Source organism: Liolophura sinensis, chromosome 13, assembly GCF_032854445.1.
Source record: "Liolophura sinensis isolate JHLJ2023 chromosome 13, CUHK_Ljap_v2, whole genome shotgun sequence".
NCBI lineage: Eukaryota > Metazoa > Mollusca > Polyplacophora > Chitonida > Chitonidae > Liolophura > Liolophura sinensis.
Window position 1 is genome coordinate 13207462 of NC_088307.1, and position 61510 is coordinate 13268971.

Here is a 61510-nt window from a genome sequence, read left to right on the forward strand (position 1 = left end):
ACAGAAAGCCTTCTTCAGATATTGTTTATACCAGATAAATTGGTACATGTACATACCAAGGTAAATTCTTACACTCTACAAATCTGGTAAAGTATATTGAGTGACAAAAAGCTTAGCTAGATAAGTGACTGCATAAGAAACTGTAGCTATACAAGAAAGGCTTGTAGAAAGCTGTGTTTACATAAGAGCAGAAAAAATCAATCTGAATGTGTCCACAAATCAGGAAAATGGTAAAATCAATGGTAAAATATTTCTCCTGCATGTCGGTAGGCATGTGCATAAAAATTGTAGCCTGACTTAACTTGAAACTTTTCTTGTTAACAAAAACAGTCAACCTGGCAAAGTCCATAAATCTCATAAGCAATAAAGTCCCAGAAACCCTGTATGCAAAAAATTGTTGCCCTGTACGGAGTATTAATTTCTTGAGAACGTGTTTGCTACAGGAAACAAACTGAAGTTTATATAACTGGTAAATTTTTTAACTGAAAGTCTATCAATTAAAATCAGTAAGAAGCATTCACAAACCCTATAAAACTATAACCAACACAACAGTTCAACCTTCCATCCCTAGGCCCTTTGTAGGTGTACAAAGGTGAAATGACATCTGACAACAAAGACAAACAAATCCATCTGAGAATCTGAATTTACACATGATACCTTAAACTAGGGAGTGAAAAAAAAAAGCCTAACCTTCAATCCATGTGTGATAGCAAAAATATACAACAGCTATAAAAAAACCCATTAACCTGCCATTTGAGAATGTGCATTCACACACCATGCCTTAGACTAGGGAGCAAAAAAAAAAGCCTAACCTTCAGTCCATGTATGATAGCCCAATATACAAGAGCTAAAAAAAAGCTTAACCTTCCATCCGAGTATGCGCATTAACACACGATAATGACCCAGGAGCCTCTCACCAATGCGGTCGATGCGAGTTCAAGTCCAGCTTGTGCTGGCTTCCTCTCCGGCCATACGTGGGAAGGTCTGCCAGCAACCTGCGGAAGGTTGTTATTTTTTGCCCGGGCTCTGCCCGGTTTCCTCCCACCATGATGCTCGCTGCCGTCGTATAAGTGAAATCTTCTTGAGTATGGCGTAAAACACCAATTAAATAAATAAATAGACTAGAAAGCTAAACAAAAAAGCTCAACCTTCAATCAATACATGAGAGTCCATTATACATGTACAGGAGCTAAAAGAAAAAGCTTAACCTTCAATCCATGTATGAGAGCCCATCATACAGAAGCAAAAAAAAAGCGCAACCTTCGATCCGAGTATGTGCATTTACATACCATACCTTAGACTAGAGAGCCAAACACAAAAGCTTAACCTTCAATCCCTGTATGAGAGCCCATTACACAGGAGTTAAAAAGAAAAAGCTTAACCGGACACCAACACTTCCCCACTCTAACAATAAAAAAGCATACACAAATTTATTTCAAGTGTACTTTGTTTTATTAAATTATGATAAAAAAAAAAACAAAAAAAAAACATTTTTTTCCACACAGTAAAAGACTTTTGGTTTATGATGCATTTTCTTACCAACTGTAGTTCATTTTCTCTGTTCTTTTTGGCAGATTCTTTGACAATAGGGTTTATCTCCCTCTGAGGGTTCTTTTCTGCTTGGGGTAGATGTGGTGAAGAACTGAGTACTGGTAGATTGTCTGAGAAAAAAAACAAACAATTAAGACTCTCAATTAAAGAGTGAGTGAGTGCTTGGGGTTTAACGTCATACTCAACAATTTTTCAGTCATATGACGACGAAGGAATCCTTAGGGTGCATGTACATGTAATGTTGCAGGACAGATTTCCACCGCTCTTTTATCTAGTGCCGCTTCACCGAGATGACTTACCAAAGGCAAGTAAGACGCCCACCCGAGCCATTACACTGATACGGGTCAACTAGTCGTTGCACTATCCCCTTCATGCTGAGCGCCAAGCGAAGAAGTTACAACTTCCTCTTTTAAAGTCTTACGTGTGACTCCTCAATTAAAGAAACAATAGAGTTCTTTATTCAGTGGAAGTTCACCTATTAAATGGTGTTCAAAGTTCATATATAGTTCCTCTCGCTGACGATTAATATATTACATATAAAGGTATAAGCCACATCTACATTTCAGACGGTCGCAGATTTTTTTTGTGTACTTTTTTTACACATGGGAGTTCTGTGCTAAGTTTCACTCAACTTCTAATGTTTTAACTCAACGGTTCTCCACATTAGATCACTATTTCACTGAAATTCTGAAAATGGAAATGAAAATTGCCATCCCCAGTCACAGTACTGTATATCAAATTTTTTGCATGTCTGCAAGGTGTTCATTCAAGCATATTCTAAAGACAGTATTCTGTGTGGACTGATAAAATTATACTTTTGGTGAAGCTCTGAAATTTACTAATCCAACCAATGTAGTTTTGTGTGATTTAAAAAAAAGTAATCATATTAAAAATGCACATAAATTGCACTGAAAGTTCCTCTTTTACATGCAAAAAGGTTCAAGAATTTGGGTAAACATAATGGAGATCAAAAAATATCAAGCAGAAAGTGTTATTTTAAAATGCTGCCATTTTATTGGCCATGGACAACAGCTACAGCCTCAAACAAAGGCCACTGCCCCCAATTAGTTGTTAACTTGATCACTGCAGCTGTGTTATAGCGAATATAGTATTACCCATCTGGGAACGTGACCATGACTTATTACATGAAGGACAACACCACATGTACACCTTACCTGGTCGGGTGACCACCGTGTTGCAGTCCTGAGGATAGTTCGTCAACCCAGGGTTCACGTAAGAGCTCTTCAAGCCTTCCAGTATCGTCTAAAATGAGAAATTCCCTTAAAATTGATTAATCATGCAGACATGTTTTTTTTTTCACAACAGTCTCCATTATTTGCACCATACAACTGTCCCGCTTTAGATCAATCCTGTTTAAAATATCATGAACAAGGTGCATGTCCCATGTCTGTAAAATAGTCTGCCAATATCCACTATTCTGATGAAATCACATTTTGTATGTATGTATGTATGTATGTATGTATGTATGTATGTATGTATATGTATGTATGTATGTATGTATATGTATGTATGTATGTATACATGTATGTATATGTATGTATATGTATGTATGTATGTATGTATGTATGTATGTTTGTATGTATGTATGTTTGTATGTATGTGTGTACATGTATGTATGTGTGTACATGTATGTATGTATGTACACGTATGTATGTGCATATATGTATGTATGTGCATGTGTATGTATGTGCATGTGTATGTATGTGCATGTGTATGTATGTATGTATGTATGTGCATGTATGTATGTGTGTGTGTGTGTGTACATTAATGTATGCTTGGGGTTTTGTTACACTTTACAAGCTTTTAGTCAACGACGAGTCATTCGGTGTATGTGTATATATTGTGCTTTCTTGTTGCAGGCCGAGTTTGTGCCGCCAAAGTGCTGCCACCACTAAAGTACCATGCCGATGACACCAGACGCGACACCCCACCCAGTCACATTATACTGACACCAGGCCAACCAGTCCTGTTTCCTTTCCTGCTCTAACCTTTCAATGCTGAGCGCCAAGTGATTCTTTAATATTACCTGACCCAGGTTTGGTCCCGGGTCGCCAGACTTTGAGACAGATGCTCTAGGCCACCAAAATGGTCAAAACACATTTTGAGCTGTATCGACAAAACTACAACAGCTATGATGGTGGGCCTTGTGTCAAATTGTGGCCTTTCATAAGTATGTCAATAAATTTGTGCTAAGATCAATTCTTCCTTTCACAACAGTTTTGAATTTAGTCTGTATTAACAGAATAAAGTAGATGTGGACTGAATCTTGTTTGGTGTAGAGTGAGCTTGTTTGGTAGAGTGTGGCCTCGGCTGGACATGCTGGAGTACATGTGGTTTGACCTTGACGAGTGTAATCTGACCTTGTCTGGTAGAGTGTGACCTCGCTGTGAGTACATGTAGTTTGACCTTGACAAGTGTAATCTGACCTTGTCCGTTACAGTGTGACCTCGCTGAGAGTACATGTAATTTGACCTTGACAAGCGTAATCTGACCTTGTCCGGTAGAGTGTGACCTTGCCGCGACTACATGTAGTTTGACCTTGGGTAATCTGACCATGTCGGGTAGAGTGTGACCTCGCTGAGAGAACATGTAGTTTGACTTTGACAAGTGTAATCTGACCTTGTTTGGGTCGGGTAGAGTGTGACCTCGCTGAGAGTACATGTAGTTTGACTTTGACAAGTGTAATCTGACCTTGTTCTGGCGATGGTGTGACCTGATTTTTCTGTGGTCTAACCTGAACATATTTGTTGGGTTTCACCAATTTGTTCATCTATTCTTAAAAATGTTTTGTGAGACTCTTCCGATGGTCATCTTACAGTACATCTTATCTAAACTAGTTACCTATAATAAACGTTTCCCAGAAGTCACTTGATACAGAGGGTCATTTTTTTACCTTCAATGATAAAAGAGTTCTAACTTGCAACTCCCCAAATGAGTAGCATTGAGAAGAAATGTGGGAATACATGTACCTTCCTGGTGAAGACTTTGATGTTTGAGACAGTGGCTTTAGTGGCTAGATTGACATCCTCTGTGAACAGCACTACCAGAGATTCAGGATCTACAACAAAGAAACAATTGTACATGTACATGCAACAAATGCTGTCTGCGTGGAGCTAATCAATATCCCAGATCATTTCAGTCCAGAATCTGAAAATCTAAAACCCGAGTCCATCAGCAATCCTTGTTGTGGTTACCCGCACACTAACAAAATTTCTGGATCACAAAAATCCTGTTGAGAACAAAATGTAATCTGTGTGCACTGGCAATACCCTAATTCTTCAACCGTTTTGCAAATGAACACGATGAAAGAGCAACTTTCAGTGCAATTTTTTGCATGTTTTTAATTTGATTTTTGAGACAAAACTACATTGGCTGGTTGGATTGACCAATTTTCCGGGGCTTCACAAAAAGTATAATTTTATCAGTCCACACAAAAAAAATGCCCTCAGATTTCACTTGAATATACACCGTGCAAACGTGCGAAAAGGTTGAAGCCTTACAGTATATACATATAGGAAGGAAAGATGCTGGACTTACTTTTCTCCTTCCACTGGAGACAGCATAGTAAGACTCTGTCGTCATTACATTTGACGTCCATGTCCTGTTTCACCTGACTGGCCTACAATGAAAAACACAGAAAAACTATGACAACACTGTGAAGAGAGTACGTTCTTTTTGGCAGAAAAATGAGCAGCATTACAAGCAGTGGCACTTTCTACTCTCAACATGAACAAGCATCTTAGCTCTAGATTCATTTCAGCTTTATCACCCAATCATTCTAATGTCATTATGTCTTCTACCTGAAGCATCATACGGGGCCTTCGTGGCTGAAGTGGTTAGCACGTTAGCGCGGAAAATGACCCAGGGTCATCTCAGCAATGCGGGTTGGTGTGAGTTCATGTCCAGCTTATACCGGCTTCCTTTCCTGCCGCACGTGGGAAGATCTGCCAACAACCAGCGGAGGGCCATGTGTTTCCCTCAGGCTCTGCCCGGGTTGCTCCTACCATAATGCTGGCCGTCGTCGTATGAGTGATATATTTTTGAGTACAGCATAAAACACCAATCAAATAAATAAATATAAAATAAAGCACCATACATGTTCAAAACAGCAAACCACACTCGTGAGCTGACTAGCACTTGGTCAACTGCCAGAGAAAGAGCCACAAATGCCATTATTGTCCAATTCATCGCAACAAGCTTTGTTTAAGACCCTCAAAAGCACGGACCTCTTTTGAACTCTGCCCTTTGACCCGGGGATGCTTGCTGTCAAAACACTTGTAGAGAAACTGTACTGGAGCCCTGGCCTGATTCTGTGTTTTCCATGTCTGAGGACAAAGAAAGGTATGTGGATGTAATAACTAATAATAATTTTCAATTAAACATAATACATGTACATAATTCTACTTAAATACTATTGTTAGGCCAAAGCGCTTGATTCTTTGTTTCCTGTTCCAACATTTAGGAAAAAACTGGTGCAGGCGGCATGACATTTTACAATATTCTCACCCTTTGGCAGAAAATGAAATAATGAGATCCAGTGAAGGAGGGTTAAATGAAACAAGGAATCAAGTGTGACTTGCCGCAAAGATTTTTAGACATCACAGATATTCTAAGATGACATTTGATATGAAAATGGGTCATATGCTGAGCGAGTGAGTGCTTGGGGTTTAACGTTGTGCTCAACAATATTTCAGTCATATGACGACGAAAGAATCCTTAGGGTGTATGGAAGGTACCTCCTTGTTGCAGGACGGATTTCCTCTGCTCTTTTATCTAGTGCTGCTTCACTGAGACGACTGACCGAAGCTAAGTAAGCCGCTCCTGCCCATGCCATTATACTGATACCGGTCAACCAGTCATTGCACTATCCCCTTCATGCTGAATGCCAAGTGAGGAAGTTACACCTTCCTCTTAGGTGCGACTCGACCCAGGATTGACCCTGGATCTACTGCTCCCGAAGCGGACGCTCTACCAACTGTGCTATCCAGGCTGGTGGGTCATATGCTGAAGGCTTTGGATTATTTATATTTTGACAAATGATTGTCTCATGTATTTTACCTAGTTCCATTCTTTTTATCTATGTCTATAAAGGACTCAAATCTATTTCACTCAAATCTACCGACCAATGAATGAATTAATGAACTTGTCAAACTTACCAGTTTTGGGAAGGTCTGCTGTTTGTTCTTGAGGGCATCCAGCTCTTGAAGAACAACCCAGGGGATAACTAGGATAGGTCGTCCAAAACCTGACAACAGATTCATTTATTTATTTATCTGATTGGTGTTGTATGCCGTACTCAAGAATATTTCACTTTATATACAACAGCAGCCAACATTATGGTCAGAGCAAACAGGCAGAACCCACAACCATCCGCAGGTTCCTGGCAGACCTTCCCACATACAGCCAGAGAGAGAGAGAGCCAGCATGAGCTGGACTTGCTCTCACAGTGGCTGCACTTATGGGAGGCTCCTGGGTCATTGCGCCATTCTGGAGCGCTAACACTTTGGTCTTACTTTTAATATATTTGATTGGTGATATTCACCTTTCTTCAAGACAGCTAAAATACTAAGTAAGGGCCATCATACAGACAACTGAAAGCTATGCGTAAAAATACTTTCATTTGTTTTTTTCCGATTTTTCCAGTGGAAGGAATTTTTGGGAACATTATTTTGGTAATCTTTCACTCACGGATAAAAAGAGTTGTTTAAACATTCAGTGTCATGATTAGAGTTGGAAAAACCCTGTGTAACATCAGAGTTCCTAAACTCTGATAGTATGGTCCATAAAGCCCCCCTTAGAATTCAAATGTTTGATCACCTTTAACTCTTTTCATAAAAATCTAAAAAAAAAAAAATAATAAAAGCGTATTTAAAGTTTTAAGTAGTTTTAACTGGTCTATTTACTGATGCCTACTTCAACTTTTAGAGGTCTTATCACTTAATGTTTCATATATACAACAGCTGTCAGATCTAAGGTAATACAGATCAAAAATAAATAAATAAAAAAATGAGAAAAACAAAACAGAAAAAGCTTGGAAGAAACCTCTGTGCCACCAGCTACTTTCTGGCTCATCTGCTTGTTGTTCAACAATATACTCAACAAATTTCTTACTTACCTACGACAGGTGTTCAGTTTTAGGAATGAATTAAATCGGTGAGCCCAGGCTAAGAACTAAATACCTCCTGACTACATGCTAAAGCTAAACACCAGCTCGTCACTGGTCATGGACAGATCGTCACTGTTCATGGACAGCCAGTCACTGGTCATGGACAGCTCGTCACTGATCATGGACAGATCGTCACTGATCATGGACAGCCAGTAAGAGCGAGGGTACTCACTTGAATAAGGACCACAAAGAAGGAAGTCAAAATTAAAAGCTTTAAGCAGATCTCATCTGGTTCTGCATGTCGTGCAAAACAACTGGTCCATATATCTACACACATATAATTTTTTTTTTTACACACATACATACAACACAACAAGTTGCAAATCTATGTAAACAGAAAAATGATGGAAACATTCATCCTGATCATATGCCAAACAGTTGAGAAATGAGAAAACACCCATCACGACCACATGCCAAACAGTTGAGAAATGAGAAAACACCCATCACGACCACATGCCAAACAGTTGAGAAATGAGAAAACACCCATCACGACCACATGCCAAACAGTTGAGAAATGAGAAAACACCCATCACGACCACATGCCAAACAGTTGAGAAATGAGAAAACACCCATCACGACCACATGCCAAACAGTTGAGAAATGAGAAAACACCCATCACGACCACATGCCAAACAGTTGAGAAATGAGAAAACACCCATCACGACCACATGCCAAACAGTTGAGAAATGAGAAAACACCCATCACGACCACATGCCAAACAGTTGAGAAATGAGAAAACACCCATCACGACCACATGCCAAACAGTTGAGAAATGAGAAAACACCCATCACGACCACATGCCAAACAGTTGAGAAATGAGAAAACACCCATCACGACCACATGCCAAACAGAGGAGAAATGAGAAAACACCCGTCATGACCACATGCCAAACAGAGGAGAAATGAGAAAACACCCGTCATGACCACATGCCAAACAGTTGAGAAATGAGACAACATCCGTCCTAAAACAGCTGAGAAATGTGACAACATCTGTCCTAAAACAGCTGAGAAATGAGACATCTGTCCTAAAACAGCTGAGAAATGAGACAACATCCGTCCTAAAACAGCTGAGAAATGAGAACAAGGATCATGTACCTTCAAGATTCATGTCTCGTAACTCCTCCACAAAATCCAGCTGACTCATCAATACATTAGTATCCAGGACGATGAATAACTGACAGAACTGGAAAACAATTCAGAGGGTTATTTATTTATTTATTTATTTCTGTACTCAAGAATGTTTCACCTATAGAACAGCAGCCAGCATTACGGTGGGAAGAAACTACATCTTCTCAGATTCAAAGGGTTAAAGACAGCATTCAGTTAGTGTCTTGTAGTAACCTACTATCCACCTCAGACAAAACACTTTAAAACAATTTATCAGTTTCGGGGACTCATGAAGAATTTCTTTTTGTACATTTATCACTAGATTTATGTTCTGAACAGAAAGACAGTCTGGCAGATCTCCTGAAACACTCTTCAGAATCTTTAATTTGTTCTCTAGACATGGCCATGTATATTTATTTATTTCATTAATGTTTTATGCCATACTCAAGATTATTTCACGTACACGACAGTGGCCAGCTTGATGGTGGGAGGAAACTGGGCACAGCCCAGGGAAAAACCCACAATCATCTGGAGGTTGCTGGCAGTCCATCCTACATACAGCTGGAGAGAAAGCCAGCATGAGCTGGACTTGAACTCACAGTTACTGTATTGGATGGCCCTGTATAAGGCGGAGGAATCAATCAGAATCAAGCAAAATGTGTCATTCGAAAAAAGTTAAGTTTAGGCGATATACAGAAACCTATTCACAATATACAGCTAATTCTATACTGAAGGCAGCTGTCCAACCTTGACGGACTAACAACTAATTACCAGTACATGACCACCTAGACTAACGAGCTATCTTACCTTGTCTGGACTAAACACGTCCACTGAGGTATCAGCGCTGCTGAAGGTCTGTGTCAACGCTCCAAAATACTGGGAAAAAAATGTAAATTTGAATACATATATTTAACCAGGATTTGTCATGTTGTCAGCCAACACCTGGACACAGCAACACCACTGCTGAATATTTAGCACCTTTCTTTTAGTACAGCTGCATGGAACAAAACAAAAACTGTCTGCTAAGCAACATTTACCACATACACTGTGACAACCAGAAGGAGACACATCTACATGTAGATATTACCCTTAGAATTTATTTACTTATTTGATTGGTGTTTTGCACCATACTCAAGAATATTTCACTTACATGACGGCAGCCAGCATTAAGGTGGGAGGAAACCGGGCAGAGCCCAGGGGAAACGCACGACCATCCGCAGGTTGCTGGCAAACTTTCCCACATACGGCTGGAGAGGCATCCAGCATAAGCTGGACTTGAACTCACAGCGACCGCATTGGTGAAAGGCTCCTGGGTCATTACGCTGCACTAGCGCGCTAACCAACTGAGATATTACCCTAATTCATCAACCTTTTCACATATGAAAAGAGTACCTTTCAGTGCAATTTATGCACATTTATTATTTGATTTTAGACACAAAACTAAATTGGTTAGACTGGCTAATTTCAGAGCTTCACCAAAACTATAACTTTATCAGTCCACACAGAATGTCTACAGAACACACTTGAATATAGGCCTTGCAACAAGTGAAATAGTTGAACAATTACAGTACCCAAATGTTGTCGGATTAACTGCATGTCTTCATATTTCTGTCTTTTAATTATCTGATTTTTGTTGAACACGATGCTCTATAACTTAATAGAATGAAACTACACTAAAAGGCCCAAAGTAAACCACTGACTTTCAGCAAGTTATCAGGAAACTTTTGGACATGTGACACAAGTGACTTTGACAGCGATCCTACACAAGGAGCACTACGTATACTTTACAGAATATGGAAATGTAAACCTCTTTCCCACAAAAAAAAAAATATTCCAAAAAAAAAAATTTGAGTCAACAGTTTCAGGGAATATTTGCATATCATTTTATCACATTTTTAAGAATTTTTTTTTTATTTTTGGTGTTATTGGTGCATGTTTAATAGCCCATACATACCTGCTCAGGGTTGGCTTGTATGGATGAGCGAACAACCTGCAACTGTGTGGTGCAACAACAACAACCGTCACCATTAGATTGTAAACGGGCAAAAAAATTAAGAAAAAAAAAAACAGAATATTTTCAAACAAATTAGTAATGCATAAATAACCTTTTAAAACATCTTCAACAATTGTCAGTGTGCTCAAAAAAAAAAAAACAAAAAAAAAAAAAATACAGCAATAACTCTCTGCTATTTTTATATAATGTTTGTATCACATCTGTACATTGTTAAGATTGTATTTATTTTGCTTGTATGCCTTTGTCTCATGTACATATGTAGGCTTTAGATTCAAGATATTTACTTTGCAGCAATTCTGATTTTACAAATCAAGCCAAAACCACTCCTGTCTCAAAATACTGTTGTAACATCCGAGTCAATCAGTCATGTACATAAGCCTGACATGTGCCATACACGTGACACTGAGGTAACAAGAACGGACAACGTGCCATGCCGCATCAGTCATTTTTTTCAGCTTTCATACGTACACCAAAAGAGTACAAGAAGAAATATAGTTCCAGCGTCCTGCCAGTGATTTTCTTAATTCAAAACTTCTCTTCAAAGTCAAACAAATGTCTTTTTGTTGGAAATGCTTAAGCTACGTACATGTACATGTATCTTAGGTGTACATGTGTCTTAAATTATCTCTGTACAACAAAAAAAGAGAGACCCACAACCTTGAAATGACCTTGAAACTTACATCAGCCTCATCCACCTCCATGCCTTCCACCTCCTGCATCTCCTGTGTGTTTTCAAGCAACACTCCTGAAAACACATGAAAGAAAGACACTGGGCAAAAGATCAAAGCTAATCCTAACGAACGATTAGGCATTCAAATTGTTAATTACATGTATTTATCTGACCGGTGTTTAAAGAATTGTTCAGGGTAAATACAACTAAATTTTAACTCCTATTTCAGAACGGCCAAAATGATTATCTTTCACAATGACGCAGCTTTGTCCATGCAGGTGTTACCGGTCAAAATCTATAATAAAGTTTCTAAATATTATGAAGTGGGTTGCATTCAAACTTTATAATCATTTTAGCACATCTGATATTTACTAAAAGGCAACAATTGGAGTAATTCTTGGCAAATACGAAGATTTCATTAGCCAAATAAGCACTTCTACCAAAAATTTGCGATGAAGCCTCTCAATGCCACACTCAAAAATTTTCCATTGTCTTTATCAGGTTTATGCCGCACTGCACAGGTGACGTTACTCTGCCAAAATGCATTTTATAAACTGCCACCCAAAATAATGGTTTCGGACAGACTTTTAGTCTGTGCATGAAGAAAATTTGTATGAAAACCTCAACTTTTGTTGGTAAACCAGTGTGTTCAAAAAGGGCAAGTAGCAGGCTTAGACAGCTGTCTACTGCCGTCCCCATAGCAGGCTGCAGACAGCTGTCTATTGCCATCCCCATAGCAGGCTGCAGACAGCTGTCTATTGCCATCCCCATAGCAGGCTGCAGACAGCTGACTACTGCCGTCCCCTTAGCCAACTACTTTGAATATTCTGACTATTTAAATCAATAGTAATTCTGACATAATTACTTTCAATTCAGCTGCCTACTTTTGAACTTTGACCTCCTTCAATTCTAAATGAAAACCCTGGTAAACTGTCATATTTTGTTTAATTTACTTGTTACATTAACTACAGTTTGACTAGTTTGGGGGCCCAACAGTTTGGGAGCCAAAATGTTTTCCCAAACTAAAATGGCTCCGCCACACATCTCCAGATGTAAAGCTGCAGATGAAACATTAAACGCTGGATCTGACCATAAAGTACTAGTTGTGGACAAAACAGAACACTGGAAAATCACCGCACTGTACCATTATCCCACAGAATCCAGCAAAATGTTGTTTGACAAAATTTTACGACATACACAAATACTGTACATCAGTGCTGGGACTTAACACTTCCCCACTTGACCTGGCTAAGTGAAAATACATCTGGGCAAGGAAAATGACAGTTGCACTTAAGTCATGGGCAAGTTAATATTTTGAAGAACTGCAAAATCAATATGTTTTATTCCAATGACCAATCATCATAGATTTCAATGGTGAGGAGCAGGATTGGCCGTAAGTGGCACCTGCTACCAGACTAATGATTGGTTATTAAGTACCGTTTGAATAGGTATGCTTTTTTTTTTTTTCATAGGAAGTCACTTGATTTCTAGCAAGACCAACTTATGTCAGTGCAACCTGTCTTTGAAAACCACTCAGGGCAACTATTTCAAAAGGTTAAGTTCCAGCAATGTATGTGCAAAGCAAACCATGCAAACCGACCTGTTACCATGGTTACAGGGGTACATGTTGACGTTGAATAGCCACTGTCACTGAATTCTTTGTTTATCAAAGCACTGGCAGGAGATTCAGAGCAAAATCCATTCCCGGGTCCCGCCTCCAAAGGGATTTTGAACTTGTCGTCGCTAAGAGTACTTCCTGTTGACAAAGTCGAGCGAGTCGTATCGGGGGAGGAGCTTGGGAAAGGGACTGGTGTGTCTTCTATCTTGTTCACCCACGACTGTATACTGGCGAGTTTATCGGGATCTTTCAGATGACCTCTCTCCAAGGGGTCATTGTAAATCGGGTCAGAGCACAGTAGTAACTGATCACTGGCTGAGCAAGGGACATCTGCATTTTTGTTCCGGGGTTCATTTTTTTCTTCTTCTAAAGAACCCCTTTTTAATCGGACTTTTTTTGGAATTGCTTGAGGTCTGGTGTTTTTCCTAGAAGGCGGGCTGCTTGCGTCATATATTTGTATGGCAGGAACAATATCCTCACTTAACTTGAATTGTGAAACTTTCTGTTTACATCTGACTGGGTCGTTGGTCAGTTTTTTCTCAGACAAAGACTTCGTCTCCGATCCTTCAGAGATCTTTGGAGGCGATTTGGATATATTCACTTGCTCATAAAACTTTTTAGACCTTTTAGACTTTCCTTCATCAGAAACGTCGGACCTTCTCTTTTTGTCTTTCTTCACAGGAGACTTTTCCTTGAGTATATTTTGCCTTGGCTCTGCTTTTCTGCCTGAAAATCTAGAAGGGTCTACACATACCTGGGGAGAGTAAGGAGGTGACTTGGGCACAGGGCTATCACGAAATCGCTCCAGAACTTCTTTCCGTGCATTTTCAGGGCGGACATGGGCTTTGTTAGGGTTATAACTTTGAGAGTGCTCTCTGGTGCCTAGGCGGGATTTTACCCCCGGTCTTTGCGTGTCTGGCTCCCGTGTAGTCCATACAGAGTTTTTCCCACGTTTTGACTTTCTACACAGATTCTTAGTCAGACCAGATTCAGCCCTGTCAGACATCACCGTTCCACTGTCCAACTCTTCCCAAAATGCATCCGGCGTTTTGGACAACTGTAATTGGTCCTGTGCAGTAACCAATCGAACGTCTTGAACCGGACTAGTTGTCCAATCCCTACACTCCGGGGAGAAAGAAGACTCAAAATTGTGACCGTGTCCATCAAAATCCACTGGAGTAGGACTTTCCAGAACTAACTGATATACTTCGTCTTCCTCATCTCCGGAAAATTCAGGAGGTCTTAAATGATTAAACTGTGAGTCTAATGTTCTGAAATGAATATCGTCATCAACTGGAAATTTGGGTACACAATCCTCAAACTCTGTTTCAGGAACCACAGAATAACCGCTTTCACTGGGAATACATCTTGTATTTTCCGCTAAATTTTTTTCTTCTAATTGTGAAGGATTGCCATTTCCTTCTGACTCAGGATGAGTCCAAACATTGCGTAATGCAGACGGCACATCTTGCCCTTTCTGTTTCTCTACACTAGTAACCCTTTTTCCTTTGTATGGATTATGCCTTCGTTTTTTTTTACCCTTGCCACGTACTCGATGACCTCTACCTTGTACTGGACGCTCTCCGGTTAATAAGGGTTGACTTCTGCCTAGTCCATGAAACCTACCCCGGGCTTCTTCACTCCTTCCTTGCAGATCAGGAAAACTGTTTTTCACGGAACAATCCTTGTTGTTTTCTTCATGACCAATGTCTGACTCATGAGGAAAACTTCTCAGATAGGGTTGACCCCTCCCAAGTACTTTCTGACCAGTCCCAGGCAATATCTGTCCTCTACCACCCACTGGACCTCTACCGGGACCAATGTGACTGCCAGGCAATGGATGACCTCTACCAGATAATGGATGACCTCTGCCACACAATGGATGACCTCTACCAGGCAATGGTTGACCTCTACCAGATAATGGATGACCTCTGCCAGGAAAAAGGTGACCTCTGGCAGGTACTGGCTGACCTCTACCAGAAAATGGTTGACCTCTACCAGGCAATGACTGATTTCTACCGTGCGACGACTGACCTCTAAGTGGAACTACATGCTCTTCTCCCCCAGAAAAATGAGGTCCATCAGTCCAGTCCTCATTGTGCACATCTTCCGCAAAACCTAGATGGTTGTTGCCATGGTGACTTTCAGGTAGCTGACACTGATGAAAGTCAGTACTGTCTATATGACCCTGAAAACCATCTGAGTAACTTGGAAAAATTTCTTTGCCTTGTGTTTGACCATGATGGGGCTCTTGATGACCTTGCGGAAAGCTTGACTGTTCTGCTTGACCCTGAAATTGTTGGGCAGCGTTTTGCTTGGAAGGGTTCACCAGGATTGGAGGTTCCCATGACGATGCCCCCGTGACGGTGTTGAAGAAGTAAACTCTGTCTGGGTATGTGCTTGACTGACGGACAATCCAGCCATACGGCAGGCTTGGTTTCTGATTCCCTGCTTTCTCGTTTCTCGATGCATGTACAGGGTCAGTCATTTTATCCAGGCCCATGTGGTTAAGTTTGATACATGAAGCTGAAAGACACAAACACATTCATATATCATTAATCATTTCACTCATTTATTTATTTGACAAGAGTTTTATGCCATACTAATTTATATATTCCATAAGGGTTTTACGCAGTACTCAATAATATTTCACTTACAACATTTATTTCTTTGATAGGATTTTAACGCTGTACTGAAGAACATTTCGATTAAAGCTTTGGGGTCAGATACAGTACAACATACCACCAGTGAAGGTTTATTTATTGATTAATAAGAGTTTTACTCCATACTCAAGGATGTTTCACTTACAGCATGGGGCCAGAAACGGGGCCATGTGCAAGAAAATATGCACTGTCTGTCAACACTTTCTAACAGTATCAAGTGGAGTACACATGGAGTGTTGTGTGTGTGGGTGAGCTGAGAGCTTCCAGGTAAGAAACCACCAAATGTAAAAAATGGTGTTGAAAAAATTATATGAGGCTAGGTACAGGGTATAGTGCAAGGTTTGGCGATCTAGCGATTTGATACAAGGTCCTGTAGTCCAAGATAGCTCTGATGGTAAGCCTGGCAAACTGTCAAACCAACATCAGAGCATGCTCCAATTAAAATCCTGAGGCAGCTGCCAGGGCACTTAAGTGTGTGAGTGTTTGAAACAAAAACAAGCTATCAATCGATCAAGTCTTGTGCAAATAAACAGACATCAACCTAAAACTTGCTTTCCGCAAACACCACAACGCCACCACAAATGTATGTCCCTACTCACTTTAGAATAGATTTATTAACGCCATGAAGGTTTCCACGGTACATGCTCCTTGGCTGTTGCCATCATGTTGAGCAGCTACATGAAGGCCTACACGTATGTTGTGCTTCATAGTGGAGCAGTACGAAGATTGTGGCCTCTACCAATGAGCGTGTACCATGAAAGCCTTCATGGCCAATTATAAATATTTTCTAAAGTGAGTAGGGACATAAATGTATGGTGGCAGTGCAGTGGGTGCGGAAAGCCGGTCTTCAGGTTGGTATCTTTTATTTGCACGAGACTTGTTTGATAACAGAGAATCTGCCTGGTTCTTCGTTGAGTACGAAATTAATACTGTTAGCATAGAGACTCCGACGACGCTAGGAGAGTATAAGGAACGGAGTTGGAGTCTTTCGGGGCTAATCAATCAGGTGGCATAGACTTAAGTTACATGTAGAAGCTCTTAATTTTTCGCAAGGTATTTTAAGTAATTGTAAAGTAAGGCCCACTGCCACGCACTGACAGCCTTGAGACTGGTGAAGCGCCCTGGGCGGCGGGAGAATTCGTGGAGGGGTGTCGCCGTCGTAACAACTGTGCCGTTACCCTTATGCTGGCTCTTTCCTGGCGGCTAACGGTGTTGACTGCAGTCACGCACGAAAGTCAATACTATCCATGTCTTCGTGTCACAGTCTGCGCCAGAATGCATGGTCTTAAACACTTTTAAAAGCCTGCAAATTCCTCACATTACGTTTGCTGTTAGTGTCCATAGCACATGCTCTCCTCGACATTACGTACGCATGTCCACACAAGGGTGTTTACATTCCACCCATATGATTTAAAAGCCTCTGAAAGGAGAATGTCGTAAAGCTAACCGCAATGTCGTGAATAAAAACACCAGCGTGTCCTTTAAATAAGGGACCGTCGCTCGTGCCTGTAGCTTTTAGAGAAACCGATCAAGCGGCATTTGATTTGAAAGGAAGGCAACAGAGATTTAATATGGACGAAATAAAAATGTGTTTGGGTTAACATAAGATGTTTAAACATCATACAGGAGAAGTTGTTGGATTTTGAATTGGTCTCTGAATTCTTAAAATTAAAGTTCATTCACTTAACAAGGGTTTTTAGACCGTTTATTCCAGGAACTGATGCTGATCCAACAGGAAAAGCGGCAATATCGTGATGTATAGCACCCTACTAAAAATTTTTTTCGATTAGCTGCCCCTGGCCTAATAACATACGAGACTAGTCGCTGTACGTTAATTATTTTATTCCTTGACAAACATGCCGCATCGTACGTAGATTGAGCCTCAAACTAGGGACGTCTTAACTAGACTCTACTCAGTGCTATTCAGACGCTAAAGCTTTTCCCCCAAAAGTTAATGTGTATACCATAGTCGCCTTATAGTACCACAAAGTGTCTAACACCAATTCACCTCCGCTGTTAAAATATTAACTGGGGGTACGTACTATAACACGAGCAATACATCGCGCGTTGAGATTTCAAACTGTATATATTACTCGTGAAATCGTACCCCGAAGCCTCAATCACCAATTCACCTCCCATATTAAAATTCTGATTGGGGTACTATAACACGAGTAAAATACAGAGCCTTCCAAACTGTTTGTATATTTACTGGTGAAAACCCCGAAACCAGGCAGGGAAATTGACAGAACTGAAAACTGAACATAACACTCCTTCCTCGGTTGAATATACCCCCCCCCCCCCCCCAATTCTACCCCTCCCCGCCCTTTCCTTGTCAAGCTACATTTGAAAATCGGGTGTACTGTGTTACCTCTCAGTCACAAGCTGGGAAGGGGAATACCGCATTTCAAATGTCGGCATAAGTTAAAATAACTAGCCCGCTACAGTTTTTTCTGGAAATTAGAGACAGTCCCCAAAAAGTGACATTTGCGACTGCCGCAATTGGTGATAGTGGGCGATGTTTCCAGGTGTACAATCAACTGTAATGATTTAACGTTGATTTAACTAGAACAGAATGAATTCTGGAGTACGGCCATTAATTTTATGCGGCAGTGGGTGAATTTGTTGATTCATCATGTTGGAGCAGGCTGCTAGAAGGGACTTCCTTGCGGTGGACATAGAGGGGCAAGGCATACCCGGCTACAACAACAACAAGGGTCGCAGACGCCAGTCATGTTGGAGAGTAAGTGCTGATACTTGTGATTCTTCTCTACAATTCACATTTCGTCTGGCTTTGTGCTCTCGTATTCTTCTGGTTAGGTCTGTCGTGCGTCTGATTAGGCAGCACGTACCAGTAGCAATGTCAACATTTCATCTCCGGACGCCTCCTCTGGCTCAAGCCAGCTGAGACAGTAGCCGACCTGCTCAATTCTACTTCTAGTTCAACTTCGCCACGGTTTGACCTGGCGGAAGGTGTGATCACAATGAAATGCTCAGTAAAGTATTGCTCTGAGTGTTCCCAGTCTTCCTAATGAATTTCACATATTGTTTGGTCTTTTGCCTACCTTTGTTTAGAGAGAAACCCGAAGTTAAACATCAAAAACTTCAGCTTGATGTTTCCTCCATGGCCATATTTGGCCTAGTTCCAAACAAGGCGGGTCAACAACCCAAAAATATGTGGGATTTTGTAACAACACATGTTCTCCGGCCGTACATGGGAAGGTCTGCCAGCAACCTGCAGATGGTCGTGGGTTTCCCCCAGGCTGTGCCCGGTTTCTTTCCACCATAATGCTGGCCGCCGCTTTATAAGTGAAATATTCTTGAGTATGGCGTAAAACACCAATAAAATAAATAAATAAAGAAATAAGAACACATGTTGGACCACTCACAGCTTTACTTTAACAGATCAGTGCGATTTTACTCTCTGCTAGATTAAGGCATAGCAATGTGAGGTGAGTGTTCTGCTGACAATGCCAACATCAGCGTAATCCCACACAATATGTGTGTAGAGTGATTTCCCCTTAGCTTTACCAGGGACCCTCAGTAAAATACCACATATTTTAGGTTTATTTATTTGATTGGTGTTTAATGGTGTATTCAAGAATATTTCACCTATATGTCAGCGACCAGCATTATAGTGAAAGGAAAATGGGCATAGCCTTGGGAAAAGCCACAACCATCCGCAGGCTGCTAACAATCCTCCCCACATACGGCCAGAGAGGAAGCCAGCATGACCTGGTCTTGATAGCAACCACATTGTTGAGAGGATTCTGGGTCATTGCACTCAGCTGGCATGCTAACTCACTTAGCCACGAAGGCCCCCTGAAATATATCATCTTTAAATTACATTTGTTTTCATTCGTACAAACTTGCGGATGGTCATTGGTTTCCCCCCGGGCTCTGCCCGGTTTCCTCCCACTATAATGCTTGCCGTTGTCGTATAAGTGAAATATTCTTGAGTACGGTGTAAAACACCAATTAAATAAATAAATAAATCATTCGTATATAGAGGTGTTAATATAGGCAATGACCTGTTCATCAGTCTGGGGTTTCTGTTCGAAATAAAGATAATGTATCAACCAATGTGGACATATCTCTCTCTTACATGTAGGTATGGAACAGACTGTCTCGTCTACAGAAGAATATAATCTGTGTGGTGTTTGTACTGTGTGCTGTGTCTGGCATGTTCATTATACCGTCGCTGTATGGAGATTTCATGAGGGGACAAGATGTTGACGATCTGCTGAAAAGTCGTGATATACGCCATCCCCGCGGCACAACCCTGTGGCAAACATGGTAATGGATGGGAGTAGTGAACTGAGGCAGAAGGCCAAGGAACAAGTGCAGGAAATTTTTGTGAGTGAATTGATAGTTGCACGAGAAAATGGTTGCTTGTGTTGTGAACTTGTCTTTTATCATGCATCATCTGTAATCCACTGACATGCAAGTTGATTTATTGGGAACACAAAAACTGACACCATTTTACTCACGTGAAACTTTTTTCCCCCAGCTCGTCATAATGACCACACATTATTTTTTTTTAATTTATTTGCTTGATCTTTTACACCATTCTCAAGAATATTTCACTCAATGTAAGTAGGTGGCAAGCTTCATGTAAAATTGGGCCATTTAGAGTCAAATAAATGCCCTTTCTGTTCGAAATCACTCGCTGCCTTTTCCTTGGCTACATTTATAGATTTTGGCATGGGAGGAAAATGCCAGTCATGTGAAATCATGTTAAGTGCATGTAATCAGTTGCAAAAATGTTGAGACCAGTATAAAGATAAAGAGGGACTTTAACAATTATTAGGTGATAATAGGTTGGTTATAGTGAGGTACATGTACACCAAAGCAATAGTATGCGGTTAAGTACTAATTTAATGATAAAATCAGATATTTTCATCTGAATAGTTTCATATTTAGAAAACAGTACATTGATAAACAGTGTATGAGAACCATCCCACATTTACAAAATCAATTCCATCAACCCTGAACACTGACAATAGGTTTCCCGGTTCAAGTGCTGATCTTGCATGTCTTAGCCTCAACCGTGTCAACAGCTGCTTGTACACACACATGCAGGCCCTCAGCAAGCAATATGACTTTATAATAGTGGTGATGTTGCAACATCTTACTTGTGAGTTTTGTTAGACCAGTGGATTTCTCTCCACTTCATTGTTGCTGTGGTATTGATGATGTGCACACGTTTTGCAACTGGACTAACAAAATCTTGAAGTTTTAGATCACACAGGTGTATTTGTTCATGTAATTGATTTTTTAAGAAGCTGACTTAAAATCAATCAGCATTAATTTACATAGTACATGTATATGTTATGTCCATTGGCTACTTGTGGACTTCTATTTCTTTTATTGGTCATATGGCTGTACCTGCACACGAAACTGATGGTTCATGAGGGTACTTATACATATATTTATTTATTTATTTGATTGGTGTTTTACGCCGTACTCAGAATATTTCACTAATACAACGGCGGCCAGCATTATGGTGAGTGGAAACCAGGCACAGCCGGAAGGAAACCCACGATCATCCGCAGGTTGCTGAGAGACCCATATAATTATTATAATGTTAATACATATACGGATGTCTAAAATATGACCCAGGATTCTCTCACCAATGCGCTCGCTGTGAGTTCAAGTCTAGCTCATGCTGCTTCCTCACCAGTCGAAGTGGGAAGGCCTACCAGCAACCTGCGGATGGTCGTGGGTTTCCCCTGACCTCTGCCAGATTTCCTCCCACCATAATACTGGCTGCCATCGTATAGTGAAATACGTTCTTGAGTACGGCGTAAAACACCAATCTTAGAAAATAAATAAATGAATACAATATGAAATCTCTTGTTTCAATTTATGGCTCTCCACTTTTATCCAGTCATAAAATTGTTCACCCTTATAGAAGTCAAAGAGTGCTTTAAGCAACAGTAACATGGAATAAAATAGATAAATAAGTTAAACAAATGAAAGCAGTTTAAATCTTGCTTATAGAACAGTCAATACATGTATGCATATATTTCCCTACAGAAGCGTGTAAGGAGGAGCGAGTGGGTGATGGTAATCAACAGGCCCCACCTCCCAGGGATGCAGACGAAGGCGTGTTAGAGCTGGACAAGCAGGTGGCCCCCACCCATGGAGGCTGAGGGGCCTGAGGACAAGGGATGAGGGGGTTGGGGCAGCAGATGGACAGAACAAGGTTTGTGAAGCCTCATATACATGTAGGTAACATATCAGAGGTTAGCTGTTAAGGTACATGTCATGTACATAAAATATATATATATATATATATATATATATATATATATAATGTATGTATAGACATTTCACAAGTGCCCTGTCTCATGGAAAAATTAGCATTTTTTAAAGTGGCATTTTTGCTGGATTCTGACTTGAGTCATCTACCTTATAGGGCGGCTAAGATTTTTGTGAAGTTTGAATAATTTTCATCCAGAAAAACTGTTGTCATCAAAACCGTTATTTTAAGGCCTTTACGTGCTTCTGAAGTACATTTTTACAATACAGTATACATGAATATATACATGTCTGTATTTTTCTTTTTTTTTATCTTTTATTCCTTCAGTCATATGACTACCCAAGGCCTGGGATTCCCTCTGTCATCATGTTACATGTCGTTAATTGGTGACAAGCATTTCTTTAAAAACATAATGCATGAAAAGTTTGATACAGGCATACATGTGCATGCATTTGTTCCTAGCTCTTGTGTATCTGTCTGTGTTTCAGAACTCCCAGGAGAAGTTGTCGTTTGAAAAGCAAGAAAATGAGGAGCCATTAGAGCCTTTAGATCATGACCCTTTCCAAGGTAAGACAGAATTTATTTATTTATTGATTCATTTAATTGATTGGGTGTTTTACCTTGTGATACCAAAGAATATTTCACGGCTTCCAGGACCCACAGGTTGCTGCCAGTCCTGCCCAAGTACAGCACAAGCTGATCACTTGCCACTGAAGCCCCCATTTGTGCCAGAAGCCCCTCTTCTGAATAATTTGTTTTTTTTCTTTCAATTGATGACATGAAACCTGAAAATGATTTTATATGTGAATTAATTGATTTATTTGGTTTGTGTTTTGTGATGTATTCAGGAATATTTCTATTCATGTGTGCAATGACAGAAATATCAGGATCCCATGAGTGGATGGATTCTCAACGAGATACCATTGACCAAAATAGTGTCCAAAATGACAAACAAATGTACATGTATCTTATAACGTGTTACCATATTTGCTTTACATACATAATCATGTATGTATACCTCCGGGCTGGAGGGAACTTTCCATTAGTCTAGTGGTAGATGAATGGATCACCGGTTCAAATCCCCAAGCTGGTAAGCTATGTTACGCTAGTCTATATCTTAACATTTTGTAGCAAGTTATGGCTGAGTGGTTAATACATTTGTCTTTCAGTTGCACGTGAGGTGCAGGATTAAACATAGTTGTGGAAAGGAATTTGCAGATTTTTTCTGTATCACCCTTTGTTGGGTCTTAGTGACGATAATTTGTACATTCCCCTTGTATTACCCTTTGTTGGGTCTTGGTTACAATAATTTGTAGATTCCCCCTGTATCACCCTTTTTTGGGTCTCGGTGACAATAATTTGTACATTCCCCCTGTATCACCCTTTGTTGGGTCTCGGTGACAATAATTTGTAGATTCCCCCTGTATCACCCTTTGTTGGGTCACGATGACAATAATTTGTACATTCCCCCAGTATCACCCTTTGTTGGGTCTCGGTTACAATAATTTGTAGATTCCCCCTGTATCACCCTTTGTTGGGTCTCGGTGAAAATAATTTGTAAATTCCCTCTGTATCACCCTTTCTTGGGTCTTGGTTACAATAATTTGTAGATTCCCCCTGTATTGCCCTTTGTTGGGTCTTGGTTACAATAATTTGTAGATTTCCCCTGTATCACCCTTTCTTGGGTCTCGGTGACAATATTCCCCCTGTATCACCCTTTTTTTGGTCTCGGTGATAATAATTTGTAGATTCCCCCTGTATTACCCTTTGTTGGGTCTCAGTTACAATAATTTGTAGATTCCCACTGTATCACCCTTTGTTGGGTCTCGGTGACAATAATTTGTAGATTCCCCCTGTATCACCCTTTCTTGGGTCTTGGTTACAATAATTTGTACATTCCCCCTGTATCACCCTTTGTTGGGTCTTGGTTACAATAATTTGTAGATTTCCCCTGTATCACCCTTTGTTGTGTTTCAGTGACAATTTTTTTGACTGCACTCCTGTGGCCGATTGCACAGTTTTACATTTGCTGATGAACACTTTGTAGGGAAAGTTTGTTAATACCCTAAATCTTTAACTTTTATGATAGATATTAGTGGTGTTGGAAGCAAAGGATAACATTTTTCTCCCAGGTTTTGTTTTTTCTTAAAGTAAAGATACATGTATGAATGCGTTGTTCCTTGACTAACTATGTGGAAAAGAGGAAAAGATCAATATGTCTGCTACAATTACATGCATATTGGCAAAGAGGAGCAGACCAGGTGTCCCAGAACTTAGAAGAATTAGGGCAACTTGTCAAAAATTTGGCAGTTCACCCTGTGCTCTGCTGTTTCCTCCGAGCGTAAAAACTGATTGCCAAACAATTGCATGATGGAAAAATTTCTGAGTATGGAGTTTGTCAGTAATGAGATATGAATCTAGCCATTTTGCTACAGTTTTTTGTAAAATTCCATTTTTGCTAGGCCCTCAGAACCATCGACAGAGAGCTGTGGTGGCTGCCTTCAAACACGCGTGGGGGGCATACAAGAAATACGCCTGGGGTCACGATGAGTTTAAGCCAATCACTAAGAAGTACTCAGAGTGGTTCAATGTTGGTTTGACCCTGATAGATTCCTGGACACCATGTATATTATGGGGCTTAAAAAAAGGGAGAGACGCAAGCTGCGTAACTTAAACTACATGTAGCCTTAAAGTCCAAGATCATATTTAAGGATTGCTTCGGTGGCCTAATGGTGTCCTCCTCAAAGTCAGGAGACCCAGGATCAATTCCGGGTCAGATCATACCAAAGCCTTTAAAAGTTTGTACTTGTTGCTGCCTCACTTGGAGCTCAACCCTGAGACATTAAAGCAAGGAAACATGACTGCTTGGCCAGGCGTCAGTATAATGGGACTGGGTGTGGTGTCCATGTCTGGTGTTTTCAGCATGATTCAGCATGGCAGCATGGGCTCGCGATACCACTAGAAGACACAGTATATGTACACACACCTGATTGGCTCCTCGTCATCATACAACTGAAAAAATTGTTAAGTATGACGTTAAAGCCGAAGCATTCATTCATTTGAAATCGGGAGACCAGGGATCAAACTCATACTAAAAACTTTTAAAATAGTACTTGTTGCTGCCTCGCAGAGGGGTTAGAGCATGGAATGGGGTCTGATTGACTGAGTGTCAGTGTAATGTGACTGGGTTGGGTGTCATGTCTGGTGTCTTTGGCATGATACTTCAGTGGCGGCACGGCTTTGGCGACATGGACTTGACCTTGCCCCACAAGAAGACACAATGTATGTACACACACCTAATGACGACTCATCATTGTATGGGTATGACTGAAAAATTATTAACTGCGCAGTATAACATTGCGAGCATCCATACATACATAAGTCTGTCATTAAAAATACATTTGTTAGGGGTAACCCAGCCAGGGTTCAAAATTAACATTGACTTGTCAAACATGTCCGCAAAAAATGGTCTTGCCCGTCAAAATTTACGTTCAGTATGGACAGATGTCCGGTTGAATATTTGGCGATGAAAATTTGCACGTACATGAAATTTTGCTACTTTTATCAGTTGCCCAAACTGGTGTTCGAATGGATTCATAGCAGCGCCTTTTATTCGTAAGAAAACATGAAAGTACTTCAAAACATTGCTTCCTCGAAAAATCATGTTTCTTACTGTACAAGACTTTCATTGTTTATATGAAAATAGATTACCCTGTTCCCATGGCTTTTCATTGAGCAAAGAGACACAAGGCGCATATCATGACATAAAATTCACAGGGATAGGAGAGGGACTCTAGAAATATGGTAGTCCTTGGCAGCGAAACGAAAAACATCGATCTTTCATAATGACCGCTCAAAATTAAATTTGGGTAATATCGCTAAGCAATGATGATATTTCAAGGATGACTGGGAGCGATGTATCGCACCACGTGTGAAAACTACGGTGACTGGAGTTACCCCCCTCCCCCAGTCAGTTACTAAAATAGATAACATTAAAAACTAAGCACACAGTGCATTTTATCATATATCGACCAACAGTTCAGTGGGGAGAAATTTTGTCCTTTGAGTTGCAGAAATGTCCGGTAAGTTTTAGGGATCAACAGGACAATTGTCCTGCTGGCTTTGCTTCTAATTTCTCTCCCTGCCCACTAGCTTCCCAAAGGGGAGTTCAACTGTAAAGCTGTTATTGAGGTTTTGCGTGGAATTGTAATGTTAATTTTTGACATCCCTGTTGTTTTTTTCATTGACCAAACTAAACAATGGACCTACCCTGTATATTCTGGTAAAGTTGGATTACATTCAATGAAGAATTTTTAAGGGATGGTCTATGCATTGAATATAAATAGATTAATGTAGGCTGACCTGAAATATTTTAACATTTAATTACTGTTCACTTTATAAGATGACACAAGTACAGTAGTCTGAACAACATGGATTAAATAGTACTGATGGGGAGTTCAGCCATAATCATTCATTCAGATGTAACAAGCTTCATGCTTTAACCATTTAATCTCCTATCTACACTGCCAGCCAATGAGTGTCCATTCACTTTGCCTTCAAAATGGTGATTGGTTTTTGTGTTGCTAATGACGTGTATAATGGGAAGGTATGGTTGGAGCAAAATCCATGGGTGTCAGAGATGGTTAGATTTTGTTCAGAAACTAATGATGTTTATGGGGAAGCGCAGGTGTTGCCAGCCCATGTAAAGAACCAAATCTCATAACAAAGGATTGCGAATAACGTCACGCCATTGGTTAGGCTTGGCTGGCAACATCAGCATAATTGTAAACTGTGCGCTTAATTATGAACTTTGATGAAGGGCAGTTTTGTCGAGGGTCAATCCTGGGTCGAGTCACACGCAAGACCTTAAAAGAAGAAGTTGTAACTTCCTTGCTTTGCGTTCAGCATAAAGGGGATAGTGCAATGAGGGGTTGACCCGTATCAGTATAATGGCTCAGGTGGGGCAGCTTACTTGCCTTTGGTAAGGTGTCTGAGTGAAGCAGCACTAGATAAAAGAGCGGTGGAAATCCGTCCTGCAACAAGCAGGTACATAACATACACCCTGAGGACTCCTTCGTCGTCATATGACTGAAAAATTGTTAAGTGCGACGTTAAACCGCAAGCACACACTCACTCACTCACTCACTCACTCACTCACTCTGCTTCAACTAAAAGACATAAAGAGCATTGCGAGAGGAATCAGGGATATTTTTCCATGTTGACTTTTTACAAAAGTCTGGTTAAATAACAAATCTTCATGGTTGGTCACAAGACAAACTGAGAAGAAAACAAGTTTGAACAACCATCTGTTGGCAAACTGATAAGAAAATAAGTTTGAACAACCATCTGTTTGGGTTATTTTCTTGACAGAATTTAAGGAGGCTCGCGATTGGGTGGCTACAGATTTGACCTTTGACCAGAGCAGAGATGTGAATCTGTTTTGAGATCACCATCCGTGTGTTGGGGGGGCCTGCTCAGTGCCTATCATCTCTCCAAGGACATAGTATTCAAACAGAAAGCTGTGAGTAAACTGTCTGAATTACACATTAGTATTCCAGAAAATCGATGCAGTTTTCATGAGACAGTATGCATTAAAGATTAGAATTACTGTGCTCAGAAAAAAATCACATCAGACTTATAGTTATGACCTCTCTTGTCATATACTGCAATACCTTAACATTTTGCATATGAAAGAGCAGCTTTCACATTTTTAAGTTGATTTTGGAGTCAAAACTACATTGGTTTGATTGATCAACTTCAGGGCTTCACAGAAAGCGTAATTTTATCAGTCTGCACAGAATAATGCCATCAGAATATGCATGAATAAACACCTTGCAAACATGCGATAAGGTTGAAGAATAACAGCATTGTTTCTTCATGTTAACACCATATTTGAAGAACTGCTTATGAGTGTAAAATGGGAAAATCTGGGCCCGCATCTACGAAGACTTCACATTACTAGTGAATACCTAACTACCATGGCAATAGGGGCCTCCGTGGCTCGGTTGGTTAGCGCACTAGTACAGCGTAATTACCCAGGAGTCTCTCACCAATGCGGTCGCTGTGAGTTCAGGTCCAGCTCATACTGGCTTCCTCTCCGTAAGTGGGAAGGTCTGGCAGCATCCAGCAGATGGTCTTGGGTTTCCCTCAGGCTTTGCCCAGTTTCCTCCCACCATAATGCTAACCGCGGTCGTACAAGTGAAATAATCTTGAGTACGGCGTAAAACACCAATCAAATAAATAAATAAATACCATGGCAACCAGCAATGTAGATGTGACATCACCATGGCCGTTACATGTAGGGAGCATTAAGTTAAATTCATGCAAGTGGAACCTGGTGTATTTAGATCATCCACACCAAGCCTGATGGTATTGTCTGATATTGACAGTTATGAATGTTCCGAGACTCTTAATTGTTTTATTAAATGAAATTCACAGTAAAAATAGCTATTGTTATAAACTTTGCTTGTTTTAAAGTTTAGAGCACAGATCTAAAAAACTTACATCTCTTACTTTCACAATTTGGCCATGTTAGTTTGATTCTCTTGAAGGCTGAAGTGGCTTGTCGATTTTTGTCTTTATCAGACAGTGTGCAAAATGTTCTGGTGACACTCTAGCAGTCTGCAAGCCCAATCCTTGTAGCAGATTGTAGGGGTAAATTTCCTGCATTTATCACTGATCTTTGTTTCAAATGTGATTCATACTGGGACTGCAGCAGCTAAGTTTCATCACAAACTGTTGACCAAACTGTTTTTCTGTTGACCTGTCAGGTTGACCTTGGGGAGAGGTTACTGCCTTGCTTTGGTTCGGGGACTGGGGTTCCATTCTCGGACGTGAACCTGAGGACACACAAGGCCCATGCCCCCCGCTGGGGTCCAGACAGCAGCACCTCAGAGATCACCACTATACAGCTTGAGTTCAGGGATCTGAGCTATGTGACAGGGGACAAGCGCTATGTGGTGAGGGATTGTTTGGCCTACATCCACATAAAAGTTTATTCAAGAGCTACACTTTTGTGGAAACGTCTGTGTCTTAAAAGCAAGGCAATATGATAAAAAGATTGAGATATTCAGAATTTGCTTTCCTAAATTCTATTAAACTGACAGTGTGTTAAATCCACTACTGTATGTTTTGGAGGCTGTTACGGAAAGAAGTATTTTCTGTGCTTTCCACTTTTGCCTGGTGTGACATCACACACGAATGCATCACCGTTACCCTTCGCTGACATATGGCCACAAATGACATTGTACTTTGAAACGCAATTGGATCATTCCATGTCATTTCATCCAGTTGTTGTCGTGACCCCCATGGATTATTTTTGGAATTATTTTCAAATATGCATTAGGATATATGGGCAAGGTTTGCCAAGTTGTAACTCTGAATTCTTAGTGGTGTTTGAGATATGGCCCTAGAAACACCTTGTACTCTTATATGAGGAAGGTTTGTCAAGTTATACCGTAACTCCAGATTTCAAGTGATTTTTGAGATATGGCCCTAGAAACACCTTGTACTCTTCATTTTCGACAGTCTCGAAATGCTTTTTAGTTCTGGAAGCATTTTTAGGTGACTGTAATTTGCTATTCATTAGGACTAGAGGTCTAGAAATCCACTTACCAGGGTTTTCCTACCCACTCTTTCAGAATATGACCCCAGCAAATAAATAATCAGTACTCTTTTAGATAATAGCCCTTGAACATCACACTTAGATTATTGCTTTGTTAAATTTTGTATTTTCAGTGAGATTCCATAGGTCTGATGAAATATATAGATCTTTATTACCTGGTTAATATTATTTAGGCACATGATCATTTGCACAAGAAAACTTGACCATTTCAGAGCTTTATCTTTGATGTACTTGGTGTCTGAACTATGCTCAAGGACAAACAACAAATTTACCTCTTTTATAACAGTTTAACAGTTCACCATGTTGGCAGTTAGACAGCTCTTTAAATTTTTTTCTCACATCTAGATGCATCTCCTAGGCAACTGTGGAAGGAAATTCAAGAGTTTCTCTCAACTCCTACTGAAATTCAATTTGTGAAAAGCTAACCACCTGGCATGTGTTTTATGATCATTTATAAACGTTATCCATTAAAAATGTATGTTTTAAAATTTAACACTTGACAGCAATAATTTGAGTTTGTTAAATTAATTACAGTGTTAAAGTATATTTTTTTCATTTCTCATAAATGCCATATCTCAAAAACCACTTAAAATTTGGAGCTATAGCTTGGCAAACCTTCCTCATATATATGCTATGTTGGTATGATTAAGAATTTTTTCAAAATAATCCCTGGGGGTCTGCAAAAGAAAAAATATTTTTGGATGATTTGACACAGAATGACTCAGTTGATGTCATTCCAGCATAAGTACCATACTCAATGTCATGTCCGCACGATTCAGTGTCATGCAAGGAATGTTATAACATTACACCAGGAAAATTTTACGGAACATTTGGGGTTTTTTTAAGACATTTTCAGTTATTGAAGTTAAATAGTGCTATTCAACTTTTTATCTTGTTTGAACCATAATGTCAGCTCTGTTCCATAGGATTTCCCACATATTATTTTAAATTCAGTTCAAGAACTCAAGAAAAGTCGGCTGTGTGAGTGATATCTGGCGTGCACATGGTATAGAAGGAAAATTAAGGTGAAGCACTGGGATCAGTATGCCGTGACTGAGTAGGGTAGATTACTTTATGCCTGTCAGACTTTGGATTGTTTAGCACGGTGTTCCTGTGACCTACATGTATTTATTTATTTTATTTGATTGATGTTTTACGTCGTACTCAAGAATATTTCACTTATACGACGGCGGTCAGCATTATAGTGGGTGGAAACCGGGCAGTGCCCAGGGGAAACCCACGACCATCCGCAGGTTGCTGGCAGACCTTCCCACGTACAGCCGGAGAGGAAGCCAGCATGAGCTGGACTTGAGCTCACAGCGACCGCATTGGTGAAAGACTCCTGGGTCATTGCGCTGCGCTAGCGCGCTAACCAACTGAGCGACCTACATGTAGTATTATACAGATATTGCATACTATTGGAGGGGATATCAGGAATTGTCAGCTCATGTTGAACATCACTTATCAGGAGTGGACAATGGAAGACTCGAGGACGAGCTACACAGACAGTCCACATGACAGTAGAACGCATCGTTTTCCTCTGTGATATCGCAGTGCTTGTGTACTTCATTATTTATGAGCACACATACACCAGTAATTGTGATGTGATAACAGAAAGAACAATGAGTTCACAGCTTTGGGCCATCTTGATACAGACGGGTAGCAGTTTTACGAGTTTCCCATCCCCCATACAACAGTATGCACTATATGTTTAATTATTTCAAAAAAAAAGCTTTATCTGCTCAGTTAGTAATTTGAAATTGTACATCGATAGTGAGCAAGGCATTGTCTGGTTGTTCACTTCGGTAAACTCGCAGACTTTGGAGAACACGAGTAAAGAGATAGCTGTTGTAGAATAAATGCACATGTTCGCTGGATATTCGTTGGATATTCGTGCGAGGTCATTGGCTGTTGCTCAGTGAGCGTGGGAGATTACCTTGTGAGGCTGACATTTTGTTGCTGGAGTCCAGAAAATCTGTTCATCAGGCGTGGAAAGGTTTATAAGTAATTTTTCAAAGGTCGGTGGTTTACACTGGGCACCCCTGTTTTCTCCACTGATAAACTGGCTACCATTGTGTGTGTGAAAGTGAACAAATCTTATGTATGGGATTCAGCAACATTCATACAAATGACACTAAACAAAATATATTTTGTGACCTACCATACATTTTGGAAATTTTGTATTTTTTTTTCAGGAAACTGCCCACAAGGTATCAGAACATGTTCACAGTCTACCTAAGAAGGATGGACTGGTGCCAATTTTCATAAACGCTCAGACAGGTCAATTCCGGTCTACGGCCACCATTACCCTGGGGGCCAGGGGGGACAGCTACTACGAGTACCTCATCAAGCAGTGGCTACAGACTGGCAAAACATTGACCATGTAAGTCGCTAAGTCTGCATGACAAAATAGAAGGGTGTATATATTTTGGAGGGCATGAGTTTGACCCCAACACCTAATTCCCATAAATTCATGTATATGTATATGTACATAAATGACTTAAATTCTTCATTCTTACATGTAGCAAGTTCATGTGATGGAATACTCCTTGTAATGCTGAAGTTATACGCACATGTGTTCAAGGGAAATAACTTGTGTGGATATAATAATCAAGGGAAAGAACTCTTATTGGATGCTCATATTTTAGACACAGCTGAAGATTTTATTTGGCGCGTGAACATATATGGGTGTTTTTTTTTTAGGGATAAATTCAACATTTTAAATGCATAATTTTACTTCCTGTCATCATCATAGTAAAAAGGGCAGTAGTAATATTAAAGTTTTAGGGACATTTTAGTATATAATCCGTAAGAGAATTAAATTCATGAAGAAGACCTTTTAATATGTACTTTATAATTAATTTGAATTAATTAGTGACTAATGTATGGAGCTGCATGATCATGTACAATTGTACAATTTTTAATTTCAATTCTTGCTGAACAGGTGCAGTCTTTCTCAGGTACTTAGTCGACCATAAGACCTGGGTTCAGCCCACCTGCAAAAATACCCGTTTGTGACCAAAATAAAACATTAAAATTATTATCATTATAATTACGTAAAATCATACCTTAAACATTTTATTGGGATCAAGATAAGCCTGAATGTGTTTTTGGTGTACAATATGGTGAAAACGATGTGCACTCGATATGATGTACAACATGGTGAAAACGATGTGCACTCAGGATGATGTGCAACATGGTGAAAACGATGTGCACTCAGGATGATGTACAACATGGTGAAAACGATGTGCATTCGATATGATGAACAACATGGTGAAAACAATGTGTACTCGGTATGATGCACAACATGGTGAAAACGATGTGCACTCGGTATGATGTACAACATGGTGAAAACGATGTGCATTCGGTATGATGTACAACATGGTGAAAACAATGTGTACTCGGTATGATGCACAACATGGTGAAAACGATGTGCACTCGGTATGATGTACAACATGGTGAAAACGATGTGCACTCGGTATGATGCACAACATGGTGAAAACGATGTGCACTCGGTATGATGTACAACATGGTGAAAACGATGTGCACTCGGTATGATGCACAACATGGTGAAAACAATGTGCACTCAGTATTATGCACAACATGGTGAAAACGATATGCACTCGGTATGATGTACAACATGGTGAAAACGATGTGCACTCGGTATGATGTACAACATGGTGAAAACAATGTGTACTCGGTATGATGCACAACATGGTGAAAACGATGTGCACTCGGTATGATGTACAACATGGTGAAAACGATGTGCACTCGGTATGATGCACAACATGGTGAAAACGATGTGCACTCGGTATGATGTACAACATGGTGAAAACGATGTGCACTCGGTATGATGCACAACATGGTGAAATCGATGTGCACTCAGTATTATGCACAACATGGTGAAAACGATGTGCACTCGGTATGATGCACAACATGGTGAAAACAATGTGCACTTGGTATGATATACAACATGGTGAAAACAATGTGCACTCGGTATGATGTACAACATGGTGAAAACGATGTGCACTCGGTATGATGTACAACATGGTGAAAACCATGTGCACTTGGTATGATGTACAACATGGTGAAAACGATGTGCACTCGGTATTATGCACAACATGGTGAAAACGACGTGCACTCGGTATGTATACAACATGGTGAAAACGATGTGCGCTCGGTATGATGTACAACATGGTGAAAATGATGTGCACTCGGTATGATGTACAACATGGTGAAAACGATGTGCACTTGGTATGATGTACAACATGGTGAAAACGATGTGCACTCGGTATGATGCACAACATGGTGAAAACGACGTGCACTCGGTATGTATACAACATGGTGAAAACGATATGCACTCGGTATGATGCACAACATGGTGAAAACAATGTGCACTTGGTATGATATACAACATGGTGAAAACAATGTGCACTCGGTATGATGTACAACATGGTGAAAACGATGTGCACTCGGTATGATGTACAACATGGTGAAAACCATGTGCACTTGGTATGATGTACAACATGGTGAAAACGATGTGCACTCGGTATTATGCACAACATGGTGAAAACAATATGCATCCGGTATGATGTACAACGTGGTGAAAACGATGTGCACTCGGTATGATGTACAACATGGTGAAAACAATGTGCACTCGGTATGATGTACAACATGGTGAAAATGATGTGCACTCGGTATGTATACAACATGGTGAAAACGATGTGCACTTGGTATGATGCACAACATGGTGAAAACAACGTGCACTCGTTATGATGTACAACATGGTGAAAATGATGTGCACTTGGTATGATGTACAACATGGTGAAAACCATGTGCACTCGGTATTATGCACAACATGGTGAAAACCATGTGCACTTGGTATGATGTACAACATGGTGAAAACGATGTGCACTTGGTATGATGTACAACATGGTGAAAATGATGTGCACTTGGTATGATGCACAACATGGTTAAAACGACGTGCACTCGGTATGTATACAACATGGTGAAATCAATGTGCACTCGGTATGATGTACAACATGGTGAAAACGATGTGCACTCGGTATGATGTGCAACATGATGTACAATTAAAGAACTTGCAGTCTCAGCTTCATACGCTTATAGAGGTTCAGAGGAGGTCAATTGAGAGTTGCCTTTCTTGAGTGCTTTAATTTGTCTTACTACTTGGATGTATAGGCCTGCATGGCCTATTGGTTAGCGCAATGATCCAGGAGCCTCCCAGCAATGCTGTCACTCTGAGTTGCCCAGCCCATGCTGCCTTCCCTTTGAGTGGTCTGCCAGCAACCTGCAGATGGTCATAGGTTTCCACTGGGCTCTGCCCGGTTTCCTACCGCCATTTTGCTGGCAGCCGATGTATGAGTGGAATATTCTTGAGTACGGCTTAAAAAAACAATCAAATAAAAAGATTCTACTTGGATGTGATTTATCAGTGAATTAACTGATTTGTCTGCCAGTATTCAGGTCTTGAAAATCTGAAACGCTTGGTATTTGCTGAAAACTTATTCCAATCCTTGCAACTTAATAAATCTGTTATTTTTCCATGATTCATGAATAACTTTTGATAACTGTTTTAATACCTATTGTAACCTCAGTCACTGGCCTGTTAAACACTAGTCTGGTATGAAACACTTGACAGATTCACAATTCTTATTTTACAGGTTTAAGGATGACTATGTGGCAGCAGTGGAAGGCATCAAGAAACACCTGGTGAAAGACTCCGAGCCCAGCAAGCTGAGGTTTGTCGGTGAGCTGCTCAGTGGAAGGACATTCAGTCCAAAAATGGTGAGTCTTTGTGATGCTAATGGAGGACACTCGGTAATGAGTGCTGTGAATTGTGATTACCGACCACTCTGTTTTCACGCTGACATAGCCCCTGGAGTGTTGCCCTAAAACATGAAAATCTGGTGCCACAATTGATAATTAACACTCACGTAATTGTGGAGTTAACACGTTCTTTATTACTGAGAGAAAACAATATAAGATTTGCTTTGTGCATTTATATTTTTCCTGAGTATATTTGTAAGTTGTAAGACGTTAAATACGGGTGAAGATGTGCTTCGAACATGCGAGCGGAAGTTTGATTGCTTAAGTTTTCACCATGTCAGATAAATACCATATGACTGTCATATCCTATACATCAGGATCACCTGGTGTGTTACCTGCCAGGTGCCCTGGCTTTGGGCAGTGTGAATGGCCTGGGGGCAGACCACATGGACATTGCCAAAAAGCTGATGAGGACGTGTTATGAGATGTACCACAGAATGCCCACAAAGCTCAGCCCTGAGATTGTCTACTTTAACCTGGCCGAGGGCTCTGACAAAGAGGATCTCATTGTTAAGGTATGTGAAGCTGTTGTGTCTTTAAACACAGTTTTTATATTGATGATGATTGCATAAGGATGAACAATTATGAAGCTGCATGCTACAGTGAAGCTTCTGCTATGTATTGTACCAACGATCTAGAAATGATGAGCCTTGGCTATCGCACAGCATAGCCAAACAGTCTTGATATAATATCTTTATGACTTTGACATGTAATTCATAAAACTTTGCGAAACCTTTTTCTCAAAACCCATTTTTGTAATGGCATTGTCAGGATAAGAATGACATTTGGTGGCCTGATTTGTGAGAAAAGTTTGAAAAAGAGAACTACTATGTGTACATATCCAGTTAAATCTTTCGGATGGTTTTGCAAGATTTCCATGTACTGAAAGTAATACAGACGTAGACTTATACGTTCCAAATAGTGTATTTTAATGACTTTATTTATACCTGAATACTAGGCAAAAACATGCATTCTTAGAGGCACATAACTTAACAGTTTTATGTTGAAACTTGCAATATTCCAGTAAGAGATTGTCCTGCCTTATGACCAAACCTCAGAACCTCTTTCAAAGATCAGTAGAACTCTTTGATGGTGGCAAAATGAGAAGCTTTGTCACATGTAAAACTTGAAATTTTAGGAACAAATAAAGGGAAAAGGGATATTGTTTTCAGTGCTGAAACTTACATTTTTCCATTATGATATCATGCTGGCTTCCAAACAAACCTCAAAATCCCTTTTTTTCAGTAGAACCCTCGGAAACAGGCAAAATAAGGGAGCTTTGTCAGAAGCAACATTTCAGGTCATTTACAGTTCATAGTTTATGAACTGTAAAACTTCACCCTAAATATTTGCTTAAAACGTGCATTCTTAGGGATAAATAAAAGCAAAAAGAAGGTTGGTTTTTGTGCTGAAACTTAGACAATTTTTCCAGTATTAAGGTATTATCCTTCCTTCTAAAAAAATCTGAAAACCCCCTTTCCTACCATAAATCTCAGAATCGGGCAAATTGAGTGACTTTGTCATGGTCAGTGGTTTAGGTCATTTACAGTTCTTTTCTGTGAAGAAGTGTAGAACTGTGTATGAAGTCACCCTTTACCATTCAGCCATCTGCAGTGCCTATGGAAAATGACCTAATATTTCACCCATAACCAAGTGCAGATTTAGCCAGATTCTGATAGGTTTGTTGAATGTAAAAAGGTGTTTTGAGGATTGTTTTGAAGATAGGATACTATCTTACCGGAAAAAGCAAGTTTCAACACCAAAAATACTATTTTGTTACATTTATTTACCTCTAAAAAAGCACTTTTTGGGGCGATATTTTAGGTCATTTACTGTAACTACCTGTAACCTTCTTGAACCTCTCATTCTCAGCCGGCTGATGCTCACAACCTTCTGCGTCCAGAGACTGTGGAGAGTCTAGTGTACCTGTACCGTCTCACTGGTAATGACATGTACAGACAGTGGGGCTGGGAGATTTTCCAGGCCTTTGAGAAACACACCAAACTGGAGGAGGGCTACTCTTCAATCAACAACGTGAAAAACCCTGAAAACCCTGTGTTCAGGGACAAACTGGAGAGCTTTTTCCTTGGGGAGACGCTCAAGTACTTTTACCTGTTGTTCAGCGACGACAAAGACTTGTTACCTTTTGATAAGTACGTGTTCAACAGCGAAGCTCACCCATTGCCTATCCACAGTTCCTGATAGATGCCTTGTTAGCATTTCACCAATAGAGATGATGGCTAGCAGTACATGCTAGGCTAACAGTAGGTGTGTTTTCTACAGGAAACAGGAGAGGGTGTCAGTAGCTTGCTAGTGAGTTGCTTTTAGTGCAACTGTGGAATGGTTATGGAACAGTGAACGGATGTTCAGTTGCCTGAGCACTCTGCTAATGGATCACAGCTACATGCGTATACCAGTCTCAGCAGATACAGTTTGAATGGCTGTGGAATGGTAAAGGCCAACTGTAAGCATGCTAATGGTCCACTGGTAGTCTGCAGTGGAGAACTTCAATCCTGGTAGGCAAAGGTAGCCTACTTAGGGTTTAAGCATTTCAGTATCTCACGGCCCATGCTTTGAAAATGATGATGTGCCCATTGTGGATATGAACAGTGCTTTAACCTTAGGGTGGCCGTGGTTTTGGAAGGTAAAGCCTTTTAGGTCAGATTTCGTTTCATTCTGTGAAAAAGAGTGCTGGCTCTTTTACCCATGATGTATTAGGCTTTTCTGGTTATGGAAGCCGATAACCACAGAACGTCGCTTCTGAAAGCAGCACAAAACACTTGTAAAGAGGAAGACGCGGCATGGTTCTGAACATGAAGAATGTTCAACCACCCCTTTCTTTTAACTGCACTTCTTTGCATCTGGTTCCTGGTGAAAATTCTAGACTGACTGCAAGTGACACGATATGAGCATGCAATGCATTATGGGAAGTGAATGGTGGGATAAGAGTGAACGTTCACATTTGAAAACTGTTCTATATCAGAATTACATGTAAATTTCTGGTTAATATTTCACTGTTCAGGGCTCCACAGGAAGGTGGTTGGATGTGGTTTTGCAAGGGAGTTGCTACATCCTCCTTGGAAAGTAAAGATTGCACAACTCTTTGATACCATGCACATTGATTTCGGCATTTCCAATTCTCTTAAGCCACTTTTTCTTTGATCTATTGTCCTAACGTGTTATTGAAACTTTTTCGGCATATTACATACATTTGGAAGACGGGGCGATTTTTGGTTTCTACTACCGAAGACGTGTTAATGCACCTCCCGTTCCACATTTGGCCATAACCTGACCCTAACGTACACAAACTTGAAAACTCACGCTCTTTGTGACTCTAGATAGCTATGCCATTATAATGAAGCCAGGGTTTTTCAACCTTATCATGACATCATAAATATTCCATGGTTATTGTGGTCAACTTAGCATAAAATAAGTAATATAACATGGGATATTGAAGTCATGGTACATGAAGGTGGCTATATTTTGGTGACTATACATGTGTAGTGCCACCATCTGTTAACATGTACATTAAACACTTAGACAAACACTTGGAGCACAAGTGTTAATGCTCACACAGGTTTTTACATTACAGGTAATGTGAATATTCATTCATGCAGCTTTGGCATGACACTTGTTGCAACCCGATAGATATTATATGGTAATACAACGCACCAAATACTGTAATTCTTGAACATTTTTACATGTTTGCAGTATGTTTATCCAAGTATATTCTTAAGGGCACTGTTCTGTGTAGATTGATAAAATTATACTCTTTGTGAAACCCTAAAATTGGCCAACCCAACCAAGGTAGTTTTGTCTCCAAAATGAAATTAAAAGTGTGCATAAATTGCGCTGAAATTTGCTCTCTCAGATGCGAAAAGGTTGAGGAACGTCCAGTTCTTGATCAGGGCATTAAACACCAATTATTAAATCAATAGACAAATATTAAGCATTCAGCAGGCAGATTATCAACAGTATTCTTACTAAAGCCTACTTAAATATTGAGATATTTCTGCTGTGGTCACACGTGGCAGTACGAAAGAAACTTAGTTTAGAAATGTTTTATTTTCAAAATATGCGAATCTTTTACTGTGTGAAAATCTCCAGTGTTTTTCCCTGCCTACAAAGTGTTTATGGATAGTTAGATTTATGATGTTTTTCGTTCTTGCCAGCTTTGGGTACACAGGGGCATGGGTGGAACCATTTCCTAAGGAGGTGGGGGTGGGGGGGGGGGAAGCGAAAGTCTCAAATTAGCCCATGAAAAATGGCTGCTCTCCACATAAAGGTTGGTTTCATTAATGCTTACATACCCAAACTTAAATGACATGTTAGTGATTAAATTCAGGACTACAGCTAAAACTGCATGTAAGACTACATGCAAAAATCTCTTTATACTTTACCTCTTGGCCGTTCCTCTTAGGTATGAGTTTTGAAAGTTCATCAGAGCGAAAAAGATTAACATGGAGATGCCTAGAAATTTGTCTTTATTTTATCACAACCGATCTATAAGTCTGAAACAGTTTAAAACTGCTGATGTATATAGCAAACCGTAGATTTGCCGGATAACATGTGAATGCTATCAGTATCGTTCTGGTGAAAAGGCGGGTAAGTTGTTTTCAACGTCTCAGCCAGGCACTGTTTGACCTACTCACATTTTGTAGGAGTCGATATTCGGGTTATTATTGATCATAAATAGACATATCAGGTACTAACCCAAAAACGAACGCTAAATATTTGTGAGCGTGAGCACAGAAATAAAGATTTATTTATAATGTATTTTAGGTGGCTCATATGGTTAGCTCGGTAGCGGAGCCTCACACCTATGCGGTAAGTGGGAGTTCAAGTCCAGCTTATGGCCAGTGGCTTCCTCACTGGGCGTAAGTGGAAAGGTCTGGCATCAACCTGCGGATGGTCGTGGATTTCCCTCGGGCTCTGCGGGGTTTCCATAATGCTGGCCGCGGTCATATAAGTGAAATATTCTGCGCAAAACACCAGTCAAATAAATAATAATGTATTTTATGTTCGTTTAAGGTGGGCAAGACTGGACGTTGGTTTAGGTGTGCATCAAATTTGATAATAAGTTATTTAACTGGGTTTTTGCTGAGGATGCAGGCTCCAATTGCTCAAAAACAAATCACATATTGTTGAAACATGGCTACATGTTAACTTGTTGATTCGTGTTCCCAAGCTGATAATCAGTATAACATGGCATATTAATTACCAGTGTTTTCCAGACAGATTTGATAAATACACATTTTACTTTTCAGGTTTTCACCTGTCATATAACTGCCGTTGTGAAGCTATAATCGTTTTCTACATCTATTTAAAATAAGTGTTTTATGAGATCGTTGTCAGCCGTGCAATGTTTCGCCTCCTGGGCCATGGTGCCCATTTTACAATTGAACTATGCGTCTAGCGTAACTTCATTAACAGCATATAGCGAATGAACCGTACTCATAGCTTTCAGCACCCGGGCTCCTCACAAGGGAAAGGTGATAAATAACATGGAGCTAAATGGGCGAAGTGCTGATTTTTGTCGATTTCAACATTTTAAAGCAGACCTCACATACATTAATCGTGTGTATTTCACGACAGTATTAATCTGTATTTTTAAACAACATCAACACATGGCGTTGTTCAAAGTTTGGGTAATGTTTATTATCAGAAGTGAATCAAACGATGTATTTTAATGACGAACTGTTTATTAATGAATGGTTTTAGTAATTGACAGATTGGGATGGTGAAAAAATGTGATTTTTCATACATTAGTTTTACAACAATGGTAGAACTGATACATGTGGTTAGTCTTCCAATAGACAAAGCAGGTCTTCTTAGTATGGGTTGAATGATGGACACATAACAGTGTCTGTTAGGTATGTACATTTTATTGTATGTGTAGGTCTAACAACACCACAGGTGACAAATTATAGCAGCTGTGAATGGCGTCTTTTCATAAAATAACTTGGTTGTCTCTGAAATGTCTTTATATTCGAGAAATCATGCAGTTTGCCATGGAAACCATCTTTTTCCCCCTGAAGTAATTAGAGCCCAGGCTGTACAGTCTGTTGATAATTAATGCATTTTGTGGGGAGGTTTTGTGCTCAAACTAATGGTGTGTATTACTCGTGCATCGTCAGAGAAACATTGGTCGATTTTCAGCTTGGACCCGATTACCCATGGTATTCTCCAGGATAATGTAATCCATTACTGTACTCTCTCATCCATTCATTCTATTTGTGCACTGTGGCTTACACTACGTCTGATATTATTGAATGTCATTTGTTTTAGAAGTTGAAAAATTGGCCAGTACACTCAGCTCTTGGTTTTATACTGTGGCGACTTTTAGGCCCAGTTACACCAAAAGCTGTAACACGACACGGAAGAAACATATCTGAAACGTAACGGTTTATACCCCCAGCTGTATTAGTTGATATCATCAGGGCCCGTACTTATCAAACAACTTAAGACTTAAGTCATAACTTGCAAGCCCTTCAAAAGCCGAACTCCGAACAGGAAAGAATTCAAATGGGAGTCGGTACGTTGTTCTGCAGTCCAAAAAAATATGTACAAATTTTAAACTGTCTAGAGCAAAAAAAAAATATTTGTAGCTGCGTTTGAATTTTTGACTTGAGTCTTCAGACGTTTGCTAAATACGGGCCAAGGAGTTGATGTTCCCAGCAGTATGGGTTTATGTATTTATGCAGCTGTATCGGTTGTGGTTGGTGTTTGTTTTTTTTTTAACTTAACCTATACAGCAAGGTAACTACTGGTGTCTTGCCCGTGTTGAACTTTTCAGCCAGTCATGTACATCGAATAATCAAAATTATGATTAATTAATTAATTAGGTAGAATTGGTAATTCAGCTTTTATTATTGGTGCATTTGTTAATCTGTGGTAAGGAAGCTTAGATTTCGGGAGTATAAGCGGAATCAGTTTTTTAGGAGTCTCGTCAATTCACACAGGTTTGGACGAAACAGGGTGGGGCACCCTCCAACTAACACATCTGGGAGTGTGTGTGTGTGTGTGTGTGTGGTGGGGGGGGGGGGGCGTACAAAAGTTGGTAAATTGAATGATACATTTTGCATTGTTGGATTTGTCGGCACAACAGCGCCGTTAGTAGCTACCGTAAAGTAACGTCTTTTACCAGTTCGTTTGCCAAAGACCCCACCTTAACTCGTCTAAACCTGCGTGAACTCGCGAGACTGCTGAAATGTTGCAGGATTTGGTTTATTATGCTGGCTGATTTGAACGTCCGCGAGACATGACGCCTATATTTTAACTGTTTTTTGATTCCATTTTATAATCATAATATATTTGCTGACTGTTACAAAGCAGTGTATATATTACGCCATATGAACATTGTGTAATCTGGTCAGGTGGGAAATTGGAGGTGCGGCTAACTCGATTGCAATAATGTTATTATTGTAAAATATGATTGGCCAAGTGGATGATTGACAGGTGTGAATATGGGTTTAGAAATAATGCCTATGTAATAACCATTTTGTGGTTGATTAAATCATAATATATTTGATGAGTATTTTAGTAATACGTTTTGTGCCCAATGAATTGTGTAAGATAGTTGTAGATATGTATATAGTTGAGGAATGGACCATTCTTGAAAGTAAATGTGTTGGGTACAAGAATTATTTTGTCAGACAAGTTAGGTTGTATAGGTTTTCAACGAAAAACTGTAAAGGTTTTAAGAACATTTTCTTGTTTACATGGAAGATATTTTCGCTTCAAAAGTTCCGCTTCTTTAGGTTTTACTTAATGGCATTTGGACTATACTTAACGAATATATGTTTACCGCGTAGCTGAGGACCGCGAACAACTTGTTCCATGATTCGTTGTTTGTTCAGCGGTCAAGAGAGCATATCCCCATTCATCCTGAACTAGCATGAACAGAACACCCATGAGACTAGTCTATACAGTATATGGCATATCTGTTTTGAACTTAACTGTAACAGGAAGACAAAATTAGGCATGTCGTTTTTGGATCGTCAACTGGGATCGGCCATGTTATTGTATCTAAGTCATCTTTGATATACTAGAGCACGTTCTGGAGCTGTCTACAAGACTAAGGCAAGTTACTAAGGCTAACTGATGTGGCAAGAGCAATCTTCTATATCATATAGACTGATCACCAGGAAAATTAAGGCGGCTTTTTCATTATGTGACTAGCAAAAAAGACGAAGATCACTTTGGTTGTAGGTTTTCCGATGAACAAATGAAACCCAACATACACCGGATAGATCCTGAATTGTTGAAAATGTTTGTGCCTGCCAGTGTGGCAAATATCGGGATCTGAACCGGCAGTGAGAAATATTAATAGTCTTATTATGGTACGCATAGAATCCCCATACGGTTGTACAGCTTGATGGGTTACAGGGGACACTTTTTAAAGTGAATTAGTCTATCTTTCATTGATATCCTGTCTCTTGACCGATCCACGGAAACGAAATAATTGTAATCCCATTCACATCATGAGACTTTCTATTCGATGAGAAGAAAACCGACTCCAGGAAATATGGGCTAGAAATCTTTTGTATTGTATACTTTATAGCTAAAAACAAACACTTCACAGCGTATTCCTTGACATCTTTTCTCAAACCAACAGTACTTATTTCATGCACCCGTGCAAACTTTCTAGTCTTTTTAATGCTATATTGTGTAAAGTGATTTTTAGCCTTTAATTAATGCAAACTGTAGTGTAGAAATGTTCTTTTCTTGTTTCGTCGTAGATGAAAAATTGGCCGTTTTCCTCCTCAGAGATCTTCCTGCACATTTTGTCAGGGCACGTTTTGCGTATGCATACATGTCTTAAACGACTATGAACACCTTTTTTACGAATTGTGTATGGCTATGTATTATGAACTGAATTTCTTTATCCACAAAGCCATTTCTGACATACATAGAGAAGTAATCAAATACCATATTTCAGCTTATTTTGGGCCGTTTAACATGTTAACCACGTCGCAGTTTTACGATAAATGTGTCAACATTTCAGCTTATTTTGGGCCGTTTAACATGTTAACCACGTCGCAGAAGCAGTTTTACGATAAATGTGTCAGCATTTCAGTTTGTAGTACGAACATTATTGTGAAAAGGCTTTGAAGTGACAAGTCATATGAAATACAACTTGGCTGGATGTTTTACAGGTCATTTTTCTGGCTTTGTGTGCGTCTGATACAATTTGTCAGTTCAATTTCAGTGTTTTCAGCAATCATTAATATAATGGTTTAAGGTATAGACTTACATCGGAAAGATTTTAGAAGAAATGGCAGGTCAGCGTAGCCTATCCCAGTAATTTTATTTGAGGGGAGTCAGGGGTTTGTTCGGCGTCAAACTCAACTGTGTTATAACCAGAATAAGTTAAGATGAGGTGTAAGTTATAGTTTAGCCCAGATTTCATGTCAAGTGACAGAATTTAATGGAACAAATCAACAACAGCGAATTTGCCGTGTATTGCTAAGGGAAGATGCTAACTGTCTCAACTGCTGCCTGCAGTACACATGTCCCTACGTTACGTTTCCAGGATGGACGTCACAATGCGCAATATTGATGGCAGTAGTAATTATAGGAGTTCAACATTCGTAATAATTTCGTATGTACAATTTTAAAGTTTCATATCTAATTCCATACACGTACACGCTTCTCCCAGGTTTTAGAGATATGTATGATGATAATACATGTGGTGGGAAATTATATGCCTGTATATTTATATCATTTGTTTGTGCACGAAAATGTATGATTATATGATATTTGATCACATATATATATATATATATATATATATATATATATATATATATATATATATATATATATTGAATTGTGTATATTATATGCAATAAAACAAAACCTATGTTCAAACTGTCGGTCTTACTGTTCTTACTAGTTACTCGGAGTCTTGTTCATGTTCTCATTTAAAACGGCAAATTCCCAACCTGCAAGGTGGTTACAAACGTGTTCTGCCAAGGTACTATGGCTTAAAGAGCCGTGCTATTGGCTATACACATAACGTTTTGGACACTTAAGTTTTTTTAGGTCTCTCAGCAACCCGCGGATGGTCGTGGATTTCACTCGACGACCGCACAATCCAGACTACCGCCCTTTTTTGCGATTATCGCTTCGCACACAAGGGGCATACTCCTTACAGCGCATGCGTCGCTCTCTACCTTTCGCTTTACATCATTGCCACCAGTAGTAAATTTTGTACAGAAATCTTGAACAACGCCGAGGTCACAGTGGGCACAGTGATGAGGCAGGAAGTGGTGTCTAGTAATAGTCTAGTCTAGTCTCTATTAATACTTTATACACATGCACTCTCTATATCTAGAGTATGTACAACATGATTTTAACAGTAGCCTAAAGCAATTTTATTGACGAATGCTGATTAAATAGTTCCGCGGGAGGAGACAAGTGATGAGGCGAAGCCTAAAAAAGCCTATGTGCGTCTCACAGGCTCCAAAGGTCAAGTTTGTATTTTCTGACATCAGTTTTTGCCTCATCACTTTGATCCCAGTGACCTCTGCGTTATTCAAGATTCCTGTACCAAATTTATTAGTGGTGGCAGTGATGTAAAGGAAAAGGTAGAGAGCGGCGCATGCGCTGTAAGGAGTATGCCCTTATGGTTGGATGCAGGCTCTTCTGAAATTTGGTCTTTGGTCATGTCTGGTGGGTGAAATCATATTTTTACGTTTCAGGGATTTATTTTAACCTGTCATGGCGGTGTTTATACGTTGTAGCACTGTCCAAGCAATTTAGCGATATAGTTTGAAATTTGACTTATACAGGAAAAAATCAGATAAATTCTGATCTGATGATGTTTGTCAAAGCATGGCGGGGCGGGGGAGGGGGGTATTTTTTCTCAATTCGGCACTGTATTCCATCAGAAATGTACACAAGCAAATTTACCGTAAATGGCTCGTGGTAGATAAATTGACATGATGTACACATTTGCATAATCATTTAGAATAAAACCCTAAATGAAGTATATTGGCCTGATTCGCGTGACCATCTGCCAATTATCAAACTGTGATCGCTCCTCTGGATTTACTCTATGGTGTAAGTCATTTATTCTGAGAAGTGTCGATTTAAGTCATGTTATTTCTATTTTTTAAGTGATTTGATGTTATTTCTTTCCATAATGACATTCTATTGCGCTTCTATATCTTCACCTACCTTATTTACCTCTCTTTATTTTGCCCACCTCATTAATGCCTGCAGTCCTCACACCTTCAACTCATCTACAACTCGATTTTCTTTTTAAGAAAGGTGATAATTCCATTTTAATTGAATTAAGTGATTACCTAAAGACTTCTATTTTGCCGATTTCAACAAGAAACGTTGGGAAATTACAAAAAATACTATAAAAAAATATAGTTGTGCGTTGCAAGCCTTTCAATTTTTTAACTTGATGTTACATGTACAATTGAAGTGAAGTCATAGCTTAAAACATCTAACTAATGATTTCTAGGTTTTATTTATTTATTTACTGGAGTGCATGCTCAGTGTTTACTGTCGATGTGAAGACTTTTTCACCTGTATAACACCTGCCACCGGAGGCACTTTTCGCGCATTATAACGCGAGGTCGATAATTTCCCAACGTGCAAAAGTCACTTGGTCTCTCTGGCCGGGAAAACCAATAGTGCACTTTAGTTTATAGGTGGAAGAAACCGGGGAGCATGCATTAATCGGCAACCGGCCTTTTAACAGGTATACCTGACATGAAACGATACCTCTTGACTTACAACCGAAGCAACCTGCTAACAGTGGTGAGTTTTTCCCGGGCTCTGCTTGATTTCTTCCCACCATAATGTTGGTCGCCGTTGTTAAAGTGAAATATTCTTGAAAGAGAGAGAGCTGGGTTCGAACCTGCACCTCGTCGTGTCAACTGAAGGGACCCCCGACAGCTGCAAAGACAATGCTGAGATAACGAGCGTGAGTCCCTAGGAATGGGGTTGATGTCATATTCAGACGGTCTTAGACCAGTGACGTCTAATAAATTGCAGTTAATATCACTGCATATTCTTTTCCCTAATTCTGCTTAAGCCATGTTGCTAGGGGGCGTTTAATTTGCTACTATTTATTTTTTTATTTACATAAACAGTTAGAATAAAACCCTAACTGAAGTAAACTGGCAAGAGACCGTATTTCACCGGTTGCGTGTGACCATTTGCCAGCTATCACACTTTCGTTGCTGCTCTTGTTTCTCTCTCTCTGCTGTACGTCTTAATTGTACTGTACGTCTGAATTATATTTGGCTAGCATCTGCAAAAACAGAAGTTGAAAGTCTAGAACAAAGACGTGGGTGCGGTTTCGGAAACTAACATGTTCTTATCCTGTTTAACTGATACTGTCAGTTGAGACTGGAAGATCAGCGTTGTTAGCCTTCTTAGTCTTGGACTTTGGGGTACTGCTCTCGTTGTTCTTGATCCTGATGTACATTGTTGAAATGCGCATGCATTGCAGTTTGCAACCTCAGATTAGTCGTTTTTTGCATATACATAAAATCTTGGCTAGATATACACCATGCACGAGTTCAAAGGGCAACAGATGGCCCTGTCTCGAAGCTCAAAGCAAAGGAATCAGAGCTTCGAGATAGAATATTCCAGCCCTCAGCCAATATGGACTTTCTAGGTAAAAATCGCCAAGCCAAGGTCAAAACGACGTCTAACACAAACCACCAACTAATAACTAATAAAGTATATAAAGTACCAAATTAGGACGGAATCATGCAAAGAGAAGCAGTCAATAGTTTTCAGTGATGTTGGAAAAGCGCAAGGTATGGTCTAGGCAAATGAGCGGAACAAGTATAAAAATCCTGTACCATGCTAGTATATAAGCTGTCAATTAAACATGCAACTCAGTTTTATTGCAACTGTTCATACATGTACATCTGGCGATCGAATTCGTCACGATGAATATACAGCCCCTAACCCCGAGGTAAGTGGGATTAGACACAATCATGAAGCAAAGTGCCAAAGATTCTGGACTCTGGCCATATGTACTTACAAGAGAATTATACCCATTGTGAAACTTAGAGTGAAGGTGCTTGATGGAATAACCTTGACACATTCGGTTTTGGAACAAAAACTTGTGACGTTGATTGAAATCGTCACATAACACACAGGATCTAACAAATACAACAATGCGAGATATGTACAAGCCATACGTGGGATTCTGTGATACTGTCCAACTAAGGACGCCTCTGTCTTACATTAACACCAGCTAGGCCTATACATGTAGCTGAAACATTACCTGAAGCAGAAAACACATTGTGTTTTTTGATTTTTCTGTTTTCGTAGTTCTTAAAAATAGGTAGAGACATATTCTTAGTTTTTTTTTGAATGAGTAATTTTAATGTTTAAATGGTGTTTTTTCGATTTGTTTTTTTTTTTCAAAAGTTACTGGTTTTTATCATTCAAGGTACCCGCCAATAGAAACCATCCTAAGGGGAAAACGCGCTATTGTCGCTTTTTTTTCATTTGAGAGAAATTGAATGGCCAGCTATGTAAGAATTAGAGATAGGATTGAGCTGTATTTAACGCTTTCCAAAGGATGGATAGATTGCAAGAGAGACAAATCGCAAGACGGTAACATGAATGGTTGGCGTCCTCTGACTGGTTCAAGAGATGCAGAATCAACGCTGAACTGATGACAGTGGAGATTGGATTTCCACGGTTAAACATTGCAGCCTTGGTCACTCTTGAATAAATGTACCATATCTAAAATTCAGATGAGGCAGGGCATAGTCTGAACTTGTGTGGACTCCAGCCAATCAGAACCGATTCTGTATCTTTGTATATGGCCGTGCTTCCCAGAAGTCTGGGTAAAGTCACCAAAACGGGTGAAATAAAATTAGGGGTTACATGCAATTATTGAATAGATTTTGTGCGTATTAATTGTTGAATGTTTTTTTCTTTTCATGTTAATTGTAAAAACGTTTGAACACATCAACGTTTCGCGTCTCATATGGGTCTACCATTCTTCCATTTACCTCTGTGTTGTAAGTCGGCTAACGCCAAGAATGCAAGTGACTCGTACAGTTTGAAAAAGTCAGTGACATGCACAGATCAAACGGACACTGTGCGGCCATAACCTATACCATATGTTGTTCTAACTCACCCTCGGTGGGTCATTACAATAGATACAGTTACACACAGTTAGCTGGACCATGATCGCAAACAACGAATACGACTTTAAACATTTTTGTGTTGTCAGAAACCTCAGACGTATTATGATACCAGCCCACCTTGGGGTGTTCTTATTCTTTTTTAATTGTCCGTGATTAATATAATTCCGTAGTATGTAGCCATAAATTCTCTCTAGATCACCCCCAGTTGTATTCACCTGTCAGTTAGCGATACTGTGGATATCCGGTCTCAGCACACCCGACTCAAAGGCAGTATGATCGATCTCTGAAATATAAGCTATAGCCGGGAAATCTGAGCTATACTATTACCGTGTGATTTCACAGTGATTTGTTATTCAGATTTCACCTCACTGATTATTTGCCGCGGTCCTGTCACTCACAGGCTCCATTTCAACTTCCGGTAGCGACCTGTAATTCCTCGCCACATTGTATCAGATAACAAAGGCTCCGTCTGCCTTGCGTTAGTCCAAGATCATATAACAAAGTTTCAAAACAAAGTAAATAAGACCTATAAACTATTTTGTCAAAGTAGTCAACCAGAGTGGAATTGTGCGATCAATTTCGCCCCAAAGCTTAGACTTCAAACTTCCTGATTATTTTTATATGCAATATTTCTCAAGAAGTAACTTGATGCAATTTCCAGCAAATATTTATTCACTTACCTTGGGACATGTTCATGGAGTCATGGAGAATATTGTTAGCCGTAAAAGATACATGGTAAATAACAATATCTCGTCCGGACGACAGAGGTCAGCAAATTAAAAGTACATAAAAAAAATTCAAATTGGTTATAATGATTAAACAAATTCCATTTCTTATTCTTTAGAATAAATCTGATTTATTCCTCGACGGCATGGATTACCTCATTTTATGTACCAATTCAGCCGAGAGTTCAGATTGTAATTTGATGTCGCTTATAACATTTTACCTTAGCATTTGAAGGAGTACAAATCGAGCAAACTACATCTATATATAGCCATGGAAATAAAACAATTAAATTGATCACTCCTTTTGAAAACCTAACAGAAGTTTTAGCACACTAGAGTGGTGCTGCTTGTGATGAATGAAAGGAATGGTCTAAAATCGACTTTACCAGTTGATTATCTGTTAGCCATATTAGTCATTGAGTCCAAATGCAAAGTACGGAAGCAGTAATAGCCTCGAAGTGGGGTACTAATTTAACAGCCGGCAAATTTCTGAAATGGAATAAATGAATGACCCAAATTTCATTTATAGCTAATTGGATTAATAGAGAAAGTGGCACAAATCGACCCTGTAACAAGCTGAAGTAATGACATAGAAATAATCAAGAACTAACGGTATCAGGCTAATACAGGCTGGGTCTTTGTGACAAAACTCTGGGCTGCAGAAAAAATATCGTCATGTGTTGATTGTAAGTTATTTGTTGAAGTTATGTTGAAGGCTTATGCTCTTAAGCCTTTCATTTCAATTTCCAGCAACCTGCGGATGGTCGTGGGTTTATCCTAGGCTCTGCCCGCTTTCCACTCACCATAATGCTGGACACCGTCGTTTAAGTAAAACATTCTTGAGTATGGCGTAAAATGTCAATCCAGTAAATAAATAAGCAAACACAATGCAATTATAGTTAAAATTTTCTGTTATTTTGCATAATGTGTGTAATTTGTACAGACAGTTAAAATCTGAACAGGATAAATTTTCCTGAAAACGATATGGCTTCATGGAAAGGACTTTACAAATACTCCTAAAAAATAGTACAGAGACTATTACTAGCTGAGATGAATTTTACTTTCCTGTATACATAACTGTTTTTATATCAAAATTCTTAATTTTTTTTTTTTTGATTTTTCATATCCCTTTGCACTATATCAGTTATGCCAACAAAGAAAATGGTCGTACAACAAAATTTTCACGATCCCTTGATATTAAATTGTAATCTCTGGAAGACAGTAGTTCTGGGAATGTTCTTCAGCAGGGTATTGATTACGTGATCCTCCAAAGGCAAAGAATACGAGAATCACAAATGCTCAGAGACCCAGATGCTATAGGAACGAGGCGCACTGTAACTAGAATGTAAACAGATCTTCCAGACGAGTGTTGTGTTTGACTTGATTCAGTAATACGTATTGTTCATTGACGAAGAAATCTCAGAGAATAATGTGTTTGTGTATTAAGTATGATGACAATATGGCATTTTGATCAATTCTAGTCTAGCGAACTCTAATAATTTGCTATCATCAGTGTAATCTTTTTACCTAACCCTTCATACGCCATTGCTCTAAGAGGTGTGTACGTTATTACGTTTTGGGCATATACGTGAACTGTTAGAATAAAATCCTTGCTAAAGTGAAATGACAAGTGACCGGACTTCACCGGTAATACGTATGACCATTTCCAAGTGTAACACTATGGTCACTTCTCTGGTTTTACACCCTATGCTCTATTCTTTTATTACACCAATATTTTTAACACCACCACATTCAAAAAATTAATCTGTTCATTTAATGGTATAATGTATTCTGTTATTATAACACAATATTCTCCCGTATTCAAGATGACAAAATATACGTGTTACATTTAACAAAATAATCTGCTGGAATAGCTGAATACGTTTTAGCATCGCTCAGACAACAGACTTTCTGTTAAATCTAACAGAATAATTTTTGAGAGTACCTGCACGTCACAAGCAGTCACACGCATACAGACACTCTGTAAATCGTAATGTTAGCACTTTAAAAAAACATAGAATAGTTTCGGAATCTCAAGATATGCTCGTCATAGCAGAGTTAATGACAGACAACGTTATCCGAATTCTGTCAAAAATAGTCTGTTAAATTTAATACAAGTCTGTCGTCTGCATGCATGATGCAAGACGTATTCTGTTATTGCAGAATTTTATTCTGTGAAATAAAGATCACATACACATATTCTTTTAATTCATCAGAATATGTTAGACTGCATCAGAAATATGCATCGGTTAGTATGATTCATTTGATTCATTAATTTCATTGGTGTTTTACGTTGTACTTGTTTGTAAAATACCAGCATTATGGTGGAAGGAAACCGAGCAGAGGAAGCCAACATGAGCTTGACTTGAACTCACAGCCACAGCGTTGGTGGGAGCCTCTTGGGTCATAGCTCCCCACGGTCACGGAGGCCTCTGTTGAATATGACAGTATATTATGTTACGGTGACAGAATACAATCCAGCATTACTCAGACAACAGACTTCCTGTTACAGTGAACACATTATTTCTGTTACTTGGGTGTTACAGTTGATAATCGAAATGTACAGAATCGTCTTACTTCATGTTATTAGGTAACTTTGTTTGAAACTGTGTAATTCCAAGAAAAGAAATGTGTAGAAACAGAGATCGTCCAAAGCATTTGCTGATGGACAACGCCATACCATATAACGACCCGTAAACCACGACAGGGTGAAGATTGAGGAGTAAGTACTTGGGGTTTATCGTTGTACTTATCAATTTTTTAGTCATATCACCACGAAGGGGGTCCGTAGAGTGCGTATAATGTGCCTTCTTGTTGCAGAGCGGATTTACCCCGTTCTTTTATCTAGTACTGCTTCACTGAGACGACTTACCGAAGGCAAGTAAGCCGCTCCACGCGAGCCATTATACTGATACAGCCCAACCAGTCGTTGAAATATCCCCTTCATGCTGAACGAGGAAACTACAACTTTCTCTTTTAAGGTCTTAGGTGTGACCCGATCCAGGATTGACCCTGGATCTACCGTTCCCGAAGCGGACGCTCTATGACCTGAGCTATCTGGACCTGTCCTCCAAAATAGGAGGTCCAAGTTCGAAATCTTTTGTCACCAAAGGTAAAAAAGCGCATCTATATCATGCGACTTGTCGAAAATGTTTGGCAACTTTTGATGACATTAATTTACTGATCAGCTCTCTCGTTGTGCTCCGGAGGCACAAGTGACACCCCTTTCTTTGAGGCACTAATTAAGTTCACAAGCACACAGTTTCTCGATTTTCTCTATTGTTCTTTATTCCAGATAACCAGTTGTGAAACTATTTTCACGTTCCCCATAATACAGCATGTATAATGAGAATAGTTGCCTGACATTTCTGAGAGGTCACTTATGGTGCAGTAGAATTTTTATAACCTTATAAATTCGAAACTCCTTTATTGTATAAAGATTTTAATTCAGTAAGATTTGAATTACCATTTTTTCCATAACTTCATCTTCTGAGCACTAAATTTTATAGACGTCGAGAAAGGACTTTTCTATGTCGCGGTATATTGTTCTACGTAATGCAAGACGATATAATGAAGCTAGGTGGCGAGGTAAATCTCGCTGCCTCACAGCCTCGTTATTTCATTTTTCATTACCCTGTCGATGTAGCAAAGTAACGTTGTAGCTAATCGACTTCCATAAAACTGTACATCTGAATTATCATCCAAATCACATGAAATACAAAAAAATGGTGTTGTGTACCAAACGTATACGTTTTCTCTTGAGGGTCTGTAATTCTACACTTCGCATTTTGTGTGCGTGCACCTGGGTTATCTTTCGGCTTCTTTTTTCGACATTATATGCTCGCATTGTGCTACGCATTTGATCCGTGTATGAAAACCGAATGCGATCATTCTACATGTCGATTTCGCTTCCACGTGTTTGAACGGCGGTTCTATATTCTCGCTCTGTGTATCGAAGCTTGAACACCTTCGAATTCTGTTTCGACGTTGGATATAATTGAATATAGGCGTACATGTCATCAATGTAACGCGACTGAGCTGGCCTCAATAACACTTGGGGCGCACCGCTGTTATGTCTGTCTGCAGCTTATGAACACTGGGGAAATTTGGGTACTATGCATCTATTGTCATTTTGTGACTAGACACCCAGATTACTTCCTACCCACGGCAAGGGAATAGCCTACACGGTGTGCCATTAAGGTTCTATAGTTTAAAGAGCTATACGCATAACATTTTGGACACTTAAATTTTTTTAGGTCTCTCAGCAACCCGGGGATGGTCGTGGGTTTCCCCCGGGCCGAGGAAGCCACCATGAGCTGAACTTGAGCTCACGGCGACCGCATTGGTGAGAGGCTTCTGGGTCATTACGCTGCACTAGCGCGCTAACCAACAGAACCACGGAGACCCCACTTTAGCTTTTATATATCTGTTACATTCGCCTTGGAAAGACCATATAATTTTGCATGTGCTGTTTTGGTCATGTACTGTATTTTGCATATACTGTAATTTGTCATGCACTTCATTTTTTCATGCAATGTATTAGGTCGATCGCTTTATTGTGAATATAATATAATTTGCCATGCACTGTGTTTTGTTATGCAGTTTACTTTGTCATATACTCTATATTGTCATGCACTTTATTTCGTCATACAATTTATTTTTCATGCAATTTATTTTGTTATGCTGTTTATTTCACGATGCACTTTATTTTGTCGTGCACTTCATTTCGTCCAGCACTTTGTTTTGTCAGTCTCTTTATTTTGTCCTGTACTGTATCACTACGCGCTTTGACGATTAATCAAATGCTCTATGATAGAAAGGAAAACGCAATGATACAGCTAACTAACTGTTGTTAGTCGACGGTTCACATGTCATTGCTTTCCATTTTACTAGCATGATCCCTTCCCACAACTAGGCAAAAGTGCAAAGCAAAAGCAAAAAGTTAAAAAGGATCTCTTAAGTGTGTCGTTCTCCTTAGTCATCTATTATTGTCTGGAATGGTCATGTGACCAAATGGCATCACACTATAACCCCAGATACGAGAGATCTTGAATCTGCTCACGCTACCGTAGGAGATCCTTGTAATAGGAGTTCCATTGTATTCTGGCAGGCTACATGTACTTGACAGGCTACGTGCTACATGAAATTTGCATCCGGAGGTTTCTCACATAGATAACTATTAACAGCTGTTTCCAGGAGTCTCTACCTGCGGTCTCTAAACCTACCGTATAGCAGAATACATAACAAAAAAAAAGGCATACAGCATAGTGAGTAAAGCAGAGCAACACACGACAGTGTGATAGCTGGCAAACACGTAACCTGTGAAAAACTGGTTAGGTTTTTATTCTAACTGTTCATGTAAATGCTTAAATAGTAGCAACTTGCACTGCCCCTAGCGCCAGGGCTAAAGCAGAATTAGGTAAAAATGCAGTGAGTTTAATCGCAATTTATTAAACGCTACTGGAGTAGAATTACTCGGAATGCTGTGTTGTCATCAAACTTAAATATACAAACATATTAGTTCAATACAGGGGAAAAAAATCTGGAAAGAGCTCAAATTACGGTGTATGCGTTACATATAACTTGTACATCATATGTTCGCCATCAGTATTTTAATGAGACAAATTTGTGTATGTGTTACGTGTGACGTGTACATCATATGTTCGCCATCGGTATTTATTGGGATATTTAATGCGTGGGTGTTAAATGTATCCTTAGCCCGATATACAAAGATCAGTGTTATTTCGGTCCTTTTCTTAGAGCAAATCTCCCTTAATCGCTCAAAAAAGATTGATGAATACGCTGACAGTTTTCATTCATTTGAGACATACTAAGACAAATAAATGATAATTAAGCCAGACATAACTTCACAGCCGGAAACTGTTTTGGTAAAATGCGTGGGACAGGGAGATCACGAGGCCTTCAATGCAACTTCAGAATTGATCAGAGTTATAAATAACGATCACACTATGTTCCAGTTTCCTCCCTGCCAATGCCCACGTGAGGATTTCACCCGCCAAGCTGATTTAGTCCGCGCGCTGTGTAAACCGCCCGCCTATTCTTCCGTCAGAATACCGGAATTGTTTCATTTCACCATCGAGTAACAACATTTATGCCACTGGTGTTTTCGATGGAATCGGTGTTGACTGACTTTTAGCAGACCGTGTCGATCAGTAGCACTATAGGACAAAGGACATTTTTTTCTCCTTGTACACAGGAACTTTATAAAATAATCCATGAAGAGAAACTCCGGAAACACACGTAATCGACCGAGTGCTCCCGATTGTGGTTACATTTGATGGCAATTTGAAGTAGTGGGAAAGGCTTGATTTAGAACGGCACGGAGCGGGAACCACTGACTGTATATACTCTCTACGTCCCAGTTCGTCATTCCTGTCAGCGCAGGAAAACAAGAGACTCAAGAACGATTCTGAGAGGACGATAAAGACTCTGGGCGAGCAAATCAATAATTTAGGAGGAAACAGCGAAAACCTTCTTATGGTGCTGACTTAACGACAACCTGATCGTGGTAGCTGACTGTTCCGAGGGCGTCAGGCGAACATAGGTCGTTAATTCCCCTTCTCTTACCTTCCTGTCACGACGGGACAGCCAGACAGTATCACTCCGGTATCCTTGCGTAACGTCCATCCCCACTTTTAAACAACAATTCCAGGGTTGACTGCTGGTCCTCACTTGAGCTTTACTCCTAGCCGTTGTGGACGACGATTTTCAAGATCAGGTAAGATAATTTTCAATTTTCATACGTACTTTCGATACCACCACATAGGCTACATATTTGCCTAAAGAAAAGTCTACGTGCTTATTTATTAAATTATTTAAATTTTATTATTGTTTTATATATTTATTATCAATTTTATCGATACGTATTAAGTGCCGTTCAATAGAATTTATTCTACGTATACCATGGCGGTCAGTTTTGTGGGGAATTGGAAGCCGTTATTCGGTGATTTTCCTGCATGAGAGCAATGAAGTTACGAAACATATGGAGAAAGATTCGATGAACGAGTCGAAATGCTATGAAGAACATTCACCGCTGTTTGCTCGCAGAATAAACCTCCACTTAGGGAGATGAGCGAGGGGTGAAGACATTTTTTTTTTTTTTAAAAATCGCTAGGACACACGAGGTGGAGGCTTAATCCCAACCATGGACAGGAAGTTTGTGGATACCCGCTCTCACGGCCCGAGGATCTTTCAAGACCACTTGTCTCCCCCAAGTACGGGGCGCAAGCCTTTGATCCACACTAAGAAGTTCGGCAATAACTTTTCAAAGGCCCGTGGTTGCCGGTCTTCTCCTCCCATATAATGGACCGCCATCGTACAAGTGCAAACTCCATGGTTGCTGGTCTTCTCCTCCCATATAACGGACCGCCATCGTACAAGTGCAAATTCCATGATAATGTCGTATTAATTAAGCAGTCAAATCAAGAAATAAAATAAACAGAAAGTCATTTGCAGTAAACGATGTCTGTCGTTAGTTTCGATGGGTCAAAAAATATGTTTTCCCACATGTCGAACCAAGAATGTTCTAATTAAAATGTATTTTATACTGTTAGTTTGTGTAAACTTTTGCTAAAATCTTGATTTATTTTTGAAGGTTTCTTTGGTAAATTCTTGGAACTTCCTTGCTCTGTGAAGAGTTACAGCAGGTTACAAAGAAAAGACATAACCAAAATAACATCAACATGCTGACGGCATCGCTTATTCCATTTACATTTTTATTTTATTTAATGTTTAAAATAAAATTTTTACGAAAATTAGATATACATCTGGGAGCAGTCAACATTTATTAATCATGTTATGAAGGTATATTATAAACTCTGCTTCCAAAGTTTTATAAAAGTATGCTTGGAAATAACAAGATATCTATAACCTCAATATGTCGTTTCTTAATTTAATGAACACTCACATACAAAATTGTAGGACGCTTGATGTCCAGCCTATTCCCTGTATCCTGGATACACGTTGCTCCGTACAGCTGTTTATGTTACTCTAAAATTATTCTAAATCTATAATGTACTTCGTAAAACTGTCCATACATGTCTTTACAGAAGCACGTGCTGTGTTACGATTAACTGTTGTTGTTAATTTCAACAGACATATATTAGGTTACCCCCTGTAAATCCCTTCATTACTTCTACACTCCATTCTTATATAGCGTCAGGAGATGTCACGTCGTTTTTATGAAAAGATATTGATTATGATATGTATGATTATAATATGAAGGTTAATTAGCTAAACTGAAATGCTAAGCAACTACACGGTTGGATAAGAAATGATGAGCTACCCATGCCGCTGGTACATACTGTGAAACATCATTTCCTTTTTCACCTAGAAAGTATTTTCAATATTTTTTTTATAAATAATATAAGTTATCCTCATAGGACTCAATATTTGTTTCCTTCTTTATCGACAAGAAACACTGTGACTCTGTTAGCTATACAGAATTTATAAAACAACTCACGCATCTTGTATAGTACTCCATAAGGATGGTTCATCGTAACTGTTAAGGAGTGTGAAATTATGAAAGAAATACGGTATGTTCCAGGCATCCCTGTTACAATACCCCTCACACAGATATATATGCCGTCAGAGAATCTCCATGAGGTATTAGTGAGAAGTTATCCACTCCAGTGAAACAGGGATCTTCTGTATGGTATGGTGTTATAACAGAATAACACTGTAATAATTATATTTAACATTGTTAAATTTCTAATAAATCAGCAAACAATTGGCGTTAGGCTGTAATAGCACCTAACAGAGTGGTAGACTAGTGTATGTCTTTCAAATTGGACCGAAGCCGAGGGGGTTAGCACGCCAGCACAGGGCAATGACCCAAGAGCCTCTCACCAGTACGGTCGTTATGAGTTCATGTTATGCTGGCTCCCTTTGCGGCCGTGCGTGGGAAAGTATGACAGCAATCTGCCGATGGTCATGGATTTCCCCCGGGCTCTGCCCGGTTTCCTAATGCTGGCCGTCGTCGTACACGTGAAATATTCATGAGTACGGCGTAAAACACCAATCAAATAAATAAGTAAATCCTTCAAATTCAATATAGGACATGGAAACTGTCCTGTTATTTTCTATCTTTCAACAGTGGTGAAGAAACTGTTTATTGATGATGAGGATTGTTCGAACGAGACACCAATTATGTGGAATAAAATGAACAAATATCGGGTTTTCATCGATGTATTTTTAAGCTTTTTCCATGTCGTTTTCACCTTCTTCTCTTTTGAACCGAAATTATCTCGACCGAGAACAAAAATCTCCTCGCAAACGTATGTTATAAGTGAATTGGCACGGAGTAAATAAACGTTCAACTTTTGTTCTCAGTTGATGAACACATAACACCAAATGACTTGACAGTCGAAAATCGTCGTAAAAACATAACATTAAACGCTCTTTTAAAATGTTTTTCGAAACAAGAAACTCTTTTTAAAATCAGTAATTAGAAGTGGTTAATTAGATTGCCCGTACTGCAAAGTGATTGTATGCGAGCGCGGTGACAAAAATCGCACTCCCTCCTCTGCTTTTAGTTTTACCCTTTTTCTGTTTGGGGCCCAAATTAATCAATCGCAATCGACACGCACTCGCAAATTTCCGTAAGAATTCCAGCCTAACTGAAATGACTCAGAGTATTTACATAATAATGATTATATATCAAAATTTAATATTTATACTTTTACGTTTACCCAAGAAACCTATTTTTAATTCATGGTAAACAGGAAGTGGTGATTCATTAAATAAGGGCACAGAAAAATGTGTTAATGTTTTTGAATGCTTTTTTTAATATGACCACATTCATAGAATTTTGAGTTCTAGACAAATGGCATCTAATAAATTGCGATTAACATCATGCACTGTATTTGTTACTTTTACCCAATCTGCTTAAGGCATGGTGCTAGAGTACGTGTAATTTGCTACTATTTATTCATTTACCTGAACAGATAAAATAAATCCTAACTCTGCTTATGCCGTGATGCTAGAGGGCGTTTAAGTTGCTACTGTTGATGCATTTACATTAACAGTCAGAATAAAACCCCAACTGAAATAAATTTAGAGGATGTCGTATTTCACGGATTACATGTGACCATTTGCCAGCAATCATACTGTCGAATTTACTTTCTATAAACAACTCGATTGTTGTAATTTAAGAGAGATAGGTTTGCAAAATTGCTGTAATTCTCGTTCACAGTTCTGCAGGCACTGGTCGGGTCCGTTTTCTATATGCTCGGGTGGGTGACCCCAAATAAACAATGTTTTGACTATTGTCAATGGCAGGCTAAGCAGAAAATGAGAATCTTGCTTGATTTTTATTGTATGTAAAGATGTCCAATGGTCTCCGTGTGATTTTTCTAGTTTTTTGAAACGTAATATGTACTTTAGGAAATGCATCTTCACCTAATATCAGTTTTCTTCTAATAACTGTTAAGTAATAGGAAGAGTCAATCTGACTTGACGTTGATACGGTGTAGTAGCTCTCGGTGTAGCATAATCCGTTAATACGCTGTCTCAGCCTGATTAACCTGCTTAACAGCCTCATAACGGAAACTTTCTTCCATACACGCAATTCCGGGCTCTCAGGTAGCAGAGCAGTTATACCATGCTTGTGCTGCAAAATAAAACGCTCCGCAAAATCCCCCACCCCCCATCCCCACCCCCTCTCACCTTCCATTTTCGTTTGTTCTCTTACTCTTGGATGTCATCTGAGCTATTCTCCGACAGGATTTGTTTTCCCTCCGGGAATTTGAAAATTGAAAGTCCCTTGACAAAAAAAAAACGATCAAAATTGAAATGAATTGACACCGAGTGTCTTATTTTCAGTTGAAAGTGGCTCTCTGCAAGTCGACGCGGGTCAATAGAGCAAAGAAAGCTTTTAAGGAAGTGTTGGGTTGAATTAGCATCACGTCAGGGTTGATATCTCTGAGTTAAGGGGAGAGTTATGTTTCAGCTTAGCATTGAGTACAAAAGGCAACCGGCGGAACGGCCACGCGATGCCTTCATGTACTCTGTTAACTCATGTGTGAGAAAAATGGAGAGAATATTGACAGTCTATTATTGAAAGTTCGATCCCTCCCTGTGGT

General features: G+C 39.5%; 2 protein-coding genes across 2 annotated transcripts; one reads left to right on the plus strand and one right to left on the minus strand.

Annotated features, from left to right (window-relative positions):
- Nucleotides 1-4484: 4484 nt before the first annotated feature.
- Nucleotides 4485-16991, minus strand: LOC135480888 (uncharacterized). Its single transcript, XM_064760816.1, has 10 exons — nt 16988-16991; nt 13129-15672; nt 11539-11603; nt 10799-10840; nt 9652-9720; nt 8833-8920; nt 6729-6817; nt 5799-5897; nt 5110-5191; nt 4485-4630 (listed from the first exon to the last, which is right to left on the minus strand). Exons 2-10 carry the CDS (start codon nt 15647-15649, stop codon nt 4485-4487), a joined length of 3201 nt encoding a protein of 1066 aa, XP_064616886.1. The 5' UTR covers nt 15650-15672; nt 16988-16991.
- A 1332-nt stretch (nt 16992-18323) lies between these two features.
- On the plus strand, nt 18324-38509 carry LOC135480889 (endoplasmic reticulum mannosyl-oligosaccharide 1,2-alpha-mannosidase-like). Its single transcript, XM_064760817.1, is given in 15 exon segments — nt 18324-18549; nt 19918-20102; nt 20849-20943; nt 21881-22014; nt 22560-22638; nt 24534-24680; nt 24683-24736; nt 27442-27509; nt 27511-27534; nt 27536-27592; nt 28842-29030; nt 31891-32078; nt 35377-35500; nt 35860-36057; nt 37415-38509. Coding segments are annotated over 15 exon segments (1980 nt in total). The 5' UTR covers nt 18324-18441; the 3' UTR covers nt 37745-38509.
- The last annotated feature ends 23001 nt before the right edge of the window (nt 38510-61510 follow it).

What these genes read in the sequence shown, in the direction of transcription:
- LOC135480888 (XM_064760816.1), bottom strand. Translation starts at nt 15,649, where the DNA reads ATGGGCCTGGATAAAATGACTGACCCTGTACATGCATCGAGAAACGAG. An exon ending in AGCAGACCTTCCCAAAACTG is followed by an intron (nt 5,898 to 6,728) that starts GTAAGTTTGACA and finishes CTTTGTCCTCAG; the next exon opens with ACATGGAAAACACAGAATCA. An exon ending in AAGGGCAGAGTTCAAAAGAG is followed by an intron (nt 5,192 to 5,798) that starts GTCCGTGCTTTT and finishes TTTTCATTGTAG; the next exon opens with GCCAGTCAGGTGAAACAGGA.